At 34.3% G+C, this 71,526-nt stretch overlaps 6 protein-coding genes across 11 annotated transcripts; 1 reads left to right on the top strand and 5 right to left on the bottom strand.

Annotated features, from left to right (window-relative positions):
* Positions 1-10,993: 10,993 nt before the first annotated feature.
* Positions 10,994-13,812, bottom strand: LOC112280686 (5'-adenylylsulfate reductase-like 3). 2 transcript variants are annotated; one of them, XM_024516483.3, is made up of 5 exons: positions 13,686-13,812; positions 12,692-13,213; positions 12,239-12,426; positions 11,986-12,110; positions 10,994-11,695 (listed from the first exon to the last, which is right to left on the bottom strand). In XM_024516483.3, the coding sequence occupies exons 2-5, from the start codon at positions 12,965-12,967 to the stop codon at positions 11,184-11,186; spliced, it is 1,101 nt and encodes a 366-aa protein (XP_024372251.1). In that variant the 5' UTR covers positions 12,968-13,213; positions 13,686-13,812; the 3' UTR covers positions 10,994-11,183. The 2 variants fall into 2 exon arrangements, with proteins under 2 accessions (XP_024372251.1, XP_024372249.1); XM_024516481.2 differs by having other exon boundaries at positions 13,581-13,704.
* Positions 13,813-24,764: 10,952 nt separating this feature from the next.
* LOC112280679 (3-ketoacyl-CoA thiolase 2, peroxisomal) lies at positions 24,765-28,445 on the top strand. The gene is made up of 10 exons (XM_024516450.3): positions 24,765-24,954; positions 25,482-25,558; positions 25,776-25,860; positions 25,985-26,111; positions 26,311-26,585; positions 26,708-26,785; positions 27,070-27,202; positions 27,562-27,782; positions 27,920-28,028; positions 28,139-28,445. The coding sequence occupies exons 1-10, from the start codon at positions 24,871-24,873 to the stop codon at positions 28,330-28,332; spliced, it is 1,383 nt and encodes a 460-aa protein (XP_024372218.1). The 5' UTR covers positions 24,765-24,870; the 3' UTR covers positions 28,333-28,445.
* Positions 28,446-35,177: 6,732 nt separating this feature from the next.
* LOC112280538 (silicon efflux transporter LSI2) lies at positions 35,178-37,789 on the bottom strand. Its single transcript, XM_090249222.1, has 4 exons — positions 37,650-37,789; positions 36,222-37,525; positions 35,896-36,085; positions 35,178-35,599 (listed from the first exon to the last, which is right to left on the bottom strand). The coding sequence occupies exons 2-4, from the start codon at positions 37,218-37,220 to the stop codon at positions 35,331-35,333; spliced, it is 1,458 nt and encodes a 485-aa protein (XP_090105348.1). The 5' UTR covers positions 37,221-37,525; positions 37,650-37,789; the 3' UTR covers positions 35,178-35,330.
* A 2,922-nt stretch (positions 37,790-40,711) lies between these two features.
* Positions 40,712-42,874, bottom strand: LOC112279390 (uncharacterized). The gene is made up of 3 exons (XM_024513780.3): positions 42,281-42,874; positions 41,841-42,098; positions 40,712-41,635 (listed from the first exon to the last, which is right to left on the bottom strand). Exons 1-2 carry the CDS (start codon positions 42,638-42,640, stop codon positions 41,982-41,984), a joined length of 477 nt encoding a protein of 158 aa, XP_024369548.1. The 5' UTR covers positions 42,641-42,874; the 3' UTR covers positions 40,712-41,635; positions 41,841-41,981.
* A 614-nt stretch (positions 42,875-43,488) lies between these two features.
* On the bottom strand, positions 43,489-46,833 carry LOC112279389 (putative zinc finger CCHC domain-containing protein At4g19190). Its single transcript, XM_024513779.3, has 7 exons — positions 46,301-46,833; positions 45,975-46,037; positions 45,687-45,847; positions 45,419-45,529; positions 44,982-45,183; positions 44,649-44,769; positions 43,489-44,337 (listed from the first exon to the last, which is right to left on the bottom strand). The coding sequence occupies exons 1-7, from the start codon at positions 46,478-46,480 to the stop codon at positions 43,676-43,678; spliced, it is 1,500 nt and encodes a 499-aa protein (XP_024369547.1). The 5' UTR covers positions 46,481-46,833; the 3' UTR covers positions 43,489-43,675.
* A 1,424-nt stretch (positions 46,834-48,257) lies between these two features.
* Positions 48,258-53,649, bottom strand: LOC112280430 (uncharacterized). 5 transcript variants are annotated; one of them, XM_024515912.2, is made up of 6 exons: positions 53,550-53,649; positions 51,628-52,027; positions 51,347-51,487; positions 49,781-50,976; positions 48,982-49,551; positions 48,258-48,709 (listed from the first exon to the last, which is right to left on the bottom strand). In XM_024515912.2, the coding sequence occupies exons 2-5, from the start codon at positions 51,952-51,954 to the stop codon at positions 49,041-49,043; spliced, it is 2,175 nt and encodes a 724-aa protein (XP_024371680.1). In that variant the 5' UTR covers positions 51,955-52,027; positions 53,550-53,649; the 3' UTR covers positions 48,258-48,709; positions 48,982-49,040. The 5 variants fall into 5 exon arrangements, with proteins under 5 accessions (XP_024371680.1, XP_024371677.1, XP_090105346.1 ...); XM_024515909.3 differs by lacking the exon at positions 53,550-53,649 and adding an exon at positions 53,244-53,528; XM_090249220.1 differs by lacking the exon at positions 53,550-53,649 and adding an exon at positions 53,006-53,025.
* Between the last annotated feature and the right edge of the window lie 17,877 nt (positions 53,650-71,526).

Genomic DNA, 71,526 nt, shown 5'->3' with positions numbered 1-71,526 from the left:
TTTTATTAAGATGGCATATTTTATACTATGTAAAAAATCTATTATAGGTGAAAAAATAACTAAGTTTTTTTTTGAAAACATCTATTGCTATCATAGATTATTCAAAGATATTATATCAAATAAGGACATTCATTTTGTATCAAGATTCTAAAAAATCCTTTTTAAGATTTTAAAGGTAGATATAAAATTATCTCTGACCTTTTATCTACAAATTAATGGATAAATATAGTGTATTAATCAAGTTTTAGAGTATATTTGAGGTGTACTATCAACTATCAACAAGATAATTGGACAATTATTTTGCTAATAGCAAATTTTGCCTATAATAACATGGTATACTCTTCTATTCATTAAATTTTTTTTTACTAATTATGATTATCATCCATGATTTAATACTTTTAATTTTTTAAAAATTGATAATCTTAGAAAAAAAGATTTGATAATTTTTTTATTAGAGCTACATATAATAATGAAGGCATACTTAAAAGAAGTTCAAGAATGACAAAAGACATATATAGATGCCTATTATAAAAAAAAATCATAATTTAATATGGATGATAAGGTATGGCTATTTTATCATAATATCAAGACTACTTATCTTTGTGACAAGTTAGACTATTGTAAACTTGGACCTTTTTTTATTTCTAAAAAAATTAATCTGGTTTCTTATTAATTAAATCTATCAAAATCAATGAAGATCTATCTCATATTCCATACATTTTTTCTTAAACCATACAAGGCAATGAAAATACCAAGAAGAAAACAAGTGCGACTTTCTCCTATAGAAGTGGACAATAATAAAAAAAATTGAAGTAGAAGAAGTCTTAGATTCAAAGCAATGCTGAAATAGGTTGGAATATCTTATTCATTTGCATGGATATGATATTAGTGAATGAATATGATACCCAACAAAAAATCTTGTAAATGCAATAAAAAAAAGTAGAAGCTTATTATCAATGACATTTATCAAAATCTAGTTGAAGAATAGAAAATCTTTGCTATAAAATAAACAAGTTCAAAAAAAAATAATATTCTACCTTCTATCCTTGTTTGTAGCTCATGTGTATATTTGAGCCCTTAAAAAATAGAGAACCAACAACCAATGGATTCAATTCAAGGACTATTATTTGCTAACTTGTCGGATGAAACATTGTAATTGCCTCAACCTTCAAGATGACATTGTGTCAAGGACAAGAACATGATAAAGATAAATAAATAAGTGAGACTTCTCTCATAGAAAGATGAAAAAATAGAAATAAATTAATAAATATATTAAGAAAGAAACTGGAATGGCTATTGCCAAAAGCCAAGAAAACTAGAGATCCTTGAAACTAGACTGGAAGTAAGAAAGGAGTTGACAAGAGTGAAGAAGGCTTCACTCTTGTCTCTATATATACTATCTAACTAGAGGCTATATGGCGACGTTCTATAGGACCTCCAATATGTGTTGACTTTGTAGGACACATGCCTTGACTTACAAGGCAAGTTTTTCTACGTGTAGACCACATAGTTAGCTTGATCTTCATGCTAACAACATGTGTGGCACATGGCCAACTTTTTGACCATGTTTCTAATCCCAAAAAGTCAATTAAAGACATCTATAAAGTCAAGCATCGTCTATGAAGTTTTTAGGAAGCTTCTATATCAAATATTATAGAATTAACTTACTTTTACCTACTTTTACTTACTTCTACCTATTTATACATATAATTATTGGCTTACATGCATATGTTTGTAACACATTGTGATGATGTAATATAACTAATAGGTAAAAAGAGTGAAGAAATTATTATAATATAAAATATCTTACTTCAAATATTGTAGAAAATTATCTTAGAAAATAGACAATAGTCCAAAAGAAAGTAAAAAAACCAAAGATGTAAATGCTAATTTTTTACAAAGTATGCTTCTACTTATTTTGTAAGGCCATAAATAAGATAAAACAAGGTAGATAAGAAAAATAAAGGATATGAGCATATATAGAAGAAAGTTAGAAGTTGATTTTATCAAAAATTAACTCAAAAGGGTAAAATTTGACACCTAGAGAGGATTAGTTATCAACTTGGGCCAAAATCACACCTCAAAGTACAAAACCTAGCACCTACAACTTGAAGGTATTTGATCAAAGAGTGGAATTAGAAAGAAAATTTAAAAAGATTTCTTTAATCATTGATTTTGAGTAATTTAAGCATATAATGACTTTGCAAGAGCTTTGCAAATTCATAATTATTTTGAATGACTCTGAAATTTCTAAAATAAAAAAACTATTACATTTTCGAGGATTTTGTGAGTTTGATAAAAGATCTATAGTTCAAATTTTGAGGACTTATGAAAAAAATTGTCTAAAGTACATGTTATAAGTTTGAGCTTGATAGATGGGTTGAATTGAAGGATATTGAATTTCAAGTAGGTTGAGGTTTTGAAAATTGGATTTTAAGAGGTAGTTAAGATTTTTAAGATCTTTAAAAAAAAAAATAGTTGGATTGGGCTAAAATTTGTGTATAAAGGTAATAGACTTGATTTTCTATACATATGTGAAATTTGAGAATAATTGAATGATTTAAAAAGGAGATATTTACCTTGGAAGTTCAATATTTATATTGAAGTAGAAGGCCATCCAACACCTAAGTGGATTTTAGGATTTTTCTTTTATTTGGTATGTGCAATTATCTTCAAATTTTGTATGCTTGTTGTTAACTTAGTTGTTGAGAAGTATATAAATTTTTAAGCAAGATCAATGATTCAATTAATAGATATTGAGGTTCTAAACAATACTAAGAATAGATTGAGTTGGTTAGAATTTGGTTAGGATTTGGTTTAGGATTTGGAATTTGTTTAGGATTTGGCTTAAGATTTAAGGTTTTTTTAGGGTTTGATTTAGGATTTAAGATTTGTCTTGGATTTGATTTAGGATTTAAGGTTTGTCTAGAATTTGGTTTAAGATTTAGGAATTATTTAGGATTTGGTTTAGAATTTAGGATTTGTCTAGGATTTAATTTAAAGTTTGAGTTTTGTTTAGGATTTGATTTAGGATTTAGGATTTGATTTAGGATTTAGGATTTATGAAAGATTTGGTTTAGGATTTAAGATTTTTCAGAGTTTGTTTAGGATTTGATTTAGGATTTAGGATTTGTCTCAGATTTGGTTTAGAATTTAGGGTTTAAGATTTGTCTAGAATCTGATTTAAAATATAAGATTTATCAAGGATTTGGTCTAAGATTTAGGATTTGGTTTATGATTTAAGATTTGTTCAAGATTTGATTTAGAGTTTAGGATTTATATAGGATTTTATTTAAGATTTAGGATTTTTTTAGGATTTGGTTTAGAGTTTAGAATTTGTCTAGGATTTGGTCTAAGATTTAGGATTTGTCTAAGGATTTGATTTAGGATTTAGGATTTGTCCAAGGCTTGATCTAAGGTTTAAAGTTTGTTTAAAGTTTAATTTAATATTTAAGATTTTTTTAGGATTTGATTCAAGATTTAAAATTTATCTAGGATTTGATTTAGGATTTAGGATTTGTCTAGGATTTGATTTAGGATTTAAAGTTTATCTACGATTTGATTTAGAATTTAGGATTTATCTAGGATTTAATTAAAGTCTATTAGGATTTCAAATAGGATTAAATTAAAACTTGATTGAGATTTATTTAAGATATAACTATGACTATTTTAATAATTTTTAGGATTTCTTAAGGATTCTTTTAAAATTTATTGTGGACTTTTTTTGAACTCCTTTAAGATTCCTTATTGTTTCTTTTATAATCTCTTCAAGGTTTCTTTTGAATTTGATTAAAGCTTCTTTAGCATTTTTAAGGTTTAATCAAATTTTATTTAGTATTCTATTAGAGTTAAGATTTTATTGTAGCAACTTCCATTCTACCTTCCATAGCTCAGTGCTCAATGCATTCTTAAGTAAGACTTCACTCAATACAACAACGTAATCAAGATAGAGATCCTCAAGAATGACATATTTTTCTTTGAATAAATGACAAGATATAATATGTTTGATATCACGACCTTGGAAGAGACTTTCAATGCCTAGTCATTTTATTAGAGGTAGGAACAACTCCTAACAATGTTTCAAATATTTTATTTGAAAGAAGTTATGAAAGTCTCAGTAATAATTAAATAATAAAGTGGTCTTTTTTCCCTAGTATGAAATATTATTAATGGCTGAGAGAACCTATCAACCATCTTCAAAGAAAACAAAGATCAGAGTATGTGGCAAATATAATATGTTGCATCTAAAATTTCTTCAACATATAATGACCGTACCTCATGGAATTCATCTTTAGAAGGGAGGATAATGTCACAAATATACATACTTACTCTAATAATTATCTACAAGATTAGATAGAAGTAAGTAAAATTAAATAAAAATATATTAATTTCATAATATCTTCTAAAAAAACTTCTTAGAAGTTTCATAGACATGGTTTTAATTTTATACATATTTATAGTTGAATTTTAGATTAGAAACTTGGTCAACAAGTTAAGCACATGTCACACATGTAGGTAGCTTGTAGAGCAAGCTAACTATGTAGTGCACACATAAAAAATATGTCTTACAAATTAAAACATGTGGCTTATGAAGTCAATATATGTTAAAGGTCTAAAAAAATGTTACTATGTAGCTTCTATGTAAATAATATATATATATATATATATATATATATAGAAAGAGAGAGAGAGAGAGAGAGAGAGAGAGAGAGAGAGAGAGGTAAGAGTAAAGCTTTCTTCATTCTTATCAATTTCTTTCTTATTCTAGTCTAGATTCAAGAGTCTTTACTTTTTATCTTTTGGAAATAGCTATTCCAATTTTTTTTAATATACATGTCTTTTTATTTCTATTTTGTTATATTTCTTTGAAAAAAGTCACACTTGATTATTTATTTTCATCTAATTTTTGTTCTTGATAATAAACTAAACAATGAAAGAGATAACAAGTTAAAAAATAGAAGAAAAAACAAATTAGAAAATAATAAAGAAAATAAGTAGAGATAAAATAAATAAATAAAGAAATAAATAAAAATACAAAAGTGATGTGGAGAAAATAAGCAAGAAAGAACAAGAAGTAAGTTAATAACAAGTGATGAATGCATGGAATTATATTGCAGTGTGGATCTTTGTCTTGATAGCTAATATAATTCACTTAAAGATTTCATGACCAACTTCTACTAATTTTAATTTTTTTATAGCTATGTCATTGTCAAAAAAAATTATTAAGCAACCACAAAATTTGATTCAAATATGATAAGAGAGATTAGCATGTTGAAAAAATTATAAGTAGTATGTGGCATCAATATACTTGTCTCACCAATTATTCCTTTGAAGCTATTGCAAAATGCAATAAAATATCAAAGAAGTTGTTGTTTTTAATAAAAATCCAACATACACAACCATCTGCAAACAATAGATATGTCTACACATGCTATGACTTGCAACCTTAATCTTTGTATGTACATGAACTTCCAAAGTCTTCTCGTTGCAAGAACCAAATTAATTGCAATGATGACCTCCATTAGACAAAAAAATGCCAAAAAGCTAGCCATTTCAATGAATATAAATAACAAATGTATAATTATGTAATACAATAGACTATAAGGCCACACTTCCATTGTTGCACTCTTTAATACAATGTAAGCTTTTGACTATTGGTTTGACCACATTTGTAACACCAAAAAATTCATTTGTACAATTCTTCTTTATGCATTTATCTTCAATTTTTTAATTTGTAACTATTCTTATGTCTTCCTATTAGATTGTATCTATAAGTCCAATAAATTTTGTATGCCTTTGCTGCATGTTATATACAAGACATCACTAAATTTTATGTTTTTCTCTTGCTTTTGTTTTCTAAAAAGTACAATAAGAAGCAAATTACATGTAGGCTCTTGAATGAATGCAAAATCTTTTTGTTGATGGAATTATGCCAAAGACCTTTGTAACTAATTGCAAATTTGCATTCATATCTATATTGCAAATCATTTTTCTCTCATCTACAAACATGTTCTTTGTAGCACATCAATAAGAACATTTTGATATATTGAAAATTCAACTTCTTACAAAAAAAATCAATAGTCTTATTCTAAGAATAAAACCAAGTCACAAAGAATTGTGCAACAAAAGCCTTTAATAATAGCTAAAAAAGAATCAAGATAAAATATGAAGTTGGTCACTTAAATGCTATTACTTATATATCAATGATTTGAATATCTTTAAAACAATATTTTGTTGCATCATGGTCTTTTGAACATCTCTACTTTGATAATGTCAATACTTCTTCCATAAAAATTGGTCATTTAATATTAAAACAATGGCTTCAAGTATCAACACTTGTTTTTTAAAAAAATTATTATGAAATCACCATGAATCTTGATTACCAGGAGAAAGAATGAAGAGCAAAGATTGGAAATGAGAAGATATAACTTTGCCTAAGTATTGATGAGTAATTTTATGATCTAGTAGTAAAGAAGATATTACATTTTGTATTATTTAAGATCTTACAATTTAGAAGAATAAGAGAAGAAGAGGCATATTTTAGACATTTTACTTACTCATTTTAGATACCTTGCAAGTATATAATATAGATATATCTTGCAAGAGATGATGTATTGCACATTAATAACTTCTATCATGAATGGCACCTTGATCCTCTACTTCTTCTACCAATTGTTCTTCGTCTTTTGGTATTACAACGCTTTTGTGCTCTAAATAATTTGATCCCTCAATGGCCAAAAAGACATCTTTTTGGAGCTTTGAACCATATATCAATATTACATATGCAATAAGATCTTTTGTTGTTTGAAGTTGTAGAGGGTTATGAGATTAGATTAAAAAAAAAAAAATGTAGAAGATGTGGTAAAATTGGATATAACATTTGTACTTGTTCAAGTAGTTTTAGAATAGATAGCTTATAAATAGAAGGTCTTAGAAACTAGCCTTCCAAATTAAGTGAAGAGAATGTAGAGAGAAAAGGAAAATATATATATATATATATATATATATATTAAAAAAAAGAAACACGATTTCCAAGACTAGAGTTCCAAGACTAGGGTTCCAAGAAAGAACCTTCTTATTCCAAAAAGAATCCTCTTCTCATCTTCCCTTATGGTTGCGGTGGATGTTAATTAAAATGTTGCAATAATAATTAGAGATGTAGAGTAAAAAAAATTCTTAATTTATTGATCTATGTAATTTTCTTATTTTAAAATTTTTTAATAAATTTTGTAACAAGTGTAATTAACCAAAAAGAAGTTTTGAATATCTACTAATAAGTCCTCTTTAATTTTAAATTTGCACTCATGTATTTTTATAAAGATTTAAAGCTTTAAAATAATTATATATATATATATATATATATATGAAAATAAATCATATAATATTAAAATGATCGAGACTATTACTAAATCGACACACCTGTCTAAACCATCAATGCAACCCATCCCGGTTCCGCCCGTTCCCATCCCCCATCCCCGTTCCGCCCGTCCCGACCCCCTTCCCCGTCCTGAGTCGTCGTCGCAGTAGTCGTCTCCCCATCTCCCAGCTCGCTGGGCAGTCTTGAAGGTCTGAATAGCGAGAAGAGGGCGGTTGGGGGTGGGGGTTGTGGACGCATAGTGTGTGCTAGTTCACTGAAGGGTGGACAGTGTTAGATTTTCACACGATCGGAGCATCGGGGTCACCACAGCTTTAGCCTATCAAGGAAGAGTGCCCAGTTACATATCTGTGCATGAATATTTATATATATATATATATACTGTAAATGTATTTGTGTGTGAGAGTGCATGTTGGGTCGGCGTCCGTGCCGCTTATCGGAGGAGCAATGACAGTGAAGGTGACTGATGCCGATGCAATCTCAGCGAGTGCGGCGTCCATTAAAGAGTATATTATTATAATGGGCTATTGCATTCGGCGACCTCTTCCATCGTCCACCGTCTCTGCTTGTCACCATCGCCGCCCTCAAAGCCAATTCCTCTGCTAAATCAGTATTTTCTGCTGTAGTTAATTTGACTAGTTTGCTGGCTCCGTTGCTGGACCTGCATCACCTCCATCATGGCGAGGTCGTCTGCAGCTTGTTTTCTAGGCAGGTCGATCAAGCTGCATCCAACCAGGCCGTGACCACCGGTACCTTGCTGTGGTTGATTCCATGATCGGAGACTTCCGAAGGCACAACCCTTCAGACCAGGAATCCCATCACGACGGTATGACGCTCAGTGATCTGCTTCACAAGTTTCGTCGTCGCTTATGAATACAACGTTAGGATTCTCCCAAGAAGAAGGTTTTTTGAGGGAGACAACAGGAACCAGTGCTGACCGGACCAGTGCTTGAGAGTAGCATTGATTTGAAGCTTTAATTAGTGGAGCCTCTTGGAGAGAATTTGTCACTGCCGTTCACTGTCTGTGCATACACACGTCGCTGTGATGTCGGCCAGTTCGCACAGGACTACGGAGTGCTCTTCCCTTCCTTTCTGTTAACAATTCTGCTCCACGCCTCCTGTGTGCTGATCAATGCAGAGCCAACAATGCAGGCAGAAGATCAAGTGAAGATTCGGTGGAGCATCGTCGTTGCTCTTCAGGGAGTTGCATTGCACAATTTGTGTTAGTCTGCAAATGGTGTCACTCTCTAGGGTGACTATTTTTGGGCTCATCTGCTGGAATTTCTTTGGGTATGGGTGAGGAAGATATGGAAAAGTTTTATGATCGAGATGAACAATGTACGAGTGAATGACACACTTCCCATGTTGAAACTGGGAGTAACTAAGCCAATGTGATTCATACTTTGCGTCCACAACCCCCACCCCCAGTTGCCCTCTTCTCACTATCGAGACCTTCGAGACCGTCCCGCGAGTTGGGAGATGGGGAGACGACTACAACGACGACGATTGAGGAGGGGAGAAGGGGGGTCGGGACGGGCGGAACAGGGATGGGGGATGGGAACGGAGGGAACTGGGATGGGGACTAGGAACGGGGACAGGTTGCAATTTAGATAGGTGGGTCAATTTAGTAAAAGTTTGGATTATTTTAACATATATATATATATATATATATATATCAAAATCAAAGGTAATCAATGTCATTTTAATAAAATTTAAGATTTAAAGGGCATGCAAAGCTTAAAACTTTGGATTATAGACAAATATAGCATTTATAAAATTATTAGTTTTAAATGGTATATGATTGCACTTACCAAGATGGTTTTATTACGTGAAGAATTCTTTGAAACTTAACTTAATTGCAACTTCACAAGAAGGCACAAAATTGACTAATTTGAAAATACATTGACAAATCTTATTAGAAGAAGTGAAATTAATAACAAATCAATTCCATTTTAATTTTTACCTATGTTTGTATGTAACATCAAAAAATCTTATTGGTTAGAGCAATAAGGTGGATAAACCCAGTTACTACCAAATTACCCAGGTATTGGAATCAAAGGATGGGATGGGCCATGTTGGTGGTGGTGACGGTGCCAACAGCGGCACAAATGAACTTGATCCACACATAGCTGACGTAGCTAATGTGGGGCCGTTTTTTATATTATATTATATTCTTAATCGCAGTATGTGGCACTGATTGGCTGTCAAGGTATATATATGTATTTTTAATTTTTTTATTTATTGGCTGCCAAAAGCATACTCAACATTGACAAAGCCAATCGATTTAACCACTAGTATATATATATATATATATATATGTTTGTGTATAAGTGTGTGTGTGTACTCAAGATTCTTCAATTATTGACTTAAGACTCCATTTGCATATTTGCTTACATCATTCAAAAATATAAAGTTGTAATAAATACATATATATTTTTTTTCTACACAAATGTTTGTATTAAAATACACATATAAAATTATATTTCAATATCATATAAGCAAAGTTTTATATTGTTGGCAATAGGATTTCATGTGGCAGAAATCTACATATATTAGCTTTCTAGGTTTTACGAACATTTTGGTAGTAATAATGTAGAAACCTTGTGCTAAAAGTTGCTAGTAACTATTAAAATAAAATAAAAATAAAAATACACACATACAAATAAATTTAAAATAAAAAGAATTTTATTTAAATTTTTAAATCTAAATTTTTACAATTTCAATCATTGGTTCTAGTATAGAATTCAATTTTTATGTCGATTATTCTTTATCATCCTAGTATAAAAAGATGCATCTTGTACATTAATAATCTATATTAACACATTACTCCCAAAACAAAGCAAATGGCTCCAATACTAGTATACGTTATAGCACTTTAAAGATATAATTATATAAAAGAATTGGTATCTGTATCACTTTGTAACAAACATTTCAGTGTCACTTTTAAAAATTATTGTTTGAAATCTTAAAGCAAGATATCAATCTTGTTTTTGATATGATAATATGTAATGATCTAAAACATTACATAATTCAAATAGCAAACGTAAATTTTGTTATCGTCATCTTTTTCTTCTCATGAAGGTTAACTGAGTTCGATGTAAGACTTTACATAATCACTGCTTTAGGCCATTTTAAGCGACAGTTTCATGTCAAAGTGGTCCAAACTTGAGCCCAAATGCCTCACAGTACAAAGGATATTTGAGTTACACGAAGCCACAGGCTGAGCTTGATAGTGCACCATCACTCGGTAATGCAGCACACAACCCTTAATAAACTCCTCACATCTTAAAAGCAATGATGCATGTAACATGTTAATCCTTGTAAGGAGAGAGGAATTGAAATCCTAGCCAAATTCAAAACTCGAATTACTGGGTTCATTGTCTAAACCGTTAGTTGGTGAGACAAACAGCAGCTAAATAATCTGTTGCTGGATTTTAGACCAGGACAAACCAAGCCACGTGGTAGCATGAAGTCTACTCGACAGGTACCTGTTTTTCAAGAGCCTTCATTCTGACCTAAAAGTCTCCTCAAAGAAGCAACTGTATCTTCAGAAGAAACCTTTGTAGACAAAAATATCCAAGCGTACTTCACAACGTGCGGACTCATTTGAAGCGAATATGGAAAATGTGAATGAAACATTCTTTGAAGTACTTGAAATAGAAAAGCATTGAAGTAAATTACACGGACACTCCATAAGGAATGCAGCACAGAAACCATTATAGTGTTCGAATATATCATGCCGACAGTCTCAGGTGTATAAAAGCACTGCTGAGTCTGAATTGTGTGTAGCTACTTTGTTACATATTAATTAATACATCTCTTTTTCACCAATATCATACACCTCACCTGGAGATCCAGCTCGACTTGAGCTGCTTTCAGCGCTGGATGCAGAGCTAGATTGCGTAACCGCTTGAGCAGAAGACCAGCTAGATACGGATATATCGTTCAATCCATTTGCAGAGCCAGCTCTTTGCTTTTCAGTGTCCGCATCATCACTAACTTGGCTTGCATTCCCCAGCAAGGAACCTCCTTCATTAGATGTATTAGGGTAATTTGAACTTAGAGGCGCTTGAGTGTAGTCTCTATTCTCCCAGTGTTCTTTCAACCTTATCAAGACAGCAGGTATCAAAACGTAAACTAACCTCAGTACTAAGAACACTACTGCAAGATTCAGGTACATATCATCTTGCAGCCACTTCTCGGGTGATATTGCCCAAGGATAGGGACAGCCTTCTTTCATTTCAGTGCCAGCATCATAAACCAATCTTGCAAAGGCGCAATCCTCTTTTCTGCCTGGTTGACCTTCGTTTGCCTTCAAGCCTGTAAACCAAATGCGAACTGTATAAGGTTGTGATCGAAAGAACGAATTAAACTAAAAGCTTAAAATGCGAATATTAATGCTGAGATACTACACATAATAACATTCATATGTGAACCAAAGTTGAGCCGGAACGGCACTCGGGGCGGGGGGGGGGGAGGCCAATGATACATCAACCAATTAAGCTCTCACTATTATTACATTTAGAAGAGGCTAAACCCTACACCGTAAAATGTTTTTAAAAATTAACAAAGAAAAAAGAAAAAAGGAGTTAATGCCATGAAGTAAGTACCTGTATAGTTTTGATAAAAAAGTATTAAGGATTCGAGTTGTCTAGGTCCATAATAACGCACCCTTGCAGTTCTGTTGTGCATAAAGAGCACTGGGAAACTGTGGACTCCATACTGAGACAGAACACTACCAAATTGGCCACCGAAATTAATTAGTGACAAGCCATGAGCGTCTGAACTTCCGGCATTGAAATGAAACCATTGGATCAAGAACCTTACCACAAAAGTTTCAGAAGAGTTGAGTAAAAGATTCACCTCGGCCTGACTGAAGACTCTTCAATGGCCACATGGTGGACAGTGGGGAAGATTGTGGATAGGACATCGTACACAGGACGCACTTGTCTCGAAAAAGGGCACCACGTTGCATAATGGAGCACTGCCATGTACGTCCCATTGCTACTGTGCACCAGGTCTAACGCTTTTTCCAACGTAGTCTCATTCAACTGCACAACAAATGTACACGACAATCAGTGCAAAATAGAATCCACACATCAAATATGGCTTCGCTAAGAGTAACCAGCCACGACTAAATTCAAATCAAAATGTCTAAGGCACAGCAAGAGAACCAACTGTAAAGAAATGAACATAGATGACAAGCCTCTCAGCGACCTTGTTCAAGAGGGCTGCCAAAAGAACATATAGTAATTGCATCAGAAGCAAATAACATTGTGGGCATGGTCTCAATATGACGAAAAACATGACAATTACCTCCGCAACTCGAGCGGATAGTGGCTGGTCAGAGGCAGCATGATTGTGCTTGAATGAGAAAGCTTGAGTATCGAAACTGCAGAAACCCAGAGGAGGAGCCAATGTTTCCTGAAGTGTCGGTGCAGGACAGTGATAATTCGACAAGGAAATGGAATGCGTAGTCCCTGAATCGGCTCGGGTGCTCGATAAGCTCACGATTAAAATCGCACACAACAAACCACATATGTTGGTAGGCTTCTGAGGTAAGTATTGAATCACGCATCGGAAGTACATCATGAAACTATCGCTTACGTCTCGACCTGAATCCTAATTTCTGAAAAATCTACCACTAATCTCTTCCCTCAAATTAAAATGCAATAAACTCAGGACAGTCCATCATAAGACCCTCCAAAAGAAATAAAAGTCTACAAGCTGAATGTTACTCTAGAGTCCATGTCTGCAGGCCAGCGTCCACTGCAAAAGAAAAGACTTTGCTCCTTTCGCCTTCGTGATAAGAAACACTAACCCCTGAACGCAAAAAGCCTGAAACAAAACAACTTGGCGAACCTCAACGACATAAGAAGGCGAAAAAAACAGACAAAAAGGAAAACTCAAATACATTCCAACGGAACAAGCCCTAAAATCATCTAATTCACAAACGCATTCTACCTGATCTCCAAAACCCTAAAACCACCCCGAAGCTACGAATTCACACTCCAAACCTAACCAACTACATGGAAATCAATAGATGCCCAGGCGATGGTGGTAACAGCATGAGAACAACGCACCCTAGAAGACGCAAAGGGCTACACAGTTCCAAAGTACACGGTGCAACAATCACTCGGCCACAGCGCTGAATAGTCACCGCAAGCATTACAGCAAAGTTTGGAGAAAAGCGTGATCTCAGTACCTTGTCTGAAGAACGCTTTGGATACAAAATGCGACGCTAAATCAACAACCTCGATCGGAGAATACAGCAAAAATTTGCAAATCCAACGAGGGGGCATGGCGATACCAATCTGTGACGCAGAGCAAGCAGGGTTTTGAGCATTGGAGCTTGATTCCCTTCACTTCAGAGTCGGGCCGGGCTGGGACAGGGGGGGCTACACGGGCAGGCTCCGTAATGTCCTTGAAGCTTCATTCCCACCCTTCTCTAGTCCTGCTGCCAGCGTGGACGATTCCACGGCTTTTTGGCCTTTTTCTTCCTCGTACTTTTTTTTGCTTCATCTGCGAACATGAAGCTTCGGAGGGCATAGCCAGTCGTGAGGAGGGGACGGTTTGTCGACCGAAAAAGTAGTGCTTGGCGGCAGCAGATTGGGCAGTTGTTCTCATCCGTTGAAGTCAAGAGGGTTAGGATACTTGACTCTCATCCGAGCGACCCGGGTTTGTAGTCCCCCGCAACGGCAGCAATGGACTTCACTCTTTCTGCACCACTAGCCATGCAGATGGTTGCGGGGGGGGGTGTTGGAGCTTGATTTGAGTGCAAGTTTAGAAAGGGCACCTTCTTAACGATTTGGTGTGTTTGATTGGTATTGATCAAGGAAGTTCCATAATATACACTGGTGAGAGCCAAATGTATACAGATTTCTGAACCTTCGCAAACTCACCCAAACAGAAGACGAGGCAAAATGTGCCAAACAATGTCAAAAAGGGTCATGCCAAAATCTACGTGGCACATAGTTTGGGCCCAGGATGCTCCTAAAAAAAGGAAGTGGTGATATCTCATTACATTCAAAGATAGATTTGTTATTTTCACAAAAGTGGGGTAGATTTGCTATTATCAAATATAAGGTTATTCTTGATATTTCAGCATATTTGAGGGGTATATGTAACATTTTTCCTTTTTTGTTAGTTTGTCTTAAACTATGTATTTGAGTTTGTTTTTCAATTCACCATATATTTATATATTTATGTTTTTTTAAACTATTTATGTAATTTTATACAATAAGAATATTACATGTAAATTTAAACTATCTTTTAACTTTTGACTTATAATAATTTTATAATTTTAAAAACACACACACACACACACACACACACACACATATATATATATATATATAGTTTTTAATGAAATATATAAATGTTATTTTTAATACTAATCTAATCCAAAGGTCAGATTTAATTTTAGAACTAAAAAATAAACATATTTTTGAATTATACATATGATTGAAAGAAAATATTATTAAAAATATTTTTATTATGTTGCTATTGATTACAAGTAGTAATTATATCTTTGTAAATTATACATAAAGACTTAGAAAAGAAATAGGTTGTATAAATATTTAAGAGCAAAAATATTTACTATCTTATAGCATTTTTTTATATAAATAATTCCTAGTTTGTTCTCTCTAAACCATCTTTTTACAAACTTCTTAAAATAATTTATTATTTTATAGACATCTATTTAGATTCTTTTATTTTATTTTCTTTAAATTCTACATTGCTCCCAAATTGCCTAGAAGCATGTATCCATAAGTAAGAGCCAAAGAAACTTTATATCATGGATTTAACAACTATCTTTGTTAAAAATTGTCTTTTTGTTAAGTGTAAGAAAATTATATACCAAACTTTAGCTCTTATTTATTACATTTAATAAGAAAGTTATTTATGAATTTATAGTCTTTATTAAATCTAAAATAAGCTCTTAATAATTCATTAAATTTATTAAAAATTATTTATTAAATTTTTAATTATATTTATTTGTATATAGAAATATAAAATCTAAAAATACTATAATTTATTATATTATACAATTTTTTAAAATTATTTATATATTTATCAAATTTATTAAAAAAAGAATTTTTTTATTATTATATTTTGGTATACTATAGAATTTAAGATGGCCTTCAAGAGATCATTTGAAATAAGAAATAAGTAGAAAAGATAAAAATTATTTTATTTTATTCTTCTATGAATAGAATTTATTTATATAGATACTATTTATGTTAATTGTACATTAATTATTTTAATTGGAAATCTTGTAATGTCAATAAAATGAAGGCCAAAAATTATAATATTTGTAGCATTGAAAAAATAATTATTAGATATAAGCATAAGTCTTAGTAAAAAAAAAAATAGAGTTTTAAAATAAAAGATCTTATTTAAATAAAATTGTCTAATAAACCACTTTATAGGTGAGAATTATGTTACTTGAGATGTATTTTAAAAGAAAGATAGGAAATTAACCTTAGTCAATTATATCATTATTTATAATTATATTGTTATTTTTTTAGCATTGTAGATAAAAATAATTAAGCTTCTAACTAGAGCTTTGAAAAATACACTATTTTCTATAAAATTTTCTCTTAGTTTCTTTTTTGATGTTATTTTGGATAGAGATTCAAAATGTCTTAAAGAAATGAATTTCTATAACATTTGGACATGTAACATTTATTTTTATTGAATATATTATGATTTTTTATAATTCTTCAAAAGAAGATAGTTGATTTAAAAGGTTTATTTAACTGTTGATAAAATTTTATCAAGTTTTTGTTCTAACAATATCAAAGATGGTTTTAAAATTATAATAGAAGGTTTTTTAAATATAAAGTTTTGAAAAACTTCTTGTGCTACTTGCATCTCATTTATTCTATTTAAAGTATAGACACTATTGTCATTAATTTAGTCTTTGCTTTAGAGACAAATTTAATACATATTATAATAAAAGCTTTAGGATTTTTGAAGCAAAATATTTTTATTTAGATTGTTTTTTGTAGTTTTATTTTTTTATCAATATTATATCTCCTGTATTAAAAAATAAACCTGATTTAGAAAAGACTAATATTTTTTGGTATTATGGATGGCATTTGAGAGACATTTGTTTTTTATTTGTAAAAATTGTAATCAATTAATTTTTTTATTATATTTAATAAGATTTTTTTTCTAATATAAAAATTATATATATTTTTAAATTTGATATTTTAATAAAATTTTAGATTTTAAGTAATAAAATTATATCTATTTTTTAAGGTAGATAATTTATACTATTAATAGTTTTATTGTTAATGATTTTAAGTTAATTTGATAAATTTCTTTAAATAATTTATTAAATAATTTCTGTTTGGATTTACTTCTATAAAGTGGATAATATATCAAATTATAGAATTGACTCTTAAAAAATGAAATTCTACTAGAATATTTTAAATTATTAATTGATTTCTATTTTTCTATTATACCTATTAATTTTAATGGTTTAGATGTATAACGGGATATATATATATATATATATATATATATATAAGATATTTGTATTATTGGCACATATAGATAAATAGTTGGAACCATACTTGAAAATATTATAGAAGTTTTTAGAATTGGGGCTACATTAATAGACTATATAGGATCCACCATAGAACATTCTAGAAGAACTTAAGGCGGTTATTTAGGTAGGGCTTACCATAAAACATTCTAGAATGAACTTAGGACAGTTATCTAGGTAGAATCTACCATTAAGAACATTTTAAAAAGTTCTAGGATGATTGAACAAAGTATAAATAGGACTAGCCATGACCATTAAAATATCTAGTTAGATATAGCTTTAGGCTAATGTTTGATTTTACATCTTATTATTTAGTTTTGTTCTATTTTGTTTATTATAGTTTGCTATATCCTACATTGTGGTGGGATATGTGTTGGTGTAAATTAGAAGGATCTTAGATTTTTAAGATAGTCTAATTCCATTTTATTTGATATCAGAGCAAGTGATAGACTATTCATTGGTAGCATGTCAATAGCCATTATCTAGTTTGAAATCAATTATTGTGGTCACACTAGTATTATATTGAGGCTACTATGAGCTATTCTTAAGAAGTTAGCTGAAAAGAGAAAAGGCATTATAATAGTACAGTCTAGTGAAAAAATTATAGTATAGGAGATATTACATAGTAATCTTAGATGGAGGCTCAAATATAATACTTTTTAGGCTAGATAGCTACTTTATAAGGACAAATAGAAGCTTCTTAGATAAGAAAGTCAACATCTGCCAAACTAAAATTGAGTAAGCCAGATACATACTCTAGAACTTCAAGGTAAGAAGATGTATGTCAATGGCTCTTTAGCATGCAACAATACCTTCAACTATCTTGAACAAATACGATGAAAGGAATTACGTATAGAACCAACTATTTAAAAGGTGTGGTAGCCATTTGGTGACAACATCAAGTTTAAAGTTCTGGAGCTTAAAGTGGATTTTGTAATTGAGAGGAGTTTGAGACCTAGTTTAGAAATCAATTCCATCCAATTAATGCGAAAAAGATATCATGCGATCTGTTGGAAAATCTTACACAATTTAGATCAATGTAAGATTATGTCTTTTGATTCAAGTCTCTATGTTTCCAAATTGACAATGTTTCAAAGGCAAAGATGATAGATTGGTTTCTATAAGGATTGAAACTTGTAGTCCAATGAGAGGTGAAACTATAAGATCCACAAATATTTGAAGATGCAATTAGGATTGCAGAGAAGGTCGATACTATAGATTTTAGAAATTGTGGAGCACGACCAATAGCATGAAATTTTATGTTGTTATTTAATACTATGGTACAACAATCAATGCCAATAGAAATTGATGTCCTCCAAAAATCATTGACACCACAAAAATGACTAATATTGGCACAGAAAGCATTGTATTTTTATTGTCAAGAGCCATGCCACCAGATCAAAGGTTGTGAAATTTTTTAAAATTCAATCACCAATATATTAATGACGATTTATAGTCTTAAGATTCACATTGATATTAAAATAGAGCAAAGAAATGAGACTCTCTTATAAAGGCACCAAGGGCTACTATTAAGGATAGTTGCTACCTCTATGAGACAAACAACATGGCCTTAGATAACTATACAAATAATCGACTGGTGTATCTAATGGGATGACTAAGATGACAAGCATATTGAGTGCTTACAATTTTGTGGTTCTACAAAAATTATATTTGAATTGATATTTCTAATTGACTTGGGATTAAAACTAAGGTAATCAAAGAAGGGAGTATATGCCTTACAAATGATAAAGAAAACATATTGAATGAGACATGTGAAGAAGAAACATTGAAGTTGAGTGACACTTGTGTCTTATGACAGAAGTTCAATGTAACAAAGCTAAGATACGATGTTATCCTTAGTATGTCATAGCTAGAGGTAGAAAATAAGCAAGTTTATTGGCTAGTAAGGACAATCTCCTTCAAAGATGGTAGATGCAAGGTGACTTTTTGTACCTCTACATTGAGTGAAGAAGAAAAAAAATTACGATTAAAGACTTACTTATAGAGATGACCTTTCTAAAAAAATAAATATAATATAAAAAATAGTATATACGATGGTTTTATATTTTCCATCAATGGTAGAAAAGATAGCCAAAGGAGTAAAAAAGATAAAACAACTCATACAAGAATATTGAAATATCTTTCCAATTGACCTACCTAGTAGCATATCTCTGGATCAAATGCCCCTTTTCAAATAAGACTATTGCTTGATGCCAAACCAATAAGTCGGTCAATTTATTGTCTAATACCAAATGAACTTAAAGAGCTATGGAAGACATTAGATGAACTCTTATTTGAGAAAGCACATCACTATGAAGAGCACTTGTATTCTTTTCATCCGAGAACAATGGTGGACTTTGGCTTTCCATCAACTATCGAGGTCTCAATAAATAGATTGTTAAGAATGTATATCTACTTTCATGCATGGACAATCTTCTTTATCAACTTTGAAATACGACCATCTTTAGTAAAGTGGACCTTTAGAGTGGCTATTAGCAAATACCTATCACAAGAAAGAATATAAAAAAGATGGCATTTTGTATGCACTATAGACATTTTTGAATGGCTTATTTTATCTTTTGGCCTCACTAATATTCCAACCACCTTTATGGGTCACATGAATAGATTGTTTTGAGATCTTTTAGACAAGTATGTAGTTGTCTTCAGCAATGATATCCTAGTGTATAATAAAATCCTTGAGGAGCATGAACAATATATATGAGAAGTATTGTGCCAACTGCAAGATAGTAGTTTTTATTGCAAGCAATCAAAGTGTGAACTTTAGAAGTCAAAGGCTACTATTTTAGGGCATATAGTACCCTCTAAAGGTGTGCACATGGAGTAAGATAAGCTGAAAGCAGTGGAAGATTGGCTAACCTTCAAAGATGCTTTTGAAGTCCACTCTTTTTTAGACCTTGCTAAATATTATCACCATTTTATTCAATAATTTACACATATTACTGCATCATTAACAAGCCTATTGGAGAAAGATGCCTCGTTTGAATAGAAACTAGACCAACAAATTGCCTTTGATAAGTTGAAAGAGACTCTCATTATTGCTCTAATATTGTAATTATATGATTCCAACCTTCCATGTACACTTGACATTGATGCTTTCAACTTTGCCATTGGAATGGTTCTTCAACAAGACTTTTGTATGGATCTTTAATCCATGGTGTATGGATCACGCAAGCTCAAAAGGGAGAGCGCAATTACTCTATATGTAATCAAGAGCAATTTGTAATTGTACATACTACAAAGATGTGGAAATATTATTTGTTGGAAAAGCTAGTAATTGTTTGAATTAACCATCAATCTTTGCTACATAATTTACATCTAAAAAATATGAAATCACAACATCATCAATAAGAAGAACAATTGCAATTTTTTGACATTCAGCTTAAGTACAAGCAAGGACAACAATATATTGTGCTAAATAGCTTACTCCGAAGACCACACTTCAAGGTAAAATCGAGGAACAAGATAGAGGTTGCTACCATTAGTAGTATCATTTCAAACCTAATGAAGGAGATAAAATAGAAGAAAGCTATACAACGACATATTTATTTTAAGATAATTAACAATTGGTTGAAGGTAGGTGATATATAGTATTGTCAAATTCATATTCTTATAATCTTAGTGATGTTGTCTATTTTACCTTAAGACTAGTTAGTATCCAATTATGCTAGCAACTCTCTATTGTCCCATTGCCACTAATAACTCAACAATGGAGGAGTTTGTACAACGACTTACAATGGCCTTATAAGAGGCATAAAACCATCTCCATATCACACAAAATTGATAAAAGTAGTATGCAGATAATCATTGGCAATACAAGAGCTTCCAAAAAGGTGATCAAGTATTACTCTCCAACACCAACTTGTCACTTGAAACATCAACTAAAATCCATAAATTGGCACCTTATTGATTTGGGTCTTTTCATACTTTTGCAATAATTTTTATTATTGTATACTACCTCGAGCTTCCACCATATATTCATGTCCATCCAATCTTTCATATTTTGTAACTTAACAAATTTCATATAGAACTAAGGCATTTTTTGGACCAACACCAATTACCACTACTATTAGTTATAGATGATGACCAACAAGAGTATGAATTTGACAATATTTTGGAGTATTGCTACCTTTGCTATAGTAATAGACGTCCACAACTTTAGTACAAAGTCATCTAAAAAGATTATTCTATCGACGATGCAACATAAAAATATGCAAAAAATCTCATCTATTGCCAAAAAATAATTTGGAGATACAATCGAAAGAAAAATGAGGATGTTCCACATTAGTAAAGGAGGATTAATTGTAATGGGATAAAGATAAGATATTTGTATTATTGGCATATATGAATATATAATTGGAATTATGTTTGAGAAGTTTATAGAAGTTTCTTGAATTAAGGCTAGATTAATAGATTATGTAGGACCTACCATAGAACTTTTTAAAAGAACTAAGGGCAGTTATCTAGGTAGGATCTACCATAGAAAATTCTAAAAAGAACTTAGGACTGTTATCTAGGTGGAGTCTATCATTAAAAATATTCTAAAAAGTTCTAGGATAGTTGGACAAAGTATAAATAGGACTGGTTAGGGTCATTGGGATATTTGGTCAAGTATGGCTATAAATCCTTTTTCTTAGTAAAGTTTGGTTTCGCATCTTTCTGTTCAATTTTGTTCCATTTTTTTTTATTGTAGTCTGATTTGTCCTACATTGTGGTAGAATTTTTGTTTTTGTGGATTAGAAGGAACTTAGATTTTTGAGATAGTCTAATCTTATTTCAAAATATGTTTTTATAATAAGTATATAACCAATTTTTAAGTTCAAATAGTATAAATCAATTTTATTTTTGATTTAATAATATTTACATCTATTTCAATCAAAAATATTGAATTATTAAATAACAAATTACTAAGCCTATAAGAATAACATAAATAAATATATCATTGAAATATTCTTTTTTTACATCAATGGCAATTTGTTATAGACATATACATTTATTTCAATAATTATTTTGATAATATGAATAAGTAGAAGTAGATTTAAATAGATAAATTTGATAATATCTTTTAAAGATGCTTTGTAGAAGCTTTATAGACATGGCTTTGAATTTATATGTATTTTTAGTTAATTAATAGGTTATAATATTGGCCAAAAAATTAACCACATATTGCTTGTATTGATATCTTATGGTATAAGATCACTGTATAGTACATATATAGAAAACTTGCCTTGGAAGTTGAGTCACATGCCTTGCAAGTTGAATACATATCAAAAATCCTTTAGAATGTTGTCACGTAGCTCTTAATAAGATAGTATATATAGATGCAAGAATAAAACCTTTTTTACTCTTGTAAATGCCTATGTAGTTCTTAATCTTATTTCAAGACTTTATAATCTTCTTGTCTCTGGCTATAGCCATTATAGTTTAATATTATAAGATCTTTGAATGATTTTCTAGTCTTTTCAAGTGATACAAGAGTGAATTGATCTTTTAATCCTTTGAAATTCATGTCCTTGATACAATAACATGATTATTGTTTATTTATTTATTTATTTATTTATTTTTTCTACTTTAATAGTTATTTTTTATATTAAAATTTTTTCTCTTCTAAAGTAATTAAAGTTGATGGCTTCAATGGATTTTAATTTAATTATGATCTTATTCTAATTAATTATATACAAGATAATAATATAATTATGTTTTGTATATATCTTTATTTATTATGGTTGTTTTAGGTATTATTAAAATAATAGAAATTTAAAAATTATTTGATAATGGTACATATTATTTTAATTTTGAAATATAATAATTCAAAAAGTATATATTTAAAAAAATTTAATTGAAATATTTTATATTTTATACATATAACTTTTTTATTATTAATGATATTATAAAATCCATCAAAAATAGAGCTTCCAAATCAAGTAAAATAGACATATATATATATATATATATATATATATACATATTCATATATTTCCTTGATCTAGTATTTTTTATATTCATTAAATAAATTAAACATAAAATTTTTAAAGTATGATTTATCTCAAATAACTTGCACATTGTATATAAGAAATTATGAATGAATTGGTTTTTTTCATTTTTGAATATTTCTGTTTTTAAAATGAGATAAATAAATAAAATATATACTTGTTGTATTTATTAATTCTTAGGTTTTAACATAACTTTCTTCTCTATCTAAATTATTTTAAATTCTTGCACAATTGTCTAGACTTTTCTTATTCTTTTTAAAAATCATAAAAAGAAATTAATATTTCACGCATTTAATATTTAAAAAAACATCATTCTAGAAATTTCTTTAAAATTCTTAAGTATTAAAATTTAGCCTTTTCAAACATAGTTTGAATTTTTTAGAAAAACATGGCAATGGCTATTCTTAATTTTTTAAATTTCGTTTCAGAAATTTGTTTGTCATTCGGATTATAGCCATTAGTGTATCTTATTTTAGTCATCTCAGTATCTTACATAATTTTAGTGTTTTTGATTTTATTTTTCATATTACATCTTTAAATTTTTTTTCAATGATATACTTTGAATATGATTTTTATTCTATTTTCTTAAATATTTGATCACATCATTCAGGATTTTACAAGATCAGCAAGAGAAGTATGAAAAATACATTCTCTCTTTTTTCTTTTTCTATTATCTCTATTTCAAAAATATAAAATTTTCAACAAGGATAAGCATATTGTATAAATAAATATATATATATTTTTTCATGTTGGGGCTGATTCGAAAGCCCTGTTTTCGTGCTCTCAAGTAAGCCATACCATCACATTCAGTGACATCCTTCACCTGAAAACTCTGAAGCAAATCTATCTATCTGTATATGTATGTACGAAGAAGATCAACCAACATTGGAACACAAAGCTAGAAATGGACGAATTACTCCATGGATATACGGATGAATGAAGAATGAAGCCATCGTGGACCACGCATACGTCAACGGGTTCCACAGTCAGCAAGCGGGCGACCGCTGGTCGGCGTGATAGCCGAGGAGAGGTTGGGGGAGGGGAGGGGAAGACGGGGGTGGTCCCAAGAATAGCGGGAATAGCGGCTAGAGTTCACCACCAAAACGGTGCCCCATGTGGGTGGGGACCTCTCTAACTTTTCCGAACACGCTATTTTCTAACACATCTCAAACCCCCCCCTTTACCCTTCAATATCTATAATATACATATATATATATATATATAAATCCAAGAGATATACGTGTATGTGTGTCTCTCTCTTCGTTTGAGTATTTTCAATTTCGCTGCATACCTTCAAGCTCAGTCAATGCACTCCACAAGGTATAATGAAAGAGCCAACCGAGCGGAACTGCACTCGTGATGCTGTGGATAATGCTTAACCTACGTGGAAATGATGTATACATATCGAAGTAAAATCCATGATCAGGGAGTGTTGGCGGCGTAGGACAACATTCGAGAGTTGCTCTATCCACGAATCGATGTGTAATCTTGTTCCGGAAGCAACGTTACTACCTTACGGATCCTGGGGTGGGGCAGTGATTTCTGAGATTAGTCAACACACAAGGCAGAGTTGGTTTCGGTTGGATTATGTTTTGGGGCACTTTTAGATGAATAATCGCGTACAGATATATTTATCTAAACTTAAGGGGAGGAAAGTGAGGTGGGTTCCTTGGAGTTATTGGCGAGGAATTAGCCGGTGACGTTTTGGCAATCCTGGCCACCGTCGTTGGCCCGCATCGTAAGCAACCATGCAAACGTTGCTCGTTTCTGCCTTTCAACTACAAAGCAATCGTCTCGCTGCGGACTTGCGCATATTCTCTGCGGACTTTGCCAGGTGCTGTTGCAGATCGGAAGTAATTATCGGGTAGCGAGTTTGTAAGACGAGGGAGATTGTTTTTGTGGGGAAGGATTACAGCGGCGTTGCAGTCATGGAGAAGTCCACGATGCGCCAGCAGGTGTTGCTTGACCACTTGAAGCCCGAGACTGGGCGAAGGGCGGTTGCTAATGTTGTGGTAAGTTTGCTGATCTTTTGGAAAGAGTTTGGGCGAGGGATGTGTGCGACTGTCTCCGATCGAGGGTAACTCTATTGTTTGCTGGGTTGAGTCTTGGATTTCATTTAGAAGTCGTGCGCTTGGTTTGGTTCGAGGGTGGGTTGGGGTACCCTCAGGCAGATTGCTTTGTTAACGTGTCTTCGATTTCCATTGCACTTATTGGTGTGTTTCTAATTCAGTCTTGATTCCGTTTAGCTTCGGTTGATTTGATTGTCCGCCGTGCTTTTGAACCACGACCGCTCTGTTTGAGATGAGATTGGAATTATTGTCATTCTGAAGCGTCTCGTGTTTTGCTTTATATCTGGGACCTTGTGGTGTTGAGGCTGCAATCTAATTGAACCTTCACATACTGAAATCGAAATTTTTGCTGATTAATTTCTTCTCATTAGGTTTTGTCCCTCTTTTTGGATTTGGTTGCGAGCAGAAGTGGTAGCTCTGCATGTGCCTTACCCCACCGATTCTCTCGGTATGCATTGTTTCTCTTGCAGTCGTCGATCTGCTCCGCCAACGACAGTGCACCTTACGCACGTACCACCGACTTCCTAGACGATGTCGTTATTGTGGCGTGAGTATTGCTTACATCTAAGCTTGTATTAGAATTCAGTGTACACGTTAGTGTATTTTCGCTTAAGTAATTCTAACATATGAGTCATGTGAAAAATTGAGTGTATCAAGCAGTTGAAATCATCATGCGGCCAGGCAGCGTTGATAGAGAGTGTATTCTGCGGTCTCTGATTGAAGTGAACGAGAATATTGCGCTAATTTGTGTTATTGCGTTGCAGTGCGTATCGCACGGCGATTTGCAGGGCGAAGAGGGGAGGATTCAAGGATACTTATCCCGATGACCTGTTGGCGCCAGTCCTTAGAGTGAGATCCGTTGCATTATCATTTCTCACGTGCAGCGTAGTTCTCTTCGTATCTGTCCTTTTTGGGGGGGCTGTGAAGGATTTGGAGAACTTTTTTCTTTGTTCTGAGGTGGGTTTTTGTGCAGGCTGTCGTTGAGAAGACAGGCGTCAGTCCTGCCGAGATCGGTGACATTGTGATAGGCAGTGTCCTCGCACCTGGTGCTCAGCGTGCTAATGAGTGCCGTATGGCTGCGTTTTTCGCTGGATTCCCAGGTGAGCTTATAGCTATGTTTCTTATGGCCATATATGTAATGCCGCTCAGGAAGATAGTTGTCTTTTTCATGGGAGTGTTTAATGCGCAGGTGACTAATAATTTAGGGAAATATGTCTATTTTATGTTGTTTATTGAAATGCCTTTATGAACTCCATTGAGATTTGGCTTCTGATAAGTTCTTCCGTGTGGCGGCAACAGAAACTGTGCCCGTTAGAACTGTGAACAGGCAATGCTCATCTGGACTGCAAGCTGTTGCGGATGTAGCGGCAGCTATTAAAGCAGGTTTCTATGATATTGGTATTGGAGGTGGATTGGAGTCGATGACTGTTAATCCCATGGCTTGGGAAGGCTCCGTTAATCCAAGGGTGGAGGCTGATCAAAGAGCTCAAGATTGTCTACTACCCATGGGTATCACTTCCGAGAACGTCGCAGAGCGCTATGGAGTTGGTCGCAGACAGCAAGATGAAGCAGCAGTATGTCATTCACTTCATGTTGGTGCTGGCAATCGCTTTTTTAATGTCAATTCAAGAGGATCAACTTCTGATTTTTGGAGCTACATTTAAAGTTGACTCCGTTAATTGTTATGTTTTGACAGGTCAAATCGCATGCGAAGGCAGCAGCTGCCAGAGCCTCTGGCAGGTTCAAGGATGAGATTATTCCTGTGCAGACCAAGGTGCCTTGTTGCATCTTATCCCAGTATTATCCTCTTTTGATCTGTTTACAGAGAGTGCTCAGTTGCTGGTTTTTGTATAGATTTCTATCAATTTTCTCTGTTGATATAGCTCCGTGACTTGCATTCCCATTTGTTAGCGGATGCTGGGTGACTCTGGGGGCTTTTCACCACGCTTGATTCCTGCTGCTCTTCTGCAAATCCTATTCTAGGACAACTTTCCGTGTCTAATAAGTTAGACAAGCTCTCATGCATGATAAAATGGATGGGAACTATTATTTTAACAGATTGTAAATCCTAAAACTGGAGATGAGAAGAAGGTAGTCATCTCAGAGGATGACGGTATTCGACCTGGGACATCCCTCGCTGATTTGTCAAAGTTGAAGACAGTTTTTAAGAAGTCTGGCACGACTACTGCAGGTAATTCGCGCAAGCGGCTCAATTAGTCATCATAATTTTTTTATCACTTCTGTTCGCTTTTGATGTAAAGATCATTGCTGGGAGAGAGTGTTCTAGGAGCTTATTACCCAACATGCGGGGTAGTTCCTCCAAGTGTATATGATGATGTAATTGATGCATGAGAACATATTGGGCATGCTTGGATCTCATCCTCTTGGATATTATTGATTTATTCATCTCATTTTTTGTGAAGATTAGGCTCTTATGTACGTTTTTATTTATTTTTATCATCTCCTTTGCATCAATCTAAGTTTTACAGAATTACAGGGTTTGAATATAAAGTTCCTTCTAACGAAGGTGTTCGTGATTGGGGTGTTCAGGAAATTCTTCGCAAGTGAGTGATGGAGCAGCTGCTGTGCTGCTCATGAAACGCAGGACTGCTTTGGAGAAGAATTTGCCTGTTCTAGGTGTCTTCAGGAGCTTCGCTGCTGTAGGTGTGGACCCATCTGTTATGGGTATCGGTCCTGCTGTTGCCATTCCCGCTGCTGTTAAGGCAGCTGGCCTAGAGCTCAGCGACATCGACCTTTTTGAAATCAACGAGGTTGTATTCTTCTCCATTTGTTTTATCATGACCCGAATATGTTGCCTTTGATAGTATAACCATCTTCCAGTTATTTTACTCTTGGTCTCAAATCACAAAGGAACATTTGCATTTACAAATAAGTTTTCTGTGTGCAGGCATTTGCATCACAGTTCACATACTGTGCTCAAGAGCTGGGACTAGATGAAGAGAAGGTGAATGTGAATGGAGGTGCTATGGCTCTTGGTCATCCTCTTGGTGCCACAGGTGAGTAATGTCTAATGGTTAATTGTTACGTTCATGAACTACAAGCTCCTTGATTTAGGCTGGTCTTCCTTCACAATTCTTATATCTGACAATCTACTATTTTGATGCAGGTGCACGATGCACGGCAACTCTCTTGCACGAGATGAAGAAACGTGGCAAGGATTGTCGATTCGGTATCGTGTCGATGTGTATTGGATCTGGTATGGGAGCTGCTGCAGTGTTTGAGCAGGGAGGTGCCATAGATCCGCTCAGCAATGCGCGGGCTGTTGGTCAAAACAACTTGCTCTCAAGAGATGCAAAGTAGACAGTTGGTAGCATATAAGCCCACATTTAAAGTTGCTATGATTCTGTAAAGATATCTGTCCATGGATTTTGTTCCACAATGCGCGATCAACTTTATTCATTTCCCATTCTGAAGTTTTCAGGTTTCTTGTGGTGTTGCCTATCAACTCTGTAGTTTGTGGACATCTAAATTTTCTGTGCAACAATTTGAAATGTGTATAACAATTATTACTCATTATATAAAAATCGTATAACAACTCATATGGGAAAAAAAATTGTTTGAAGAAATTTTTATTGATAAATTACCATGTACTTGACATGAACAAGCTGTGTATAATAAGAAAGAATTTCAGATGATCTTGCACCTTGAGATCATATCAAATTATTACAAACATGGTCGCGTGAATTCTTGTATTTTGAATAGTGTATATGGAGCATTGGAATTTTCTTAGATTGAACACCATTGAACGACCTTCAGGAAGCTGCCTAAACTGAAAAAAAATGATGAAATAAGAAGAATTATAAACAAAAGAGTTATAGACAATCTTGATTGTGGTCTCTTTGCAAGGTGCGTAAAAGCTTGGGTTTCAATGACGTGCAACCTTAGGGACCATCTTTACTTCCAATGGTTTCTTGTAGCAGCCGTAGCTCATTGCTCTAAAGAATTCTTCCTCCTCTAGATAGAACAGAGATTTGAGATGCATGTAGCCATCCAAAAACTCCTCGACGTCGGCAACATCTCCCCTTCAAGCATCAGCTGCGCGACTTCATCTTGGAACACAGTTACAACCTTGTTTTGAGACATGGTGGCCCCGTTACCCATTTTTCTATGGCCAGCTCTGCCAACTTTCAGGGTGAGAATTGCACAAAGCTTTGACAATAAACTAGCAATTTGAAGTGTCTTTTGGTTGCCGCATCCATCCCTGCTTGAGGAGATATTTCTCACCTTATTATTATTATTGGGAAGGTTGTGAGTTGACAAATCCGAATGGTTACGCTGAATTCTTTAAAGTTGAGGGTGCATCGGAGCATGTTGTTTTTGCCTTTTGTTGAAACTAGTTTGAGCCAATTTTCTTTTGAGCCTTTTGTGAATATTTGTTGGAGACTGATCTCGATAGGGCTTTTCAAAAGTGTAGCAGGGTCCATCTCTAAACAGAGAGGAGGGGCTAGTCACTTTCATGCGACGTGTCTTGACATCACGCTGCTCCCCTCGGCCTCTCAAGATGTGTTGATCGTGATTTATTACCCAACCTTTTGAATCCGATGTAAATTGGCAAGGTGAATATGAATCTAAATTTGAGTCCGAACTTGGGATATTAATTTTCTCTGCCACAATAACAAATCAATACTAGATGTTTATTCAAGTGATAACCTTGATTGTCAGAAAATATAACCCAGAGCTTTTGTAAGCAAGAACTCGAAAGAGCAGGATCTCGTGACTAAACATGAAGACACTGCAATTGGGTTCATGGGGATCTTGCTTACCAAGGCTGTAGTTGAGATCCTCAAGGCTGTAGTGGTGAAATTTGTCAGACTTTGGATCCGGTATCTCAACATGCTCAGAGTATGTGACGTTTCTACCCTCAGCTATGGTCCCCATAATGTCAAGCTCGCCCTTGATATCCAAGGATCCAAATAACTCATGGCTTGTCCAGCGGTCCCTCTGCTTGGAAAAGCTTATTTTAGAGGTGAAGATTTTGGATCCAGATTCGTCAAAATTTTCCACACTACACATGATGGTTTCCAGTACAAACAAGCCCAAATCATCCGAAATTATATCAAAAATCACAAACTAGGACTGATGCCTTGAAAATCTGTGTAATGCCAAGAAGGCGAGCTCATTCTCCGTGGCATCGAAGGGCCAGGGGATCTTGACAATGAATCTAGTCTGAAGGTAGTGGGACTCTCTTGAGGTGTCAAGATATCTGCAAAAGAATCTCTATCACAGTGTTGCATCCGGATTAGCTCCTGTAATTAACCGCTTTCCACTTCTTCAGCAACGCAAATCATCTTTGCACTACAGGCAACCAAACTTCCCTCGTCACTTGCAGTTGGAGTCTTGTCTAGAGTTGTGATGTTTCTTCTTGGATTGGTGTTTAGATTATTAAAAATCATCTTGAATTGCTTGGCAAGAAATCTTGTTCGCAACTTACAGCATCATTTCTGCGTTGATGTACTCAAGGTGACACACTAAAGGTAGGTTGCATAATGGGAACAGAGGAAGAGCCCTTGCTAATGTGTCTTTCAATACATCACAACACGAGTCGTTGAAGACTCCGAGCTCGTAAGTATGCTTCTAAAATGGACTGAGACTGAGAGAGATTAATGGTAATCTGCTGCAACATTTGCTCATATCCCAAACCTTGATTCCTGAGGTTTGCTTTGGCCAATTTTCTCTTTGTGTCTCTCTGCAACAAGGCATTGTACTTGGCGTGTATTTCTGGTTGCCCCAGCGGACATCCGTTGATACTACCATTGCCGTCCATCGCACCCCCTCACTATTAAACATATGCAGCAATTTGAATCCAGCTTCAAAACGTATGAACTACTACCAGAAACGGTTTCACTCATTTAATTCTGCTCTCAGTTGTATCATACTTATTTTACTGACAAAAAATACTCTTGACCTGGGATAGAAGGTTCTAATGTTGGTTTGCATCTCAAGCATCTTCAACTGCAAACAAAGACACCTCTTACAAATATTGGGACAACAAAGGGGAAAACCTGCACTTGACATGGACTGTCGTGCCTTATTCTTCATTGCAGATTCAAACTTCTCAAGCATATCCTCCACCCTAACAAGGAAACAAAGCTTTTATAGATGTTACCTTAAATTGGAGAGAATATATTGCTCTACTCAACTAAGGAGAGCTGTTACGCAGCAATCCGCAGAGCTTACAGAAATGAACAATCATACAATCCTAAAAATAAGCAAGCAAGCAAGCCTCAGAATTAGATGCGGCTCAATGTTACAAAGATGGAACATTCTTCTAACCTATCAGATTTCTAGGATAATATACCGCTTCGATCAAGATAATCATTGTACGCAGGATTTCGCCCGAGGTTAGTAGTCACAGTGACTGACAAATGCAGCACAATTCTGCCATCTTTTCAGATTTAGAATACAACTTTTCCACGTTTGACATAAGCAAGCACTTGTGGTTGTTGCCAAGTACTATCTTAATTACAATTAACATTGCTTGAGATGATCCATGACGTTAATCTAAGTCAAAACATATGTAAATTAATCACAACCATAGCGCCAAGACCAGCAACTTCACCAGTATAGATATATCCGTCACTACCAATTACGAGACAACCGACAACCCAAGTGCACAATCACCATTTACTTTTAAGTTTTACACACTTTGCAAGACACTACTTCTAAGTAAGAGGAAGCCATTCACACATTCCCCTCTTTGACAAGAAAACACAACAACAGCAACCTCAAACTGCTAGGTAGAATTCCATGGTTTCAACAATAACAACAACAAAAGAATTGTTCAAAGTATCGTGAATCAGTCCAATCTGTCTTACATCTCCCATGAATCAAGCGCGAATTGATCATCACATTGGTCTAGGTCCTACATAGTAAATCCAATCCAAGAATCGCAAGGCGCAATGTGAAGTTTCTCATTTAGAGTCCTCTCATTCAGCTCCACCTTCTATTCCCACTTATGCTCAACCAGTGCCTGTAAATTTGTACCAAGTCGATACCATCTCCACACAACAACAACAACAAATCACAGAAACAGACCGCAAGCGCAACCTACAACACAAAAGAAAGCAAAAATTGAGAGCCATGGATCAAAGGGGAGAAACGTGTAGGGATCATGCACTTCCCACCCGAAGATACAACGAGATCCTAGTTCTCGAGAAAGAAAAAGAGGCCGCTTCATTGAATTAATTAGATAGTCAGTCAGTGTGGCAGGACAAGGCATGATGTGAGAGAGCAAGAGAGACCAGGTGGGCGCTATGGCAAATACAACAATTGAGGCATATATTCATGGAATGGCCCCACAAACACCCCGCGTGCTCCTCCTTCATTTTGACCCCCACCTCCCGTATGCGTGCCTCCAAGACGGGGCAGGACAGACGGAGGAGGAGGGGTCATCCATTCATTCATCCATCCATCCATCCATCCATTTATGTATTTATCTTCTCGTATGTACGTATGTATGTCTCTTTATTCTTCTACTCACATATTCATCCATGTAAACATCTATTCTTGCTTTGGTTTTTCTCTTTCCCTCCTTCATCTTGTGCTACTCTTTTTTGCCTTTTTGTTTTGTTAGTATTTTCTAAGCACTAACGGTGGATCTCCATTTCTGTTGGTATTTGAGGAATTCTATCAAGTGTCAAAGTTGTACTTCATGTGGATTACTTCTAAATTGTTTAGAAGATTATAGGGATTCTATTGAATTTGAGAGCTCTTTCCAATTCAAAATAAAATTTATTTTCTAGGATCCTAGAATGTAAAGAATAAAATAAAACCTCATAGAATTTAGGAAATTGAAACCAATAAATAAAATAAAAAATACTTGTTAAATTAGGCAACTCTTTTGCTAAATTGACCCATCACGTGACTAGCATGATCTTTACATGTATTTAATTGCTGAAAATGAATATTTTTCAAATCCCACCAAAGTGCTTACTCATTATCAAATATGATTGTATTATTATAATAAGAACGAAGACATGGTCTTTTTGTACATCAACATACATACTTCCTACTCAAGGTTTCCTAATTTTGATCAAAATTAGGTCAATTCAATATAAAAAACTTATTCATTATCAAATGTAATTCAATATAATTTATAATATATTTTTAGCAATAAAAGTTTGAAGTCTTATTAGAACTCACTTTTGAAATAGAAAACTTTCTTGCCATGCACCTACCACCAAAGAAATTATTTAAAATATATGAAAACTCAAAACAAAGCGCATATATTTTTTTTGCACACCTAAGGATACGTAGTTTTTAAATGCCATTTTGAAGGACCTCCTATTATTTTCAAATGTTACAAAGGTTGCATCTATACTTAGTCAATTGCACACTTGACCTGATAATATAACATAACAATGCAATTGACTTGATGTTTGTTTGAGTTGTATGGGAAAGTTTTGCAAGTTGATAAATGTTGGCATTTATCAATTTAAAATAACAAGACAATCACAAGTCTTTAGCATTATTGATTGGCTATTCCATTCTTTGTTGTTTTAAGTAAGCACAAAAAGAGATGATTGTTTAGATGCTTGTTGTATAGGTGGCACCAAAGAATATAGTAATTGTATTAAGTCATGGAGACTCTACAATTCACATTACTGCTCATACTATCTTCAAGAAGCTCCAATATCTACATGAAATTGACCTTAACAATTGTTTGTTGATTCTCACTCTTATAGAGAACCTTCATGATACTAGCTATCAATATGCATATAAGTGTAATACAACAAGTAAGATAAGTTTTTTTTATTTTTGCCCACCAAAAATGGGTTCAGCTTGTGAAGAGATATTCATACAATATTGTCATGGATTATACATACAAAATAAATAAATTTATGATATCCATATTATATGTTATGGAAGCAACAAGTTTCAACATATCTTTTATTATTATCGTTGCTTTTGTCTAAATTAAGATCTAGTTATTTTATTAGGTATTAATTCAACTTGTCTAATTCTACAGAAACCTCATGTCCTTCACTATTGATATTTACTAAGATTTTGCACTAATTAATGCCATTTAAGAAGTCTATTATATATTTGTTCTATTGTTTTGTATTAGACACATTGAAAAGAATGTCTTAGCCATTTTCAAGGAATAATAATATTAAACTTGGGTACTAAAATGAATGTTGATACATGCTTTAGATCTTATATTCAAACAATTTTAATGTGCTACAACGTCCCTAAGTTCCAACAATTCTCCTTGCTTTGACATATTAACAACCAAAATAGATATTCTAAGTAAGTATTTGAATTTGAAGCATACTAAATAACAATAAAATTTTAGTGATTGACAATTTTCATTCTTAGTATCATTTGGTTAATGTCTCTCTTCTAATGGTTGAATTAATCTTATGAAACATGTTTGCTATTTTTTTTTTGGAGCAATTAGTCATACGTATGAAATATTGGCACCCCAATAAGAGTAAAACATATGCAAAAAACTTTTGGAGTTGGCATTGACGACCATAATATTCAAGAATTCAACAATCAATTGCTTGAAATTCTAAATCCTAAACCACTCAAAAGATTGTATTTAAGGCTTAGTCAATTGATTAAGGCAAATTTTTATCCATGCAAAACAATTTATATGACACAAGCTTGGCAATTTGAAATCATTGAAGCAACAATTGTAAATGTGCACTATTACAAGAATTGCAAAGAAAACAAGACACAATGTTTGTACTTATCACTCTTAAGTTGTATTTTCTTTACAATTATCTAGGTTTTCTTTAGACTAAAAAGATCTCTTGATAGACTTTGGAAAATACAGAAAGAAGTTCTTTTATAATACTTGATCTCATGGTGGCAAAAAAGACAAAATAAGGCATCAAGAAAGAGATGTTTTTACTAGTTCTACAGAGTACTAAGGCCAATGGCAATTTTTAAAGGTCTACAACCAAAAAACACAACTATAAAAAATGAAATGTACGACAATCATGACAATTGTCATGTAATGGATTGATTTAATAAAATGGTGGGTGGATTTAATAATTTTCTTACTTAAAATTGTACAATAAATATTCTAATATTCATTTTTATTTTTATTTTCTTCTTTTATCTTATAATTTTAGAAACATTTAAAACTTAACATGCATAACCATGTCCACAAAATATCTAAATCTGAGCCATACAAATAGATAAACAAATTAATTTTCCCATTTTCACTTCTGATGTTACAAATGCGTGGATAGAATTGGATCTCAATTTTCATCAATCAAATGGGTAACTTGTTCAGCATATTCATCAATCACTAGACGTTTCAAGATGTATCGTCTGTTTTGCAACACCTAGAATAGATTTACACAAGGCAGTCCAACAATAATGATAACTAAAGTTGAGAGAAACCCATACTTCAAGTGTTCAAGAAATGAGAGATTGTAGCTAATTCTAGGTTCACATCTTGCTTTCTCACAAACAATGATATTAGCTGCCGAACCTACCAGCGTCAAGTTTCCAGCAACCGTGCTCACCCATGCCAGAAGCAACCATGCTTCATCAGGCCTTGCCCCAGAGGTTGCCACTGCAGATGCTGCAATTTTAGGGCCCAGTAGCAACACTGCGAGCGAGCAAGGAAATGTAGAAAACAGTGAGTAGATCGTATGATCATGTGTTCACATCCATCTACGCTATGGACGATGATGATAGACACAATGGAAATGGAGTGGCAGTGAACCCTCTGTGTAGATAATCAAGTTGAAATGGGTCTCCTTTATCTCTAGTCGAGGGCGATGCATGTTCATAACTGCTTATGTGAAGTTGCTGGATAAGATGCAGAATAGATGCAAGTAATTCACATTGTAATGTTCTTAGTTTATGAAGTGCAAGTAGCAGAGATTTACGAGTTTAGTGCACCTGTTGGAACGTTAGATGCCACATTCGAGAGAAAAGTGACAACAATCGAGAGGATGACCATGCCTCCTTTGCTATCAATTCGAGAGTATGGCTCCACTGCCGACCAGAACTGTGCGGGAGCTCCAGTTCTATTGAAGGCTTCTACAGTTATGAACATTCCAGAGAAGAAAACCAGGATAGAATAGGAGACCTGCAAAGATGTATTAAATTCCTTTATTACTCACACTGCTACTTGCATAGATCTCATGCAAACACATCAACAAGCAAAAAAATTGATGCCTTTCCTTGTAGCGATAGAAGTATTTCGTAGTATTGCTGTGTGGTACCTTATCCAGAGTGACAGTGGCATCTGAGAAATCTACAACCGTCAGCACCATGGCAGCCGTAATTGCAGTCCAAGGGAGGCCCACCCCCGATTCAAAGACTTGCAGCGTTGCGCCGAGTATCCAAACTGAAACTATGGACAGAAAGAAAAGAGATTTCCCTATGACTTTCCGATGCTCTTCCAGGAACTTCTTCGCTCTCCTAGAGATTTTGAATCCTGAACCCCCAGAAATATCCTCTCCTGCTGTACATTCTTCAGGCCCATCACCACTTTCGATATCTAAGCTTCGAGATGGCCGAAGGAGCCTCGTCTCCGGGTCGCCCTCATCCGTGCTGTATATGCTTTCCCCAAAGCCCTCACATGGTTTTAATGATAGAGAACGCCCATAGATTAGCAGTAACCCGAGCGTGTTGAGCGCAAACCCAACCGTTACTGCAGGGAGCACCCCAAGAACGAATTGCCCAAACCCAAGCTTACCTTGAACTGCAATGACGAGATTCTGCGGGTTGCCAATGGGAGTAGCAGCAGAACCGATATTAGCGCTACAAGCAAGGGCGATGAGAAACGGCTTGGGGTTGAGATTTTTTTTTCTACAAAGCTTGAGTACAAAACTAGTGAGGACAACACATGTGCTGTCATTTGTGAACACGGCACTTGAGACAGCAGCCACCAAACACACCCTACAGAGAAGGTCTACACCTCCCTGAGTTCTCCATGAGAGCAACAGTGTCAAACAATCAAATGCTTTTGCTCGTTCCATGAAAACACTTATGACCATAGTGGCAAACAGGAGGCCAAGAATGGAGATATTCACTGCGTTGAAGGCATCATCTGGGGATATAACTCCAAGCAAGACCATTAGAGCTGCGCCCACTACAGAGCCTGCAGTTCGTCCGACTGGCAAGAGAGGGAACGCTGGGAAGACTGCCAACAGCCACCATATCACAAAGGCGATGCATCCCTTTATGAATTTGTCGTCTGGTATCCATGCTACTGCCATTTTGAATGAGCGAGTCCTGAAATAAAACTAAAAAATTGTCCCAACGCGGACGTTATGAATTTCTATACTGCCATTGAACTGTACCACTTCGCCTCAGTTCCCAGCGTACTCGGTCAATCGAGCGAGGCTTTGGTGTTTGGTCGTCAATGGCAAGCTTAACTGTTGCATACTTCAAAAAGGTTAAGTGGATGTCCCTAGCTAACATCCGAAGCGCTGATGATCCACCCATGCCCCTGAAAGTACACACTCCTGCAGAAGCATGGAGATTTCTTTGCATGATGCAGGACTTGCAATCCTCGAACTACCTGAAACATAGCTCTAGTAGATGTCACATCAAACTCCAACCTCTGTACTTGATGTTCAATCTAACAGGTGACAGCACTAGAAATCTTATTTGAGACAGGATCTACTCGCGTGAAGAAATTCAACCTTGATTCGAAGTTAACGACGTTACAGTAGAGCGGTCCACGGTTCGAGAGGAAAATCCAATTTTGAACATTTTTATGATTGTGGAAGATTCTAATCCTTAATCAAAATCCTGTCGAGAAAGGACCTATTTCTTTAACACCTCATGACAGCTGCAAATTGGCAGTAATTACAATTCTAGGCGAAGTTGCACAGCAGCTTCAAAAGACATTACAACAGTTGGATCATCACAATAACTTCCTGGACAGTACCAAGTGCACATGAGAACGTTCTCGGCCGCTCATCAACTATCCAAGTTCAAGGGTGATACGGGACCCTTTCGAACCGGAAACACCAAGCTTTATGTACCTTCAAAATAAATCTAAGATGATAATCACATTTCTAAAGTCTAGCAGTTCATCAGCTCTCTAATTCTATTGCAAACCTTGCTCCAAAAGGTTTAGAATTAGCTATTATCAACAAATTGTTGGGATTGTCGGAGTGACAGGTTCGGTTGATGAACTGTGATAGAAATCCTGTGTCTTCTTGATTCAATGGGATCAAAAATCTTGCTTAGTTAATCAGAGATTTGTTCCTCTAAAGGAAGGGAATTGACGACCAGATTGGACTGCCAATGAACACTCAGAGAAAAAATCACTTCTCTATCAAATTATAGCACAAATTTCACCGGGTTTCCACTACAACATAGCACGACCAATGAATATATTGATAGGGCTAAGAGGATATCACTAACATGTCCGTCAACCTGCTAAATGAAACAGTGCACAAGAACATAGACACAAAATCCGGCAGCACTGTCCCAAGGTATTCGGGGCACCATCTGGATGACCTGCAACAATCACAGTAACAAGCCTTCAGCAAGGAACAAATCCTTCCCAGCGAAGTGCCTACAACTGTTAACAGCACATTCAGGCGTTTTGAGGCGCAAATTCAAAATAAAGAGCAATGAAGTCGCGTAATTGGTTGTTCACGAACAAAGGGCTTAAAAACAGAGCGTAGGAAGCTGATCAAGCAATATCGTGCACGGTTGAACACCCGATGGGATCACCCCGAACCAGGCCCAAAACGTGCATGACTCCCAACCTTCGAAGAAAGAACCAAGAAAGTCTGCAGCAATCATAGGCCCAATGACTGTTGAGGACGGTGCAGCGAAGATAAGTTTAAAAGGAAAACAGTGGCAGAAAGCAATAGTTGAGTGCGCACTTGGTGTGCTTAGAATATTCCCGACAGTCCATGGTAGTTGCAGCCGCCGCCGTCAACTCTGTTCTAACGTCAGAAATGAGGTAACCTCATCCTTCCTCGCAAGTACTTTACACAACGTTAGTGCGTCATTTAGGAGCATGAGATCCAGGAGCACCTTAAATCTATTGAATCGCCATAATCCAAGTTCGAAAGAACAGCAATGGCCCGAAAACACGAAGATCTCAGTCTCTGTTTCATTACTCGAGTGAGGCACGAGTGCCTGAAAAAGCTGAGCTGGAGTGCACATGGCGTTGAGAAGCAACAAAGATACCAGAGAAGAATACCATTAAGGAATTCAATAGCAGAAGCAACCCAATTGCCACGAGGATCTCCTTACAAACATTTTACTACTCGCACTTCTCTCGAGAATTCTTATCATCTCTGAATGTGGTTCCAAAACTGAAAAACAAGCAGAAGCAGACGACAGTTTTTGTTGAATTTGAGCTGTTTCACCGCGGTATGAACGCCGTTATCAGAACGTAGCGCCATGATTCTGACCGCTGCGTTGCTGTAAAACCCACGTCACTTTTTGCAAAACATGATGAAGCAGCAGGTGCATCTCTCACATGGAGCAGCAACGATGCGAACCCAGCTGCTTGAATTTGGTGTCTCGATGCGGCGAGAGCACCGCCAATTTGTGAATACTCGTGGCTGCTTCGGCGTTCCGTCTCGCGTAGTATCGTCTCCATTTGGATGAATGGTCTCATTTGTCGCTGAAAAGGTCATCCTCTATCATTCATCCACATCACGTTTCTGAACTTTTAGGAACCCTTGCAGAGTAATTTTTCGGTATTTTGTCGGTAAAATGAGTTTTTGTTATGGAAATTCTTATCTGTAAAGTGATTAAGGAATTGTATCCCTGTGTATTTTTTTATTTTTTTAATTTTTTTTTGGACGAAGTTTTATTGTAATTATACTAGAAGAAAAACTGGAATAAGATTGAATTAGTGGATGTTGTAATGACATTTTTTTTGACAAGGAATGTTTTTTTACTGACAGATTATATGCAGTTGAAAATTGAGTTTTATTCATTTCAATTTCATCATCATCAAAGATTGTGTTGCTTTGATTTTTAGTCAAGATACAATGTCTTAAATTAAAATCATGCACATTAGTAGTGGTAAAACATACAGTATTTAGATGAACAAAAAAGTGAAAATTCACTAAATTAATAATAGGAGTAATAGTTTTATAAATATAGATGGAAAATTTTATAAAACACATTTTTTATTTGCTGCTTATTTTTTTTTATTTATTATATGATGTGTATTTCTTGATATGTTTTACAATCTAATTAAATTTGTTTGTAAATGTTGCTTATGTAATGCATAGTCATTACACACATGTATTCAGAATAATAATGCCTATACGAAAATACTTACCTTCGGTGATTTCAACATTTTTTTTCAACACTACAAATGACAGAAAAATATTCAGGTGAATGATTTGTGTATAATTGCAATAATCTCAATAATTTCCATTTAATATTTATTTAATTAACCATGTTAATTTATTTCATTCAAAATGTTACATTTTCAGTTCACAAAATTCTTATTCAAACCTCAGAAACCCAATTCAAAGATGCACATGTAATCATCAAAAAATCAATCAATATTTTTTTTACTTGCAAACAAACTTGGATGATTGGTTTAACCTACTTCACATTCTACCATAGATAGATGTATTCTTTTTACGTATATATATATATATATATATATATATACACACACACACACACACACACTTGTTTTTACCAGAGATCATTTTCCAGAGTTTTCAACAATGTATGTTGTATACAAGGAAAAGCTCTTACTGCATGAAATAGGGCAACACACACGAAGGTGTGTGTGTTGATAATTCATCTATACACTGTATGTACATCACCATGCAACAGGCCCTATGTCGGTGGAGGAACAGAGCCCCAGGTACAGATTGTGAAACATAGCTGGTCCTATCAGATAAACTCCTCCTCCTCCTATCAGATAAACTCCTCCTCCTCCTATCAGATAAACTCCTCCTCCTCCTATCAGATAAACTCCTCCTCCTCCTATCAGATAAACTCCTCCTCCTCCTATCAGATAAACTCCTCCTCCTCCCAGATAAACTCCTCCTCCTATCAGATAAACTCCTCCTCCTATCAGATAAACTCCTCCTCCTCCTATCAGATAAACTCCTCCTCCTATCAGATAAACTCCTCCTCCTATCAGAAAAACTCCTCCTCCTATCAGGAAAAATAAAAGCCTTGTTGAGATGCTCTACCGCTGTCTGGATTGGCCTCGCTGTTCCACCAGGATTGCGGTGTTTTCCACCGCAGACCTCGCACCGTCGCTGCATAGCCATGCATGCGTAGGTCTAGATCCAAGAAGGGAGCAGATCACAAGCTTCCAACTGGCAAAACAATCACAACAACGACAACAACAACAATAATAACAGAAGAGCACACACGGCGCTGCAACGCGGCGGCGGACTTAACGAGGCAGCGGCTCCGAGGGGACGACGGGACCCCGGTAGGGTTGCACTTCCGCCTGGTGAGACTCGATGTCGGCTTGGGACTTGTTTGTGGAGCTCAACAAGGGCTCGGAGTTGGCACGGAAGCTTCGAAGTCGCTCCTTAGCACCGCCTCGCAGTATCTCCAGGTGGCCACCGACCCTGTCGGCTTGTTGCAGAAACACCACGCGGAATGCGTTCAGGAGTGCGGCCACGACCAACAAGACGCTTGCTACTAGAGCCAACCATATTGCAATGTTCTGGATCAACCCAAATCATGCAAGAATCAGTAAACGAGATTTGGGGACAAAAGCAGCTCTCAGTGACAAACTCACCCTGAAACTCAACATTGACAAGCGTGTAAGAAAATATATATATATATATATATATATAGAATCAGTTTCGCCACGTGAGTTTATGGACAGTTTTGATTCAGACACAGCGAAGGAGAACGAATTGACGAACCATTAATTTGCGACCATGTCCAAAATTCGATATTTGCAGTGGAAGAATTCCGCTCAGAAGAAGAAGCTCGCTGGAGACCAAGCAGGGCAACGACGTGGCCATCTGCAGGAGCTGGACTCGGGCGTTGGCTTTCTCATATATTTAGAATGCATTGTGGATGGATCCAAGGAGCCACAGAGCAGAGCCTGAGATCACAAGTCGGAAAGCTTGAGTCAACTTAAAATTAACCTCGCTTTGGTCGTACGATCCCGCGTTCACCTGCGACCAATGGCACACAATCAGGATTCTTCCCAACTAAAAATGGCATTAAAGCCCTGAAAAAATGTGCGTCCTACTCAAGAAACTTGTAACTACTTGGGAAAAAGGCCAACCGCCAAGAAATTTCATCACCGAAACCATGTTGTAGACATGATAAGCAATGAGGGGTTCCACGAACTCACCCTGATAAGCAAGAAGGTCGCGATGCACAGCAGAATGGAACCCATTGCGTGGACAGTCGGAACGGCGAGCTCGAACATCCACCACTGGGTATCCATCGACAGGAGGGTAAAATCGTAATCGATTCCAGCCAAGTGTGCATGCAAGTCATGCAAATTGACGACCACAATCACTGCAAACCCAACGAGAACAATCCAAAGGCTCCAGCTGCGCATCTCGAAGCTTGGCAACAAGAGCAACATCCCTGCAGCCAGCAGAATGGTCCCCACCAAATACAGAAACGAGTTCCAATTCTCCACCATGTCTCGCGTGGACAGAGGCCCGTACAGGCGAGCCTGGCGAGCGGAGGTAAGCTTCACCATCTTCGCGAGCCGATCCTAGACACCTTCAAGGAGCAACCGACGGCGACTCTTACAATCTCGGGGTTTATGAACAAAAAACCACTGTACGAGACGAGACAGAGTATGAAAAACGCACGTCTGCAGGGGCAATTTGTAAGGAATGCGCGGGGAATCTAGAGGGGAGTGGGACAATACGGGGGTGGGGAGCTGGAAGAAACCGGAGTGATGGAATGTCCACTCCAACGAGGGTGAGCGGAGGGAGAGGGCACCACTTGACGATAGCGGGGAGCGATTGTTGTGGCTACCACGTATCTCCCCACCTGGTGCTCGCTTTTCCGACTTGGTCTCGGCTTCGTCGGCACGCCTCTAGTACCCAGTTCCTTCTCTGCCTCTCCTACCCTTCTCGCATGATACCTACTCTCTGCTCCACAGCAACAGCTCCGAGTCTTTGAGCTGCTTCCATTGCTAACCACTCTTTGGCTACAGCCTTGTATAATATATACATTAGCATATCAAATGTAAAACATGAAAATATATGTATGTAGTGGTGACTATATTGCATCTAGTCACCAAAGTTGAGATATATCTATGAAGCTTAAGGTTTAACACTAGTTAATTGGACAAGCTAAATTCATGCATCAGTGATGGTAGACAATGCTTTTATTTGTATCTCGTACTTTTGTTGTTGCTGCTGCATACCTTTTGTTGTAACATGATTTTCTAGCACAAACACCATTTCGGTCTCATAGCTATTCAAAATGCAAAGTTCAGATCCAATCCACGATTTGATCTTCATGGCTTGTTCGTCAGTGGAACAAAAACGTCATGGACATCGATGCTGTGAGCATACGCAGGGGTAACTTAAGATGTGTTGATGAAAACTTGTGCAAGTTTGAGAACTTGATTTGGTTCTCATCGGCATGTTTCTAGTTGGGTACCAGAACTGCACCTCAACAGTTTGTTCCAACGCACCTACAAAAAAATGATTACAAAAGAGTGTTCGCAATACATCGTCTAGTGTACAAATATTTGGGACTTGTATAAACACTAGGATTTTCATCTGCGGTGTTTAGATAAGTCGTGTCTGTGTTCCTTGTAATCCTTATCTCGCTCCCGTTTAAAACTCTCGTGTACTTCATCTAAATCTGCGTGTAAGGCTGCTTTCTTCTGACGACGGTGGCTTCTATTCTTTGAATGAACTTTCTCTTCCTTAGATCGAGAACTACTGTACCTTCTATGATGCTTATCATGTGTCTCAGAGACAGTGACTCGTTTATCAACACTATCATCACTATCTTCTGAGTACTTTCTACTGGAAGCATTAGCAGGTTCTAAAACAGTGGCAACGCCGTCCGATTCCGAGGATGAATCAGTTAACGAGCTTTCTGAGTAGCGGTGTTTACTACGATGACCTCTCTCTGATCTATGTACATCACTCATGGATTTTTTCTTCTTTGGTTTATGACTCCGATGTTTGTAACGGCGTTGCTTTTCCTTTTTATCGCTGCCATCAGAACTTTCAGAAGAATCGGAATCTTTCCGAATCTTCCTTTTCTTCTTTTTCTTCTTTCTTCGATCCTCCTTTCGTTTCTTCTCATCTATTCTCAAAGCTGCGAGTTCTTTACGCTGCTCTTTGGTAAGGGAAGCCAAGATGTCAGGCATGGCCAACTTCCCCTCACCGTCAAGATCTTCACCATCACCACCTCCAGCCAAAAATCCTGAAGACCCATGCACAAGATACTTCACGATGTTACAGTAGAACCCAAAAAGATTCAGATGTGCATAAAAGTTGGGAAACATACAATATTCTACAGCACGTCAATAGCAATAACCAAAATCTACAGACTAGTTAAAAGAAACCCCCTGAGGATCTTGGAAGCGAGCATATGAAAGCCAAAACAAGCAGGATACTAAGAGGCAAGCATTGACAATCTGGCATGCAAACTTATATTTATACAAAAGACGACCTCCTAAAGAAAAAAGATGGTTATGTGTATGTTAATGGACACGAAGGCTAAAAGGAACCCACCTCCGTATTCATCATAGATATCCTCATCAGCAAGAATTTGCTGATTCGGGTCGTCTGGTTTAAAGCCCCCACGTGCCGGACTCATGGCACCAGGCTGATTCTTAAGCTCCCACTTAAACGGCTGCAGATGTCACATGAAAGGAGTTTGTCAACAAACTAATGACCAGGTTAACTCCCTAATCAGCAAGGATGGTTTCACATGAATATTAAGAATCGCATTTTTATATTATCTGGACTGGACTGCAGGGGTATAGAGTTCCTCTACAACCAAAATAACGCGTAAATTTCGCATCATAATAAAGTGTGATAAAGCTTTACAAAAGGCATGTGTACCTCATCACCAGTGGCTTGAGCTATAATAGCTTGAAGAGGATCATTGCGCTTTAATCGCTCTAATTCGTTTGGTGTAATCACATCCTTCAAAGGGCACTCACGATCTCCGGATTGATGACCAAAACCCCCACATTTGGCGCACTTCACGTTTCGAATCTCAATTGCAAAAGGCTTCACTCTCCCAACAACACCTGTGTCGAGTCTGCAAAGATGACAAAAGAGATGACGACGGGACCAACTTGGCAAAATGTCTAGCACAAGTTCACCTCCCAAGAATATAGTTGCAATTTAAACTAAGAAACCTCTTTGTAAAAGAATGTTCCCTGAATGGACATAACATTGAGACCAGCGAATACATAGGAGGATTCAACCTTATTGTTTTTGACATTAAATATTTCTGAACAGCAAATAACAAATGTAAGGTAGAAAGTACTCACTTGGGAGCATCTTTCAAAACCGCAAATTCAGCTTCCGTGGCCACATTACGTCCGAAGACATCTTTGACTCGAGGTTTTTTCTTAACTTCTGCCTCCGCTCCACCTGCTTCCCTGTAGATGTTTTTGCTTATTAGCGAATGTCTTCTTTGTGTGATTTGATTTACGAAAACAAATGACAATTAGGGTAATAATTTTAAAGGAATATACTAACACGCGAACTCCTTACGAAAAACTTCATCGAAAGAGCTGTTAAGATCAATTGAAGTACCCCTGAGGAATAACATCTGCCGGCGCAGCTTGAGAAGAGCTGGGAGGAGCCTCCAAACCAAGTTTCCTCCTTTCATCGGCAATTTCAGCAGCTCGGGCACTTTCAGCATTATAACCAGGTGGTCGCATGTACATAAACCCCACTGCCTGCAAAGCCTCTACCTGCATCATATCAAAACTGGTGAGACCACGAAGAACACGAATCGTATCGATTGACTACTAGCGTAGGAACATAATGCGCACAATCAGTAACAAATCCAAACAAAAGGAAAGAGTACATAAATCTGACCTTCTCTTTCTCCTTTTTACTCATCACTGAAGTTTGGCGGAAAAATTCCTGCTGCTGTGCGAACTTAACAACCCCCCAAACCCATACACACTCACAAGCATTAGGCCCTCGCTTCTTCTGTCAAAATCGCAACAATGCAAGCTGATACTAGAAGCCTCAAATTGGGAAATGTCAGGAATGAACATCTCAAGAGCAAGAATTATCTTCTTTTCTTTTTTTTTAATTTCAAAGGAAAAACAACCTTGCCAAGGATAACCCCAGGAAATCTCTCAGCATCTTCAACCCCAGTGAACCATCAAACCAGCTATGAGATGCAGATCCGGTACCTCGTGAGCCACCTCCTCGGCCTTCCTTTCCTTCTGAGCGTTCTGCTGCTCCGCAATCCACTTGCGACGTTGATTGGGATACGAGAGCGGGTGCCATGGCTTCTGATTCAGGTACGAATGGCTCCAAGCGGTGCCGGACTTCTGCTTGTATTCCACCTCCTCGTTACTTGTCTTCTTCATGTTTAACGAAATCTCAGTCCTCCCCGCACCTCGCCCTTCCGAACCCAACTCGTAAAAAAATCCAACCAAGGATTCAGGACAACTCAAAACTCAATCAGCTCTTCATATCAGCTCGTCCTCCAACCCCCGATGACGAAATCTGCTCACAGACACCATGCGAGAAGACAACCTCTACTCCAAAGCACTCACGTGTACTCCTCATCAGCCACAACAAACCCACTTCAGAAAACGATGCTGAACGAGAGTCGAACAAGTGTGGAATCAATCCTCCCCTGCCGCTGCTGTGCGATCCAACACTGCGGTGAGTGGGGCCATTGCATCGATCCCTTGCAACCAACCCCTCCAACACCAAACCCTAATTCTCACAAAGCATTTGCCCCGACTCGCCCCAGGAAGGGAACCATGCTGACCCACTACGGTGTGAACGCGGATCAGGCATAATAATCACTAAATAAATGTGTAGTTCTATCTTTTATAGCCTTGAGTTAACATTGGAATGTGCTGAGTTTCTCTTCTCGTTTCTTCCTTTTCAATTAGTCCGTTGTGATTTTGTACCATTTATAAAACTACAAGAAAAAAGGTTGATAACCTTGTGTTATAAATGCACCAAAAATTGCATGCCATTTGAAAGAAAATAGAAATAAAATAAATTCAAATTAAAAGAAAGTATAGAATATTATTTGATTGGGAACTTGCGGTTTACAACATACACATTTAATTAAGATATATATATATATATATATATATACATATATAACACTAAAAGTGGTGTTTAATGGTTTCATAATTATTACTAGCTACAACAATGACCAACCAAAGTTTTTATTTCTAAAAGGGGTATTTTTGATAAAATATATACTAAATTGTATTTTTTTTAAATTAATATGCAAATACTATGACAAACAAACAAGAAAAATGAATAGAATTCATAGCACCCTTGTTAAATAATTTCATCCTATGTCTATGTATATATATATATATATATTTTGTTATATTTCTTACACACATTTGGTGTAAAAATTAGTATGAAAAGAGATGATAAGATCCCAAACAAAAAAACAACTTGATTGTTTATATTCACATAAAACAACAAAAACCAACAGAAAGTTTTAGTGACTACAGCTCTTAAGTTCGCTTTTACATGAGAAAAGAATAAGTGATGTAAATAAATAAAACAAAAAAGAAAAAAACAGACTTCAGTATTCAAAGAGATCAAGGTGTTAGTTGTGTTTAGAAAAATATGCATTTCTTCTCATTTCATTTCTTCCTGTAAAAACATGTTCAATCTAGAATTTTATTGGAGTGACTATTCATGATTTAAAATCAATCATGAAATTTTGGAAATTACAGTAGGATACGACACATGTTAATGTTTTTAATATATATCTACGTAAATGTGTATACATACATACAAGATTTTTCAAGATAAAGTATAAAAATGAGCTTGACAAACAATTACAAGTTACAAGACTAGATTTTCTGCCATCACATACAACAAATCATCTCCAAGTTGTGATTGCTGAATTTACTGCAAAATTTGAGGTATGATTCTGTGAAGTACTTGGTGACCCAGAAATTTAAATGGTTATGGACATAAAAATTGGCATGTTGATGCTTATAACACCACAATCGTGGTTTTTTTTTTTTAAAATAAAACTAATGAACATACTCATTGAAAATTGGTTCCAACAATCCTGTAAGAATTCATAAAATAAATTGCAGAATGCAATGCATTTCATAAAAAATGACAAAATGGAAAGAAATAAAAAGAAAGGAATGAATAAAACCAACACAGATTTATCTATCAATGCCTTTCACTCCACAAGCTTCAGTCAATACATTTTGATACGCTTCTCTTCCCATACACTAACCACCATAAATGTTAACTCTAAAATTTGACCTAAAAAAATAGTAGCATTAAGTTTCAAATGAGATAAACGTAAAATTCCTCCTCCATATTGTTCACTAGATCGACAATGTACGAAGGACGAAAGAGCCAAAATTTTCAGAGTTTTTGGAGATTGTCTCTCTGAATGTTTTTGAAATAATCTAAGTTTTTCATGAAAAAATTCCCAGTCGAACCTTGCATCCGACTACGGTAATCTAATTTCTAACCACTTGATTGTCAAAAGAAGTACTGTGCTTGTAAAAAATGTTCTTAAGGTACAAGAGTCACCTGTGTTTGTCGAAGAAGACTCACAGGTGAATTATGTGGCTTGCTTCCATGATCTGCAAAACAAATCCACGGTTGGTCAGTAACTGAGAACTAAAACCAAAACAAACCAACCTCTGCTACTCATAATTACTACTGTAGATTGTGATTCTCAGTTATCATTGCGCAAAAATAAATAAATAAATAAATAAATAAGGAAAAAGAAAAAAAGAGGAGGTGCTCTTGATGAAACAAACGAAGCAGGAAAACAACGAATGAAAGGAACAAGGAACAACTTGTGAAACAGCTTTAAGATAGCCAACAGAAAACTTCTAACCATCTTCCATACCAGCATATTCAAAGCATCCAACGAAATGCACGGAGCATGTTCCCAAGCAGCGCATGTGCTCATGCAAAGCTTCTTTGTTTCCTATGTTTACGCTTTGAATTTCCTTGCTCACTTGAATCATCAGGCAATCCTGAGTCGAATGCCGCTTTTGATACGCCCATATCCCTAAAGTCGAGTAGGCCATTACCATCGAGGTAGTCTCCCATCGTGTCGCTCAAGGGGGGAGGGAGCCCATCTCCAGCTGCGGAGCCATTGAATGAACAGTCTGATCTCGGTTTGGAGGAAGATGCTAACGAAGACAAATTACTTGTTACAGTAGGGCCAGCACGCAACTTGTTATGCTCTTCTAGCCTGCGTTGAACATCTTTAGGTAATGAAGCAAAGCAACTATAGCAGTAACAATGACTCTCTAATCCACATTGGCCACGCGGTCCATGAGGCGAAATTCGGGTGTGTTTCACGCAGTACACACTCTGGCATTGCCCACAATAATGCTTGTTAAACTTCATCCACCAGTCTTGTAATGAACGCCAGCGATCAAACCGAACCTTACAGCATTCATGACTGCACCTGCATTTTCAACAAAACATCCAGTTAGATTTCGATGATCTTTTGAAGCAGAAATCGGATTACATACAGTAATCCCCCTAAAATCCTCCACAGCATTTTCCATGACAACACCAAAACAGCTGATAACAATTAAACGATTAAAGGTAGAATCAAACCATAGAAGGGATCAATGTACAAAGTGAGTGCCGTTAAAACTTGCTAGCATATTCCTTGAGAAATGCCAACTTACCTGTTTTTGCTCCTCCTAGAAGGATTAGGAAGCTCTGCGTCCTGCGGCGGAGATGCTACAGAGAACGATGCTGCGTTTTGTGTTGAATACTGCAACTCTGTTTCCCTCTCACTATTGTTAGGAGAAATGCCATTTGGATACTTCGAACTCGTCTGAAGTCCCAAATCAGATGCCTCGTGAAGGTTATCTGAACTATTACTTCGGATAGCTTCAGCCTCAGAATATGCCCCATTCACCTCTCTTTCAGCTTCAAAGGAGCTAGTCGACACACCCCTCGTCGAGTCCAAGGATGTATCCACTCCTAACCTAGAAAGCATCCACACTTTATGACGCATATAAGACCAACTATCAAAAGCCATTTTTATAGAACGTGCCGCTGTACTAACAAAAAGGTAAGGGCTATGCTCCCCTTCTGTCACCGCTTGCCATAGATGATTCTTCAAGAGAATCCAAGCGGCTGAAGTTACGTCAAAGAAGAATGCATGTCTTGAGATAAACCCTAAAAGCATTAATATCACATAATTTATAACAGGACGCAGACTACTTTCTTCTTCCTGAGAGGACTTGGATCTTATGGGCATCAACAATTCTGAGTCTAACTTTGCATTCACCTGTTCAAACATCTGCAAGGGAAGATTATCCTCAATGTCCAGTTTAGAAGGTGAGAGAGAAGTAAAATCTGCTCTACAACCATCTACGGTGACCCAGTTAGAAGGACCGTGATTGCCCCAACTTTGCACTCTGTACGTGTAATCTTTTCCGGTTCTAATAGCATTTCTATCCAGAAAAACAACTTCCCTTGTATCATTAACACTCGTCCAGGTAGAAAAGGTCTTTGACCAACGCTCAATTAAATGCTTATGCAAGGGAGGCACGCCGCGATTCGTAGGAGCTTCCCATGAGAGTTCTATCCCGCCATAACTGGATGGATTGCATTGTAATGAACGAACTGGACCTGGAACTGTGCCAATTCCGAAAATTTGTCTCACCAAAGCATGTGTGATTTTGGTACGATGTAGAGTACTCTTGATGCCAAGGTCCTCGAGCAAAGCCACGCCATCATCCTCGATAAGAGCTGGAAAATCCATTCCATTGATAGCATTCTGACGAAATGCTTCCGCATACTGTGGCAATTCTAGTCCGTGAGTGACCCAATCTACTACATGATTTGCAGTCATCATGTTTGATAGGTGATCCTGAGCCAAAGGGGAAATTAATATAAGTAGCAGTGTGTTCATTGACTATATCTGTAAAGCAGAAACAAATACAAGCTGCAAGTGAACCTTGTGTAGCACAGTTTCAAGATCGAGGAGAAGAATAAAACATTGGCAACTTAAAAACTTCCGCATTGGTGCTAAAAGATTCTCATGCAAATCCTAGTAATTATCATTATAACATTCTTGTTCAGTGTTTGTGCAGTATTACTAGCTTTGCCATCACTTTTTTACTTTTCAAGCATCCTCATCCCTCAGCAATGAATAGAAAGTAAATAACCTAGAAGACTAAAGTTATTTCAAAGGATACCAACAAACAAATATGATCAGGACAAGGATAAGAAGCTCTCACCAGCATTTCTTCTGCGGATATAGTATTGCCGCCATAGCTGAACGTAAAGTCAAACTGAGATGATGCCATCAACTCACTCATACCCTCTTTTGTCTCCATTTCACCATCATCTGCCATTTGGGCATCCAGCTTCCGCAGAAACTGCACTCAAGTTCAGACAGTTAGACCAGAAAACAGAGCCCCAGTGAGGACTGCCCCTACAATGCCAAGTGCTGGACAATAACATATTTGCAAAGCCCATGGGCTCACCACATCTCACAGAAAAGGGAGAAATTGGCAACCTTTGAAGCTTCACCTTGCTCGATTTCGCCATTTCCATCTTGATCTACTCTACAGAAAAAAGCTTCCAAATTTCGTCGAACACCTTTGGCATTCGCTGTAGCTCCGGGAAAAAGAATAACAAAAAAACCTAGAAGAATAATGAGTTTCCAGAAGGTACACAAGTTGAAACTTGATCCGTTCTTTCTACACAGTAGCCTATTCGTCATCGTCTTCGACCTGGCCTCTCCCAAACCACCTGCAGCAAAGTGTCCGTATACAAAATACGCATTGTCTTCGGACGCCACTGTTGAAATTTCCTTCCCTTTTCTAGAACTGGTTACGACCATTTGTTGTACTTTAAGCTAACCAATGAAGGAAAAAGCCGAAGACCCTCATCATCAATCTGCAAACAGCGCACCCCTGCAAAAGTAGAACCAAGAGAAAAATCATCAAAAAAAACAAACTAAAAGTTAAAAGGCTAATAGTAAAAATAATAAAAATTAGAGGAATACAGAATCCAGCGCACATGCCACGTGGACAATAATTGGTTGACTACCCTAAAATCAACAAATTTTAGACAGTTGCAGTAGAATGAAAACACACTTGCAATAACACATACGGGAGATTCCTAAATGTAGATGATGAACCTAAACTGACTCTTGTAAGTTACTTTAGAACCGCTTGACTAAAGGAAGACAAACAAGTGTTAAATGGACGTAACAGCACTCATTCATGGCATCAAAGAACACATATCGCGAGGATTTGAATACCGAACGTGCAACATGGTAGTGTCTTTACAAAAGATTGAAGAAGCGTTTGGGTGTTGGCATCAACGAGCCATCAGCATGAAACGGCTATTCATTGACCACACTAGGTATGGAGAAGTTATTTAAAACTTCAATATTTATTTATTTATTTATTTTCAGGTAATGCGAATCAATCTCAAGCCCAAAGTGCGCGGAAATATAAGGCAGGGGCTAGCAAATGTCTAGAGAAATAAGCGCAGCAAAAAGACGCCAACACAAAGCCTTTCAAACAGATAACAAGACTTCGAAGGACAAGTATCAACTTTCCGACGCAGTTTGAAAGGAGACAATGAGACTGATATCACTACGAATCAAGGAGCCTTAAGCGCTAGGGCAACGAAGATTCGGTTTAGAAGCAGATGGAGAGTGAACATTGACCATTTAATTCACTTGAGCGCTTTCAGAGAAACGTATCTAAGAAGGCTATCATTAAAATCGATAAGGTACAGACGCCTCACAATCAACCTGGTTGTGCAACTTAAGTCTCAATCAAAAATCAAGACCCTAAAAAAGGTAAAAACAAAAACAAACAAACAAACAAACAAACAGACTTCAAAGTGCGACAGCTCCGACAATCGCAGAGACGTCCTACTTGTACTGAACAACTTCATCCACGCTCTGTCCTCAATACCCTGGAGCATGACGAGAGGGTGACCACACACAAGGAGAAACACGCCCGCAGTGATCGTGCCCGCATACACAGGATAACAAAGCAACGGCTTACGAAAGCCAGGAACCCCGAGTAAACCTCCAAAATCCATTCGTATCGTCGACGTGAACACTACCCTCTGCGCAACCACATTAATGCACCACACAAACGCAAGAATCACCTTCGACGCCAGCCACCCATCGGAATTCGCCGACGCCAAAGCAGAAAGGTACACGAATGCGAAAATCCAGTTGGCGAGGAGTACACTACACTACACTCTGCTTTCGAACCATCAAATCTTGGTCAATCCTCGCATGCAACGGCTCGACTGCACAGCGCAAAGAATGCGAATCTCCTGAAGCTTCGTCTTCGTATCCAGAAGCTTCTCACAATGAGAACGCTCCGAGAACAACAACAACAACCTCCCGAAAACACCAACAATAAACCTGGAAATAAAAAAACATACGAAGAGAAAACAATGACGCACCGCCAGCTGAAGAAACTTCTGACTGGACGACAGCCACGGAACCAATCGTGTCAACAGGTAACCTATACCCGCTCCCTCCCCCCGGACCGACGGACGGACGGACGCGCACCTGATCGTACTCTGCGGATCACCATCGAAAGGAACGATCTTTTGATGGTGATGGCTCCATGGATGGAGAGTGGATGAACCTTGACACGAGCACTTTGGACGAATGAAATCATAGATGGCGACTGATTGGTGATCGTATCCCCGCGGGCCAGTAACCGTGGGTGAGGTCTCAGAGCCATCAGGAAGGTAGACCTTTTCTCCCTCCCCGCTCGTTTTGTTGGCTGGGCTGTCTTGATCAGCACGTGGGAGGGGTGACGTGGACAAGCAGTACGGTCACGGGCCGGCATTTTCTATCGTACAAGGGCGGGATCCACGTGCTATCTAGAAGGCGGAAACTACTACTTCCACTCTACTAGTAAGTCATACATGTCGGCAGTTTTCCATTGCCAATCGTCTGTGTCGTATCTGTCGATGACTGCATTCTGTTGTGTTGTGGATGGATGAGCGGATGTGTGAATGGATGATGCTCCTCGATGGCTTTTTATATTCCTCCTTTCAAAAAGTTTTTGTGGTGCCTTGAGTACATCGGTTTTAAGGCGATGATTTCCAAAAAGTTTTTGAAATAAAAGTAGAGAAAATAATAATAATAATAATAATAAAATCTCAGTGCATTTGATAGAACTTTAAAAACCTCATGTATCTGTAACTTTCATTACTATTTAATTATTAATTAATTTTTATAAAAAAAAACTGCATACATAGATTCTGTGAAGTATCCCACAAATGTTATTTCAATGCATTGCTTTTACATGAATTACGATATCTTTAAACAGGACTACGTTTAGAAAAATAAAATAAAATTGTGAAAATAATCTACACTAAATGATTACATGGCCGTAATTTTTTCTAAAATTAACTAATTTGTTACAATCAGTGCTGAAATCAAAGGACCCACACACAGATGTCACAAAATTAGTGGTGCCAATTCAAATTGGTGCAACCTCGGAATCTCCGAAGGCCGAGGAAACTTCCAAACATGAACTTGAGAATCTAGATGTGAAATCTTCGTCGTCGCAGGGGACTCATCCCAAGTGGCGGGGTGAGGTCAGAAAGCAGGCAGAGAGAGGGAACCGCGAGAATCTCGATTAACGTAGGGAGTCTCTCACTCCAAAATAGAATATTCCTCATTTTTCTATATTATTATTATAATTCGGTGACCCTTCGATAAACTGGGTCCCATTCCTTTCGAACTGGGTCTCTCTCTCATTCGCCCTGTATCGATCGATCGAAGCCTCGTGTGTTCCCACTTCTGATCAGCATCGTCCTCAATCTCACCTGAATTGGCCCACATTCGCCACTTGTTCATCTCCTTCGTGAATTCCCCTCCCTCCATGCAATACGTTGCGATTCCAGTATTAGGGTTCACTGACGGCGCGGACCCACAATCTAGACATATGTGGAAAGAGACGACGAGTGGCAATAAGAAGAGTTCTGCGGAGAAGGAGCAGAAAGTTTCAGTGAAGATCCTCATCAACCCCGTGGTGGGTGTACCGACCGACAACCGTGGTCAATAGTAAGTGCTGTTCTTTTCTTTTTCTTTTTTGAATATTTTTTTTATTATGATTTAATTGTTTCACTATCAAAACTTAATAAAGTGGTTAATAATACCCGATTGTCAGTGATGATAGGACATAACAGTACAACAAAATGCTGCAAATTTGTATGAGAGAAGAAGAAGGGGGGGCGTGTATTTCAATGCAATTTGAGAACCATTCTTTGTTCAGTTGTGAATGTTACACGTCTAAATGCTGTTACATTTCTGCTCTTGATGAAGAGCTTTTTCTTTGGGTGCTTATATATTTCTTTTGTTTGTTTTGTTCTGCTTTTGAATGCATTGCCAACACTCTACCATTCTTGAACAGTATGAACCAGATTCAATTACAGCATAGTTCTAAAGTTTAGCCTGTAGTTCAGAGGCTGGCAAGAATTTTATTGGTATCTAATTTTAGAAGGTAAATTTTGGACGAAATTCATTTCCCAGATATATTTAATTCCATAAATGTTACATCAAAATATTCTGAAGCTTTAGTTCTAAAGTTTAGCGTGTAGTTCAGAAGCTTTGATAGTTCTAAAGTTTAGCGTGTAGTCCAGATTCATAAAATATATTTAATTCCATAAATGTTACATCATCCACATATTAAATTGTTATCAGGGATGTTTTAAATGGTATGGGTTTTAATATTTGAATAGATTCAGAGTTTAACACAACTTGGGATTTAAACTGCTAATAGAAAATTAATTATAACAAGTAATAATAAAGATATTTTTAATACTCCCTTCTGATTTAAGAATGTTTAGTTAAAGACATTATTTATTGTTACAAATTTAGAGTGAAATATTAAAAAATGTTTTAAAAAATGCATTTATAAATTTTTAAATGCACTTTAGTTATATATATACATATATATATATATCCATAATTATTTTTCCATTTTATTATAAAATGCTACAATATTTTATTTACAATATTATAAAATAAAAATATTATTTACAAGATATCATTATTAATAGTTTTTTTAAGTATCTGTAATTAATAATTGTAACAAAAAAATTGTATAAAGTATTGTAATTTATAGTAAATCAAAATTCACAAAGTTTTTGTATGCAAAGATAAAAGAAAGATTAAAATTTCAATAAAAAAATATTTTAATATCTTATTAAAAAAGAACATATTTTTTTAAATATTTTGAATTAAAATCTTAGAGTAAGTAATTGTAATATTATTTGTGTAAGTAGAATGCAATATATGCACATTCACACAAGATTAGAATAAAACATGTCAATATGTTTTAGATTGAATTTGGAAATAATTTTGTTATGCATGAATGTTATTTGATCTGGTTATTTGGTCTATATGAAGTTGCAAGAGTTGTAATTATCCTAAATTTGATTGAAGTCAGATTGTATACAATATTTTTTGATTTGATGTTGGTTATGAGATTTCAGAAAAAAATTCTACCAAGTGTGTTCATTTGCACAACTCATTTAAATTGTTGTTAAGGAATTTAACAATATTTAAGTTTTAACTTAAATACAAATAAGATTTTATTTTTATTTTTTTATTTCTATATTTTAAAAAATGGTAGTCATTGTTGTTTCTTGTAAGATTGTCATTGCTTTGTATAATTACTAAAAAATAAAATAAAAATAAACTCATAAATAAAAACCTAACAAAAAATATTAAAGATATAATAATAATAATAATAATAATAATAATGTAAATTTTACATTTTTCTTATAATTTTTTAATTAGTAACTAGTAGGATAAACCACAAGCTACACTTAAAATATAAAGAAATTGCTAAAGTACATTGATATTGCTTGCACATCAATCAATAATATGTATAGAGTTTTGGTGGTAGTCAAGGCATAGATGTAGCAATAATAGTAGAATATTAAAATATATAGCTATTTATAAAGATATTATTTAAATTTTATCATATTATTTTGTATTTCAATACATCAAATTAAAATTGGATATCAATTGTAATTATAATAATAATATTAGTGGATATTTTATTATAATATTAGTATCATAATATTATAATAATAGTAGTATCTAATACTATTATTATTATAATAATATTAGTATCTAATACTATTATTATTATAATATTATTAGATATTTATATCTATTTAGTATTAATAATATTAGATATTAATATCTATTTAGTATTAATAATATTAGATATTAATATCTATCTAATATCATAATATTCTAATAATATTAGTACCTAATATTATTCTTATATTATTTAAGATATTAATATCATTATAATATTAATAGATATTATAACCAACAAACTAAGTGAATTATTCCACTTCTATTGTTGTGTTTTGAAGGTTGCAGATTACTCTCTTCTAATTTAACTTTTTGAATTTGCTTGAGTTGTCTATAGAAAGAAAGATTATGGATGCTACTCTCAACAGAAGTGAAAATAAATTTGTAACTATTGTAGATCTTCATATGCTTGTCAACACCCTAAGAGTAGAAATCTCATGTATTTTTAATGTGAATCATAGAGGTACTATTCCCATACATATAGAAAAAGTCCAAAGTCTATGTTAAGAAGTTGTGTAATTGAAAGAACCAAATAAAACAATCTTATAAATAAATTCAGAAATTCTCCTTCTCACAAGCATAAGAGGCAAGGATTAGTATGCCCGAGAAGTTTGATGGAAAAAGATCAAAATTTTGAAGATTTTTGCAAAACAAGTTAAACTCTATTTAAGATTGCATCTTTTCTAATACTCTGATGGATTTACATAAGCTAGATCTGTAAGGACAAGTTATATAGAAGTATAAGTCAAGCTATAACAATATCTTCTAAGTTTTTGGAAGCTTACTTGCCAAAGCCAAAGCCTATACAAATTGACATGATACATTATAAACTTCTTACTAAGTAAAACAAATCCTGTCATTGTCAAGAAGTTTTATGCCTATATTGTGGAAAATCCAAGCACATTATTCAACAATGTCTTAAGAAGCAATACAATCACAAAATGAGGAGCATGGTTGCCAAAGAAGACAACATATCAAAAAACAAGTTTTTTCAACTACAATAGAGACTATACATATAATGGAACATGCATAAGATAATTGTATTATTAATCCATAGAAATAGGTAATTGGAGTCATTTTTGGAAAGTTTTCAAAAGTTTTTAGAATTAGAATCATGTTGATGATTCATGTGGGATCCACCATGGAACATCCTAAAAGAACTAAGGATGATTATTTAGGTGGAACTTAGAACATTTTAGAAGAGTAGTTATTTTGGTAGAACCATCCATTATGAATATTCTAAAAAATTCTAAGATGGTTGGACAAATTATAATTAGGACCAATTGAGGCCATTTGGAGTATTTGGTTAGGTATGGCTTTAGTTATTTTTTCTCAATAAAATTTTATTTGCATTTTCTGTTCTGTTTTGTTCTATTCTATTTTCTTTTGTTGTATTTTATCTTTCATATTTTATTCTATTTAGTTCTATTTAGTTTTGTTCCAATCTATTTTGTCATATTTTATAATAGAATTTATGTTGCTATAGATTGGAAGGATTTTAGATGTGTAAGAGAATTCAATTTTGTTTCATTGATATTAGAGTGAGTATTAGTTTTTTCTTTGATAATGTGTTAATAGCCACTGTTTAGTTAGTGGTCAGTTGTTGTGGTCACATTGGTTACTATTTTAGAGCTACCATGAGCTACTTTTAAGAAGTCAATTTGAAAGATAGAAGGCGTTATAATAGCAAAATTTGGTAAGAAAATTGTAGCATGGGAGATGTGGTAAAGCTATCCTAGATAAAAGCTCAGGTACAATACCTCTTAAACCAAATAGCTGCTCTGCAAGGACAAATAGAAGATTCTAAGATATGAAACTTGACATTTGCTAGGTTGAAATTAAATAAGTTCAAAACATATTCTAGAACTTCAAGACAAGAAGATGTATACCAATGACTTTTCAACGTTCGACAATATCTCTAACTATCTAAAGCAAGTATCACTTAAAGAATTATATATGCAAATAGCTATTTGAGAGGTAGAGCAACTATTTGATGGTGACATCAAGTTCAAAACTATGGAGCTCAAGGTGGATTTTGTAACTTAGAGGAGTTTGAGACTGAATTTAAGAATCAATTTTAGCCCTTTAATGCAAAAAAGTTAGCATACAATCAATTGGCTAACTTTATATAATCCAAGTCAATACAAGATAATGTCTCCTAATTCAAACCCCTATATCTCTAAATTAGCAACATTTTAAAGGTAGAGATGATGGATTGGTTTATATAAGGGTTGAAATATGTGGTTCAATAAGAGGTGAAATTAAAAGATCCACAAATATTAGAGGAGGTAGTTAGGATTATAGAAAAGATCAATGCAATAGATTTCAGAAACCATGGAGCACAACCTATAAGGCAAAATCCTATGCTACTATCAAATATTATGGCACAACAATCAACACTAATAGAAATTGATGGATTGCAAAGACCATTGATACTACAAAGAGGACAAATATTGATTCAAAAGAGATTATGTTATTACTGTTGAGAGCCATGCTATTAAATCAAAGATTGTTTGAAGCTTCAAAATTCAAGTACCTACAAATCAAGGTAGATTTACAATCTTGAGATTGACAAAGATGATAAAGAAGTGGATTAGAAAAATGAAGCTCCTCAGTAAAAGCACCAAGGGCCAATACTAGAGATAGTTGTTGTCTATCAAAGATAAACAACATGATCTTGAATAACTATTAGAAGGATCAATTAGTATATCTACTAGGTTGACTTAAAAAATAACTATATCGAGTGCTTATAGATTATGGTTGTACAAAAAATTGTATCTTGATTGAGATTATCAATTGACTTGGGATTAAAATCATGGTGATCAAAAGAAAAATTATATATCTAACTGATGATTGAGAGAACATATTAAGTAAAATATTTAAAAAAAAAACCTTAAGATTGAATGACACTTATGCTTTGAGAGAGAGGTTTAAGATAACAAAGCTTAGATATGATATTATTTTTAATTTTCTAAAATTAAAAGTAAAAATAAATAAGTTAATTGACTAGTAAAGATGATCTCCTTTATAAACAATAGATGAAAGATAATTCTTTGTACCTTTGCATTGAATGAGGTAACAAAATAATATGTAGCTAAAAGCTTACTTATAGAGATGAATTTTATGAAGAAAAAAATACAACATAAGCAACCATTGTATATGGTGGTTCCAAATCTTGCCTTAGTGGTAGAAAAGACATACAAAAGAACAAAATGGACAGAATAATTTATACATGAATATCCAGATGTTTTTCCAACTGACTTATTTAGTAGCTTGCAACTTGATCAATTTACTTTCTTTCAAATAAAATTATTGTCTAGAGCCAAACTGACAAGTTGATCAATTTATCGCTTAACACCAAATGAACTTGAAGAGTTACTCAAGATATTAGAAGAGCTCTTGAAAAAAAGGCCTTATTTAAAAAAGTGCATTGCCATGGAGAGCATCTATATTCTTTACATCCAAAAAAAATGGTGGACTTTAGCTTTGCATTGATTATCAAGGTCTCAATAAGTAGATTGTTAAGAATGCATATTCACTTTCATATATAGATAATTTTCTTGATCAACTTTGAGGTGCAATCATCTTTAGCAAACTGGACCTTTATAGTAGCTATTGATATATACCTATTGTAAAAGAAGATATAAAAAAGATGGCATTTTGTACATGCTATGGACATTTTAGATGACTCGTTTTACCTTTTGGCCTTAATAATACTCTAGCCTCCTTCATGGATTACATGAATAGACTATTTTGAAATCTTTTTGATAAGTATATAGTTTTCTTCATCAATGATATCTTAGATTGTAATAAAACTCCTAAAGAGTATGAGCAATAACTATGAAAAGTATTGTGTTGGCTACAACATAGTCACTTTTATTGCAAGCAATTAAAGTATAAAATTTAGAAGTCAAAGGTCATCTTTTTAGGACATGTAATATCCTTTGAAGGCATGTGCATGGAGTAAGATAAGCTGAAAGCAATGGAAGATTAGCCAACCTCTAAGGTTGCTTCTAAAGTCTACACATTTTTAGGCCTTTCTAAATATTATCACCATTTTGTTTGACAATTTGCAGACATAGCTCCCTCATTGACAAAGCTATTAAAGAAAGATGCCCTATTTGAATAAAAATTGGAACAACAAAGCTCCTTTAATAAGTTGAAGAAGGCACTTATTATTCCTTCAATATTGCAACTGTATGAGCTCAACTTTCTTTATACACTTGATATTAATACTTCTGACTTTACTATTGGAATAATTTTTTAATAAGACTTTAATAGAAACCTTCAACTTATGATATTTGAATTATACAAGCTCAAAAGAACAGAGCATAATTATTCTAGATGTAATCAAGAGCAATTAGTGATTTTACATGCTACAAAAATATAGTGATACTATCTATTAGAAAAGCTAGTAATTGTTTGGACTGGCCATTGATCCCTGCTACATGATTTGTATCTAAAAAATATTAAATCAAAACATCATTGTTGAGAAGAATAGTTGTAGTTTTTTGACATTGAGCTTAAATACAAGTAAAGATAATAACATATTGTCTCAAAAAATTTATTACAAAAATTAGACTTGAAGGCTAAATTAAGAGATAAGATAAAAGTTACTACCATTAATAGTATCATTTCAAACCTAATCAAAGAAACAAGATGGAAAGAAGCTACATATCGGGATACTTAATTTAAGATGGTTAGCAATCGGTTGAAGATGAGTAATATATATTATCAAGATTATAGTCTTAGTAATGACTTGCTCTATTTCAATAAGCAAATTTATATATCTAATAATACTATATTTTGAATATACATACTTCAAGAGAGACACAACATTCGAATATTTAAGGCATCGAAGGCATGAAAATACTCTAGATTAAATCTCAAAGATATAATTTTGGGTATGTTTGGATCATGATGTTCAAGCTTTTTTACCCTCTTTCAAGTCATATCAATATAATAAAATACAAAATGTAAAATTTCTTAATCTATTACAGCCAATCCCACTACCTACGGCATGTTGAGAGGAAGTGATGATAGACTTCATTACATATTTGCTATAAACGCCTCATAATCATATCATGATTACTATCTCAATGGATTGATTCTTAAAGCAACTTCACTTAACTGTGATGCAATCTGATATTGATGCCTTAGCACTTGCACGATGTCAATGTAGAGAGGAGTTGCTTCAAGAAAGGGCTGGACTCTTAACTGTCACTAATTATTCAATCAAGTCTTGAAATAAGAAAATCTAAGTTACTATATATATATATATATATATATATATATATCACTTTAAGAAAAATTATATCAAACAAATATGTCTTAAGTTTCCAAAAACATCCAAAATATGATTAAAAAAAACTCTAAATCCTTATATATCCTTATAGGGTATTATTTCCAAACTCCAACAGTTCATATCTCTCAATCCGACTCTTCAAACACACTCAAATTTTACATACAGTATAAATATACTTCTAAAAACTACCACAACAAATTTCAACTACAAATTTGTTGTATATCTTAGGATATTACCAAAATTCTAATAATAGCTTCAAATCCTAGTTTTTATATACATGCATTCAATTTGTTTCATATCTCACAAACTAAGCACTCAAATACCACATAATTTATATATATAGCTTCTTAACATAATAATCTACCTTTTTTAAAAGGTTTGAATTAAAAATTTATCTAGAAATTCAAAATATGGCTCCAACCATTACTATAAATAAAATCACTTACTTTTTGCCTTTGATTTGGATGTGCTGAATTTAATTCTTTATAACTTCTTCATCCAAACTTCAAATTCATCAAACAATATATAAAAAGTATAGCCAAAAAAGTGCTCTCTTCAATCTCAATTGTCGATCCTTTGTTGCTTTCTGTAAGCATATATTATGTCTTAATAAATGACAGTAGATATGAAATTCACACCTTAATTATGAACACCAATAATTCCTTCATAAAAACTCCAAATCACACAAAATTTGTACCCAATCCATATCAAAAAACCTAAACTTTTGATTTTAGCCTCTAAAGTTCAAATGACCTTAGAAGAGAAACCATTATCCCTAATAAGGCCTCGAGCAACCTCCTTGAAGTCCATTGGGCATGATATTTGACTAATAGGAATGAAGATCTTCACCCCTTGCCTTCATCCAACCATATCTTACTTTCATCCTTCCCAATAAGCCTCTTAATAGTTTAGACTTTCATCTTTAGGCTGTAATTTCCTCTCAAGGCTTCATACTTAATATTTGGATCCTATAATTTTTTAAATGCCATAATCAAAATAGATAAAATTCAAAATAAAGTTTTTTATATCTACTCTCTTTAAATTAATCTATTAACCATTTTAATACACACCAAGATTTATGAACATATTATATATTCTAACTAATTTTTATATACTATAAGTAATTACAGTATGATAATTGGTCTTCTTTGATACTATCTTTCATCACTATGGATTACCTCATATCATTGCTTTATATTAAGATCCACACTTTATGGAGAGTTTTTGGTAGACCTTATTCAAGCTATTGGATACATGACTTACCATGTCTTTGTCCTTCTATCTTTAAATAGATGGATAGATAAAGCATACAAATCAATCCTTAGAAGATATACTATGGATATTTGTAGTGGTTTACCATAATGGTTAGGATGAATATTTGACACCTTTAAAATTTGATTACAATGATAATATTCAAGCAAGTATTGGTCATTTATCATTCTTTCTTAACACTAGTCACTATCGGATTATGCCAACAATTTTTCATTGTCCCATTGATACCAACAATCTAACAACGGAAGATTTTAAACAACAAATTACAATTGCCTTATAGAAAAGGATAGTATTTCCTCTTTACTGTTTAAAATCAACAGAAGCAATATGCAAATAACCACTGGCAATATAAGATTTCATAGAAGGGTGATCAGGTATTACTCTCCAATGCCAACTTTCTACTTATTACATGAATCTAAGTCTTTAAGTTGGCACCTCGATAGCTTGGACCTTTTCACATTTTTCCAATGATTTTTGATGTTGCATACTGCCTTGAGTTTCTGCCACATATTTGAATCTATTTGATTTTCTATATTTTATAGGTTAAGAAGTTTCATATTGAATCAAAGCACTTCCTAGATCAACATCAATGACCACCACCATCGGTTGTGATTGATGACCAACAAGAATATAAAGTAGATAACATTTTGGAGCATTACTACTTTTGTCATAGCAATAGACATCTATAACTTCAATACAAGGTCCTTTGAAAAGGCTATTCTATCTATGATGTAACATGGAAACTTGTACAGAATCTCATCTATTATCAAGAAATAATCTAGAGATACTATAAAGAGCAAAATAAGGATGTTCTGCATTAGTGGAGAGAGATTAATTATAATAGGGCATAGATAAGATAATTGTATTATTAATGCATAAAGATAGGTAATAGGAGCTATTTTTTAGAAGTTTTTAGAAGTTTTTAGAATTATTGCCATGTTGGTGGTCCTTATGGAGTCCACTATGGAACATCCTAAAAGAATTAAGGGCGATTATCTAACCATTATGAACATTCTAAAAAGTTCCAGGATGATTGGACAAAGTATAAATAGGACTAATTGAGGCCATTTGGAGCATTCAATCAAGTATCGCTTTAGTCCTTTTTTTTGAATAAAATTTTGTTTGTATTTTTTATTTTATTTTGTTCTATTCTATTTCCTTTTGCTTTGTTTTGTCTTTCATATTTTATTTTATTTAGTTCTATTTAATATTATTTTGATCCGTTTTATCTTATTTTGTGATGGAATTTATGTTGCTATAGATTAGAAGAGTTTTAGATTTTATAAAAAATTCAATTTCGTTTTACTACACTTGAAATCTTGCATAACTCTTAGTAAAGATTCTATTCTCTCCTTAGATCTATCACCTTATTTTACAATAGAATTTTGGTTGGAGTCAAAAAATTACAAAATCTTAGTCTTATTGGATTTAAGAACCTAAACTTGTTTTATAAACAAAGATTTTGTCAAAAAATAAGATATATTCTCACTTAAGAAAATCAAACTCGTGCATATAGAAGTAATAGATGGTCGTTTATTGTCTTCTAAAGATGTTACATGTGAAACTATTCTTTTAGAAGTAGCAACTAGTGATTGTAATAGTTTAGTAGTATTTAATGTAATTAGATCTCCTTCTAACCTAATTATTTAAAGATTATTGTGGTTAAAAAGATATAATCTTTAGATACATTGAATCTCTTGCAACCTTGACATTTTTCATAGTTTAGGCTAAGTTTCTATTAGGCAAGTAGAAATTCAAAAGATTGTTAAATCCAAATTATTATTGATAGGTGTCAGAGCTTTCATGTATGTTACAAAAAAAGAGTCAGCTTTAGTTAATTATGTTACATCTATCATTAATAAAAAAATATTTTAAATGATATTTCGAGTCAATATCAAGATTATCAAGATGTTTTTTTAAAAAAAGTGCAAATATTCTTTCAAAGCACCATCTTTATGATTGTTCCATCAATCTTCAAGAAGGAGCTCAACTACCATTTGGACCAATTTATATCCTATTGCAAAATAAATTGGCTGTGCTCAAGGAATAAATTAATGAAATTTTGGCTAAAAACTTCATATATTTTAAATCTCTATTAAGAGCTCTTATTTTATTTGTGAAGAAAAAAAATAGATCTCTATGGATATATATAGATTATCAAGGATTCAATAAAATCAACATCAAGAATAAGTATCTTCTATCTTTGATTTCAGGACTTCTAAATCAATTAAATAGAATAAAGATCTAAACAAAAATAGATATAAAAAGAGCATATAACTTTGTAGGCATTAAAAAGAAAATGAATAAAAAATTACATTTTGAACTAGATATAGACATTTCAAATGTAATTTTATGGCTTTTGGACTCACAAATGCACCAACTACTTTTCAACATCTAATAAATGATATCTTTTGTAAGTTTCTTAATGATTTTGTAGTCTATTATTTAAAAAACATCTTGATCTATTTTAAGAACAAAAAAGAGTATGAAATTCATGTTCATTAAATATTACAAAAATTAAAAAATACAAGATTATATGCCAAGATAGAAAAGTATATATTTCACACAACTCAAGTTAAGTACTTAGGATACATCATTTCAAATAATGGTCTCATGATGGATTCTAAGAAGGTCCAAATTATTATAAATTAGAATATTCTAAAAAAAATCAAAAATATGTAATATTTTTTAAAATTTGCCAATGATTATTAGATCTTCATTAAGTTTTTTTTTTTTTTTAAGTTATAGCTTCTCTTATATACTTGACATGTAAAGATAAACTTAAGTGGAACAAAGAAGTTAAAGTAATTTTTGAAGCATTGAAGATAATATTTATTTCTACGCTAATCTTATATTACGTTGACTTTTTGAAGACATTCTTTATGGAAACAAATGCATTAGACTTTTCTATAGATGCTATTTTGTTACAAATGAAAGCTAATGATAAGTTCTACATAATAGCTTTTTATTCTAAAAATTTTCAATAGTCTAGATTAATTTTAAAATCCATAATAAAGTACTTTTTGTAATCATAGATTCATTTTAAGAATGGCATCATTATCTAGAATGTGCTTTTAGTCTAATCACTATATATATAAATTACAAGAATCTCAAGTACTTCATGTCAGCATGTGTTTTGAATTGTTGCCAAACCTGTTGAAACATGTCTTTAGCAAGATTTGATTTAAAATTACTTATCAATCCAAAAAAAAAAAAAAAAAAAATTATTAGATGCCATTTCTAGATGTTCTTATCTTATGCCAAAAGAAAGAAATGTAACTTTTAATTAAAAAAAAATTCTCTTGAAGCCAAAGCATTTTCATCTTTAAGCAATAAAATCAATATTGATTGTTGATTGAACTTTTATTAAGCAAATTCAACCAAGTATGTTCTTTGATCTTCTTCTTTATGATATGAAGAATAATTCTTTAAAGTTTTATAATATTTTCAAGTTTGAATTCAAAAGTAATCTATTCTATTTTAAGAAATGATTATATATTTCAAAAGGCAAAGCATGATTATATATTTTTTAAGTTCATCATGAATTTCCAATAGCCAAATATTATGGATACAATAAGACTTTGGAGCTAATATCAAGAGATTTTTGGTGGCTTCAAATGTGAGAGGCAGTTAAAGACTTTGTACAATCATGTGATATTTCTTCAAAATAAAAAATTCCTTATCATCAATCTTATAGACTTCTGTAGCCATTACTTATTTTGGAACAACCATGGTCTTTTGTTTCTATGGATTTCATGACGAAAAATTTAATCTCACATTCATATGATTTTTTATTTATAATATTAAATTATTTTATTAAGATGGTATATTTTATATTATATATAAAATCTATCAAAAATAAAGAAATAGTTAAATTATTTTTAAACAACATCTATTATTATTATGGATTGCTTAAAGATATTATCTTAAATAGGGAGACTCAATTTGTATTTAAATTTTAAAAAATCCTTTTTAAGATTTTAAAGATGGATAAAAAATTCTCTTCAATTTTTTTATCTACAAATTGATGGGCAAATGGAACAAATGAATTAAGTTTTGGAGCAATATTTGAGGTATATTATAAACTATCATTAAGATGATTAGACAATTCTTCTACAATTGGCAAAGTTTGCATACAATAATTTGATATATTCTTCTATTCAATAATATTTTTTTTTACCAATCATGGTTATCATTGACAACTTGATACTTTTGACTTTTTAAAAGTTGATAATCCTATAATATAAGATTTGATAATTTATTTTTTAGAGCTACATGCAAAAATAAAGTCGCAATTAAAAGAATCTCAAGAACAACAAAAGGCCAATATACATGCTTATTGCAAAGAATAACCACAATTTAATGTAGATGACAAGGTATCATTATTTCATTGCAATATCAAGACTATTCATCATTATGAGAAGTTGGACTATCATAGGTTTAGACTTTTTTCTATTTATAAATAAGTCAATCTTATTACTATCGATTATATCTATTAGAATCTATGAAGATTTATGCAATATTCTATGTGTCTTTTTTTGAACCATTTAAGATAGTGAATATCTCAACAAAACAACAAATGCCACCTCTTTCTATAGAAGTAGATAGTAATAAAGAATTTAAGGTAGAAAAAGTATTTAATTTCAAGTAATATCAATATAAATTAGAATATCTTATTCATTGCTGCAGATATGATATTAATAAATTTACATTAGAGCAAACAAAGAATCTTACAAATTCAGCAAAAAACATTGAGACTTTTTATTAAAAACATCCATCAAAATTAAGTTGAAGAAAAGAAAATCTTTGCTATAAAAAAAATAAGTTGTAGAAAAGATAATATTCTACTTTCTACTATTATTTGTAACTTTCGTGTATTCTTTATGCTAAGGAGAGGAAGAATCATTAATTAGTAGATTCAACTTAAGAGCTATTATTTTCTTAGTTAATGGACAAGATATTAAAATTATCTCATCTTTTAAGATAGTATAATCAAGATGAAAATCCTCAAGAAGAACATGTCTTTTTTTGAATAGATGGCAACATATAATATGTTTGGAATCACGATTTTGGAAGAGATTCTTAATATTTGGTGATTTTATTAGAGGTAGGAAATTTTTTTGATAATTTTGAAGGTAAATTTTATCCTTCAACTCAAATTATAAAATGGCTCAATCAAAATTTGCTTGTAATTGGTGGTGTGAAGTGGAAGTTACAAGAGCAAGAACATAACGTATCAAAATACAAAATAAGTAGAATAAGTGTAATTGAGCAATTGTATACTATAAAACTAGTCATATTCTATTTATTGGATTTTGTAAATAACATGAATCTCAAAGAAAGAAAATCCTCAATGCACTTTGGTATCACTGAAAAGAACTAGAAAGTCATTCAAAAATAATATATTATTAAACTAGAATGGCTATTGCCAAAGACAAGAAGACTAGAAAGTCTTTGAATAAGACTAAGGACTAAAAATACATTGAAAAGAGTGAAGAAGACTTCACTCTTCCTTCGATATATACTATCTAACTAGGAGCTACGTGGCAATGTCCTATAGGACCTCTAACATGTGTTGACTTTGCTAGCCACATGTCTTATTTTACAAGGCAATTTATCTATATATGCACCTTGTAATTGGCTTATTCCACAAACTATTATACGGAGATAACTTGTTCCACAAGCTACCAATACATGGTTAGATTTTTGGCCAAGTTTCTAACTTATATACACATCTAAAGTCAAAACTGTATCTATGAAGCTTCTAAAAAGCTTCTCTAGAAAACTTTATGAAATTATTTTATATTTACTTACTTCTACTTAATCATATAAGTAATTATTGAGGTAATTATATATGCTTGTGATATTACCTCCCCTTTTAGGAACGAGTTCCATAAGGAGCGGTCTTCATATGTTGAGGAAGTCTAAGATGCGACGAATTGTATTTGTTACATACTCCGATCTTTGCTCTCTTTGAAGATGGTTGATAGGTCTTCTCAATCATTTATAATATCCCATACCAAAGCGAGAAGACCTCCCTATTATTTAGTCATTGTTGAGGCCTTCATAACTTCCTTCAAATAAAACATTTAGAACACCATCAGGAGTTGTTCATATGTCTAATAAAATCACTAAACATTGGGAGTCTCTTCCAAGGTCATGATATCAAACACATCGTATCTCACTATCTATTCAAGGAAGGACATATCGTTCTTGAGGATCTTCATCTCGATTTTGTTGTCTTGAAGGTTGTGACAATCATAATGTTTCATGTGATAAGTCTGCAAATAAAATCTCTTGAGTTGAATCTCCTGGTTGTTGGTGCTCCATCTCATCACAAATACAGAAAAGCTATAATGAAAGATAGAAGGTAGAATGTTATTTTTCTTTGATCTTCTTTCTTTTATAGCAAAGGTTTGCTATTTTTTATCTCGGTTTTGATGGATATTGTTGATGAAAGTCTTCAACTTTCTTTGCTGTATTTGCAAGATTCTTTGATGGATCCCATGTGCATTCAGTAATATCATATCCGCACCAATGAACAAGATATTTCAACCTATTTTGATGCCACCTTGAGTCTAAGACTTCTTTCACCTCAAACTCTAGGTTAGTATCCACTTCTATAGGAAGATGTGGCATTTGTCTTCTTTCTAAAATATTCACTATCTTATATGGCTCTAAAAGAGATACATGAAATATAGGGTGGATCTTCATAGACTCCGGTAGATGTAATCGATAGGCATCACAATTGATTTGTTCACAAATAGAAAAAGGTCCCAGCCTACAATAATCTAATTTATCACAATGATGACTAATCTTGATATTATGACAAAATAACCATACCTTGTCACCCATATTATATTGTGGTTATTCCTTGTAATAGACATCTGCATTGGTCTTTTATCATTCTTGAGCTTTCTTTAATTGTATCTTTATTGTTATATGTAGCTCTGACAAGCGATTTGCTAAATCTTCCACCACAGGATTATTAACTTTTGAAAAGTTAAAAGTATCAAGACGTAGATAATAACCATAATTGGTAAAGAAAGGTGTTTGTTGAATAGAAGAATTTATCAAATTATTATTTGTAAACTCTGCCAATGGTAAAAGAGTTGTCCAATCATCTTGTTAGTAGTTGATGGTACATCTTAGATACTGCTCTAAAACTTGATTTATCCATTTTGTTTGTCCATCAGTTTAAGGATGAAAAGCTAAAGAAAGCTTCATATCCACCTTTAAAATCTTGAATAGGATTCTCTAAAATCTTGATACAAATTGAGTCCTCCTATCCAATGTAATATCCTATAAAAATCTATGATAGCAATAGATATTATCAATAAAAAGCTTAGTTGTTTCTTCACTTGTGATAGATTTTGTACATGATAAAAAATAAACCATCTTAATAAAATGATCTACTATCACAAATATAGAATCATAAAAACCTGAGATTAGAAGATTTGTGATGAAATCCATAGAAACAAAAGACCATGGTTATTCTGGAATGGATAACGGTTGAAGAAGTCTGTAAGGTTAATGACAAGGAGTTTTTAATCTTGAGCAAACATCATAAGATTGTACAAAATCTTTGACTGCCTTCCATATTTACAGCCACCAAAAATGTTTGGATATTAGTTCCAAAGTTTTATTGTATCCAAATATCCTGCTATTGGAAAGTCGTGACGAGCTTGAAGAACATATAATCGAGCTTCACCTTGTGGAACATATAGGTA

This window comes from Physcomitrium patens, chromosome 3 (genome assembly GCF_059467195.1).
Source record: "Physcomitrium patens ecotype Gransden chromosome 3, ASM5946719v1, whole genome shotgun sequence".
NCBI lineage: Eukaryota > Viridiplantae > Streptophyta > Bryopsida > Funariales > Funariaceae > Physcomitrium > Physcomitrium patens.
Note: the sequence above shows the minus strand (reverse complement) of the source record. Positions and strands in the feature narration are given on the sequence as shown.

Excerpts from the sequence above, each read along its gene's own strand:
- LOC112280686 (XM_024516483.3), bottom strand. The coding sequence starts at position 12,967 with ATGATGTACTTCCGATGCGTGATTCAATACTTACCTCAGAAGCCTACC. Across the intron at positions 12,427-12,691 it reads TATCCGCTCGAGTTGCGGAG|TTGAATGAGACTACGTTGGA; the intron begins GTAATTGTCATG and ends TTTGTTGTGCAG. Across the intron at positions 12,111-12,238 it reads GAGTCTTCAGTCAGGCCGAG|TGTTCTGTCTCAGTATGGAG; the intron begins GTGAATCTTTTA and ends CCAATTTGGTAG.
- LOC112280679 (XM_024516450.3), top strand. The coding sequence starts at position 24,871 with ATGGAGAAGTCCACGATGCGCCAGCAGGTGTTGCTTGACCACTTGAAG. Across the intron at positions 24,955-25,481 it reads GGGCGGTTGCTAATGTTGTG|TCGTCGATCTGCTCCGCCAA; the intron begins GTAAGTTTGCTG and ends TTTCTCTTGCAG. Across the intron at positions 26,586-26,707 it reads GACAGCAAGATGAAGCAGCA|GTCAAATCGCATGCGAAGGC; the intron begins GTATGTCATTCA and ends ATGTTTTGACAG.
- LOC112280538 (XM_090249222.1), bottom strand. The coding sequence starts at position 37,220 with ATGGCAGTAGCATGGATACCAGACGACAAATTCATAAAGGGATGCATC. Across the intron at positions 36,086-36,221 it reads CCACTGTCACTCTGGATAAG|GTCTCCTATTCTATCCTGGT; the intron begins GTACCACACAGC and ends ACATCTTTGCAG. Across the intron at positions 35,600-35,895 it reads GGCATCTAACGTTCCAACAG|TGTTGCTACTGGGCCCTAAA; the intron begins GTGCACTAAACT and ends GCTCGCTCGCAG.
- LOC112279390 (XM_024513780.3), bottom strand. The coding sequence starts at position 42,640 with ATGGTGAAGCTTACCTCCGCTCGCCAGGCTCGCCTGTACGGGCCTCTG. Across the intron at positions 42,099-42,280 it reads CGACCTTCTTGCTTATCAGG|GTGAACGCGGGATCGTACGA; the intron begins GTGAGTTCGTGG and ends CATTGGTCGCAG.
- LOC112279389 (XM_024513779.3), bottom strand. The coding sequence starts at position 46,480 with ATGAAGAAGACAAGTAACGAGGAGGTGGAATACAAGCAGAAGTCCGGC. Across the intron at positions 45,530-45,686 it reads GCAGATGTTATTCCTCAGGG|GGAAGCAGGTGGAGCGGAGG; the intron begins GTACTTCAATTG and ends AAACATCTACAG. Across the intron at positions 44,770-44,981 it reads CTCAAGCCACTGGTGATGAG|CCGTTTAAGTGGGAGCTTAA; the intron begins GTACACATGCCT and ends TGACATCTGCAG.
- LOC112280430 (XM_024515912.2), bottom strand. The coding sequence starts at position 51,954 with ATGGTCGTAACCAGTTCTAGAAAAGGGAAGGAAATTTCAACAGTGGCG. Across the intron at positions 51,488-51,627 it reads AGCAAGGTGAAGCTTCAAAG|TTTCTGCGGAAGCTGGATGC; the intron begins GTTGCCAATTTC and ends ACTTGAGTGCAG. Across the intron at positions 50,977-51,346 it reads TATCCGCAGAAGAAATGCTG|GATCACCTATCAAACATGAT; the intron begins GTGAGAGCTTCT and ends CCTTTGGCTCAG.